Genomic DNA, 72,089 nt, shown 5'->3' on the forward strand with positions numbered 1-72,089 from the left:
TTTCTTTGTATATTGGTACCCATGGATTTTAGCATGTCAGACAGTTTAGTTTTGTGTTTGGGTACATTATTTGTATGTGTGTGTAACTGTATAATTTTTTCTGTGTGTTTGTGTATATATGTTTGTAGTTTTCTTGGTTTGTATGTGTATCTTTCAATTGAACAAAATTGCATTGTTTTCTTATGTTGTACTGTATATTTTTCATTTGTTGCTCTGAATTGAAAGAAGACAGTTTCTATTTTGACTAAATTGTTGGATTGCTCAAAAAACAAGAAGAAACATCTCCAAGATTTTGTTGAATCCAATTAGTTATATGCAACTTGTAATACATCTGATTCTTATTATATGCTTTTGTGTTTTCTCCAGTAAATCAGTTGAAACTAAGTGACTGTGACATATGACCTACATAGTGAAGGTGTAGATTTAAATTTGCATACTTTATTGTTCTTTGTCTTCTACATGTTAATGTTCCTCTTAGGACACCTTAAAAAATTAATGTGCATTTTTGTATATATGATAGCATAAACAGTATAGTGTATCAACTCTTCTTTAGGGAATATCATTGATTCAAGTCCATTTAAATCAACTCATGTTTCCAATTCAACCAATTCATTTATTTGTAACAGAAAATATTGGCTCACAAAATTCAAAGTTGAGGAAAGTGAAAAATTTCAGGATAGGTTGGATCAAGAGTCAGCCCCATTTCCCTATAGCTGTTCAGACTCTGCCTTCTCCCCATGCAGGCTCTCTCTTCAGGTCAGGTTCCTTCATTGTAGCAAAATGGCCTCGGATACCATATCACCCAGAGACAGTGAGATGTTATGTCCTTGAAACCATCGAACAGTAGTCATCAGCTTCTCCATTAAGAACCAACTCCAATCATGTGACCACCTCTGAACTAATCCTCGCGGCCAAGAAAATAATATGCATTGGGTGGCTTAATCCTAGTTCAGTTATATTCAATCTGGCTTCCTCTCCCATGGTAGTAAAATGCCGATACCAATTCCAGGACTCTCTTCTGTGGATCGCTCATTTAAAAAAAAGAGTACTTCTAACCCAGCCACTATTAAATGAAAGCCCTGAACTTCACCCTACTGGTTACATACCCACCAGTGAACCACTCCCTGTAGCAGCCCGTGGTGCAAAAACTACTCTCAGGTCAGGCCCTTCAGGATCCACCCAGGAAGTTAGATGGGGGAATGGATCTTACACTAATGACAGCTATTCAATGGAGAGAAGTGAAGTGGATGTTGGGGAGACAATCGGCAATGCCTTTTGCACCAAGGACCATCACAGTACAAGCAGACACCACCTTCTTGCTCATCTATTCCATGAGGCCTCTCCCAAAGATACATGCTCCCTTGAAGAACACAGCCTTTCCTGAAGCAGAGATCGTATTTTGCAGTCAAACACACATGATTTTGAGTTGACTATGCAGAAATCTGCTGGGGAAATGTCAGTAAAACCACATTAACTCCATTTTTTTTCTTCAGTCCGGTAATTTTTTTTTTTTCAAATCATAAAGCAAGTCAGTCCAAGACACAAGTCCTCCACACACCCAATTACTTTTGGTTTTTTATTACTCTTTTTCAAATATTTGCTTTCTACCTATGACAGCTCAATTTTGAACATCTTGTTTATTTTTGTGGCTAAGATGGGGGGCTTGCAAAGCATATCATAGCACCTTAAAAACACTTCACAATCAGGCTGCACTCCAGCATCCATATTTTAAAAATCAGGCTGTTGTGAATTCTCTAAGAAGTCCAAGAACAACTGTGAATTTCTTTCTTGAGCTTTCTTGCAGGTGCACAGGAAAGAGTCCCAGCCAGCAGACCAGAAGGTGCCAGATCAAGGGACAAAAATTCACCCTCCAACCAAAAAGACATTCACTCAGGGACCCAATATTAGAAACAGCCTGGATAAAGTGTTCTTGACCTACACAACCAGAGAAGACATCCTCCCAATGTTTTTAGTCTCCACTTTATTTTCCAGGGACCAAAATTTTCGCTAGGAACACTAGAGAAAGACAAGTATTCTATCTGTAGCCACAGAAAATATTTATGAGAAAACTCAAAACTTTTGCAAACTCTTTCCATTCATATATTTTCATCATTGTGGGGAATGTCACAACATTTAAAAAACAAGTGAAATTTTTGAAAACACGAAACTTCTATTTTCAAAATGGTTCCAGCTTAATAAATGTTAGACTTCTTAGATAATCTTGAAGTTTCTTAGAAACAATGTCTTCTACAAACCTTCATCAGCTGACGTTTTTCTCAAGGGATCAAACTATCATAGCATCTTTAAAGCATAATATTGTATGGGAATTATTTTTGTCTCTGAAATACTCAAAACAAAAAAAACCAGTACATATTACAGGTGATCATGGGAAAGTATTTCAGAATGCTTAACTCAACCCGTTGGCCACTTAAGGATGAGCTCCTTTGTCCAATGCCAGTTCTCTCTCTGTTCGGTTTAACACCACATTTCCCCAGGCATCCATAACCATTATGGTCTCTCTTCCATTTCCCAGAATTACCCTGTGTAACATCCCTTTTTACGTTTGTTTTGCAAGCTAGAAATTGTGTTTTTTATATGCTACATTTCCCACATGGCATGCGTGTGGTATGATGTGTAATTGGAAGTTTTCCACTAATCCCTACTGTTGCACAGGTGGGTAAGAACCAGAAACTGATTACTGGAAAACTACAGGCCAAAAGGACATGTGTTTATGCACTTAGACATTTCTGAAAAGTGAGGCTGGGTCATTATTCCCATTTCCATCTTCGGTGGATATGATTAAATCATTCCATCCCGAGGATTGTTGTGTTGCTAAGTAAACTTCCCTAGTGTCCTTGTTACTTGTCTTAATTGGTTCTGAAAACGAATCTACTTTCTATTGGTAAAAAGTTTCTGGAAGTTTTTTTCTGTTTCATGAAACATTGCAAAAAGTGGAAAATTTAGGAGCAGAAAAATGCCATAGGGCTCCAGACTGAGACTCGGTCAAAGGGACTGAGTGCCAGTGATAGCACCTCTCCAGTGTTGGGAGAAAACAGAGAGAAAGACGTAGAAAGCAGATATTTGGAAGTCATTATTAGCTCTGCTGCTTATGAAGAAGACAAAGAAGGAGAGAAAGGAAGCAAGGCTAGATGGGAGGACATGGCTTTAAAGTTATGACTGAAAGTGTTGATAATTCTTCACCTTTAAATTTAACAGGCTTGTCTGTTTCTCTGGTCCCTGAAGCTGAGCGAATGCAAACATCTGGCCAGCAATGGAACAGAATGCACTGATGTTGCAGGGTACTAGACGTGGAAGAAATAGGGAAAGAGCCAGAAAAACAGAGAAAAAGAAAGAAAGGGCTCCATCCTGTTCCCTCTTCCAAACTAACCCATCAGACACTCCCCCTTCACCCCCTGAAAACAAATGAAAGTGAGGCAGACAGCAAGCGGACCTCCCCTCTTACCCACATCTCTCACATCATGGAAACACGAAACAGTACAAAAAAGAGATTCTCTGATTCCTGGAACATCTACAAGCTCATGAATATGAAAAGCGATTGCTCTTGTCCTCAGGACCTGAATACAGCCAAAGTGCCACCAACACTAGCAGTGTACTCTCTCTGAGCACACTGTTTTCCAGTAAAACAGAACTATGGAAATAGAAAATGAAGTTGAGGAGCAGCCAAACATTTACAAAGCAGCCAAAGAGCTCAAAGAATTCCCTGGTGTTCACTATAAAGTGATTTAACCTATCCTCTCACCTTCCCTTATGGTCAATCTCCACCCAGATATTGAACCTCAGTGTCCCAGGTAAGAGAGTCATGAAACTGACCTGAAGAGCAGATGTAGCTCAGAGGATGCTGGTGCTGGTGCTGGGTAGTGCTCGTTCTTTCTCAATGTCTCTCTCTCTCTCTCTCTCTCACACACACACACACATGCACACAATGAAAAATATAGATGTACCCATTGAGAAAGGGGTAGACACGGGAGCCATAGGAGGATGTGGGGAGATAACCGATATGTCTGGGAGCACAGGCCTTTCAGGCTCTTCCCTCTACCTGGATAATTAGACCTGACTGGCCTTTTGGAAAAGCTGAAACTAAGAAAAGTAGACTTTGGTTTCAGTAGAAGATACCAACCTTGGTGGCAATTAACTCTCATAAAGTCCCATTTTCCTCCGACAGAAACTGAGAAAGAAGGCTATGTGGCCCCACTTTGGAAGGAATGGATAAAATGAACCATCTCCATGTCCCTCCAAGGCTGGAAGAACAGGCTATCCAAAAAGCTCAAGGAGATTGATCCATCTCTAAGAGGATGTACTTTTAAATTCCCATAAGACCTATTAAGTATAGAGGGAGATATAGTGAAATAATAATTTGGGGCTTTTGATTTCTGGTTCAAAAGATGCAATATCGAATATAGAAACATGAAACATTCGCCAAAACTGAATTTCTTAATTATTTTTATTTACTTGGCCTTTAAACCATTTAAAGGGACAATAACTTGAAAATAAGTTTGGCATAAAAAAAAAAATAATAAAGGGTCACAGAGCTTTCAGAACTCAACAGTTCCCTTCAGGGAGGAAAACTGAAGTCTGGAGAGAAGGTGTGGCTTTTCCAATTTCACACAACTCCTTAATCCGTGTTTGATCAGACTTCCAAGTTCACTTCCTCTTGGGGCCACTCTCTTTCCAAGGCACGACTTCCAAATAGGAACCACGTGATCACCTTTCTAAAGACACAGCCCTCTGTGAGGCCACGGGCATGAAAACCCAGTGCTTTACAACCATCATTTCCAGAATATCTCAGACCACACATTGACTATCCCATGGGACCAAAGAAGAAGCACCTGTGAAGGGAGGTTGTCTTGGTGGACTGGCTTTTTATTCAGATCTCTTCTTTTCTGATAAATCTGTTTTTGAGCTGTGGGGTCTTCTGGGATGTGGGGTACAAGGGAATGAAATCAATTTCTGGAAATCACATACGAAAGGCAGCCTCATGGCTTTGTTGGCCCACTTGACACATGCAGAAAAGTCCAATGAAGTCAGAGCAGGTCGATTTTATTGCCATTTTCAGAAGAGGCAACACTGCTGGGGGGCCGTGTGCCAAGTTCAGCAGCCTTGTTCCATAAATATGAATACATTATTGTTTACAGTCTCCCTACATGAATCAGGGATTATTTCATTCTGAAGCACATAAAATTTCATGGGAATTCCATCTTGTGTGTGTCTTGAAGTATATTATTTATAGGGGATACATTTCTCATCTGATATCCATGGTGGAATGTATCTAGCATTTTAACGACGTTGTTATGACGGACTCTTTAAAACTATTATGTTCCAGATGAATCGTAAATCAGAAGACGAGATTTTTAGAAGAGCTGTCCAAACAGCTGAGCAAGGCCTATACATTTCTCATCTTCATTAAGTTTGATCTTTATAGCTGACATGATAAAAATGTGGGGAATACTTCAAAGTAAAATGTGTCAGTTGTCTAATTTTAAATAAAGATAGAACTTTTTAAACTCCTAATACTCTGTCTTAGTGCCATGAACTTAGTGCATATCGAATGTGCTGCATTCAACACCTTGTGTGAACAGAACAAGAATAAATCTATGGGAAACTGGAGAAAATAGTTCCTGAGAATTCTGATCATCCAAAGAAGTCACCAATTTATGAAATAGACTGCCTTATACCACTATTTCTCAGAATGTTGGTAAGCATTTTTTTTAGGAAACAAAAGATCTACACAATAACATATTTTGCTGTATGTTGAGTTAAATAAAATCAGGGTATTTCTCCATTGCTGAACTTCTCAGAACTGTGTGTATGTGCATGAATGCATCAGAAATCGCCAAGATATGTGTATGGTATGCAGGTCCCAAAAGTATCTAAAAATTTCCTTCCTGTGACACCTTTTTTTGGAGCCACTATTAATCAGTTCCATGAAAACCCCATGTATAAAAAGATATTTCTGCATTGAATTCAATCTTAGAGTTTGTTTTCATGTTTTTAAACTATCACCATTATAAACTCCTGGGGGCCAGTGGTCGCATGTTACCATTTTTTGAGTCCCCCGCTGTGGTTCTAGTGACCCACACAAGCTCACTCATTTCCTCTCTTCTTCTCCTCACTCTGCTTAGCTCCACACAAGCACACCAAGCCCCCTCCTGGCTGAGGATTTTACATTTCCTGTCCCCATGCTTTAAACCTTCTTCCCAGTGATAGTCACAGAGGTATCCCCCTCCTTTCATCCAAAACTCTACTAAAAGCGCAGCCTTTATTATTCTTTATTATTCCTTTTCTCCTTACCCTGTTTTATTTTCCTTCATAGCACATACCACTATCTGGCATGATGATATCATCTGTCCACTTATTTCTTGAACATCGTGATCTTCATACTGGTCACACGAACACAGGGAATATGCTTCCTTCCTTCACTCCTGTTACTCTTAGCCCCTAAGGTATTGCTTGTTACACATGTAGATATAAATAAATAATTAATGGAATAATATATCAAAGGATCCTGCTAGAACAAGAGGAAGCAGAGGATATCCCAATGTTTTACTGTTTTAGAATTAGTTCTATTAAAGGAGCCTCAGGCATCCTGGGCCAACCCACTGGCTGGAATTGATCATATATATTTCAACCTCTTGGTTTTCTTTTTCTTTCAGTTTTCACAGTAGCTAGTAGCAACCCAAGGGAGCACCAAAGAAGGAGGTCCAAGCTGGATATCAAGAAAATTATGTCCTCCCCACTAACTTTGCCACTAATGTGAACAAATCATTTACACGCTCGGGAACTCCTCTTTTCAATGTTTGTCTATTAATCAGGTCCATAGAACACAACTTGGAAAAACTTTGCTTTACAAATATGTTAATATCACTAGCCTTAATCAATTGTTGATGTGACCTATGGTCAGGTAAGTTTAGCAGATTTTGGCCTGAAGAGCTTTGCGTTGTTATTGCAGAATTTCTCAAGGCCTTTAATATAGTGACATATATTATGACCCTCTGAGGGGAAGGATATTACAAACACAGCTTTCCAAATTTCTTTAACCAAAGAACCCTTTTAACAGCTCCTAAAACCTTCTTTCTTGGAATACCACTTTAGGAAACACTAAAAATAATCTCCAAGACCACTTAATATATTAACATTATCTGACCATGATACTATCACTCAAGGGACAATCCTAATGCAATTGAAAAGAAAAGCCACAATCAGAAGAACTTTAAAAACATTACAGTCACTTAAAACTTGATAATAAGAAGACAAACAACCAAGTAGAAATTAAGTTTGAATAAACATTTCACCAAAGAAGATATCCAAATAACTAATAAGTATATTAAAAAGATGCCCAACATCACTAATCATTAAGGCAATGAATATTAAAACAACAATGAAATACCACTATACACCCATTGGACTAGCTATAATCAAAAAGCCTAACAATAGCAAGTGTTGGTAAAGATACAGAGAGACTCCAATACCCAGGTTGCTGGTGTGAATATAAAATGATACAGCCATTTCGGAAAACAGCCAGGTTCTTAAAAAGTTAAACATCTACTTATCTTCTGTCCAGCAATTCCACTACCAGCTGTTTACCCAAGTAGGGTGAAAAATAAAAACTTCTACTCAAATTTTCATACAACATTATTTATAACTAGCTAAAACCTGGAAATGATCTAAATGCCCATCAACTGGTCAATGGGTAAAAAATGTGTTTTACCCTTACAATAAAAAGGAACAAACTATTGATACATGTAACAGCATCAATGAACCCATAAACATGACACCAAGTGAAAGAAACCAGACATATATACAACTTGTAGTAGGATTTCATTTGTATGAAATTTCTAGCAAAACAAAATTGTGGAGACAGAAAGCAGATCCGTGTTTCTCCAAATGGCTAGCACATGAAAAGAGGAAGCTATACTATCTTTTATTTATTTATTTATTTATTTATTTATTCATTTATTTATTTATTTTAAAATAAGCTCCACTTCCAGTGTGGAGCCCAATGAGGGGCTTGAACTTGTGACCCTGAGATCAAGACCCAAGCTGAGATCAGGAGTCCAATGCTTAACAGACTGAGCCCCCCAGGCACCCTTAGTTCTTTGTATAAAAGAACACCTTTTCCTTTGTAAAAAGAATGAATCGTTTCTGCATGTTTAACAATAGGACATGATACGTTATTTGGTTTTTGTGATCACAGAACATGGAATCACAAACTGGATACAAAAATTTGTAAAGGCTATAAAAATCAGGATATATTAAGTTAATTCAGGTATTGAGAATGTGGCAGATTGTGTATTCCAAAGATGAGCACAATGATATCTTCCATCTCCCACATGTGTTTACACTGGGACCTTGTCATTCCCCCATCAGAAAGCAGAATCTAGTTTCATTCCCCCTTGAGACTGGGTGGGTCTTGTGGCTGCTTTGTCCAATAAATATCATGGAAGTGATGTCCCAGTTTTAGGCAAAGCATCAACTAGCCTGGCAAGGTCCACATCCTGTTTTCTTGGAAGACAGCCAGTGGGGGAAAAGGGTGATTTCCCTAAGACTTCCATGCTGGGTGAAGCCCAAGCCACACGGAGAGGCCATGTAAGGAGAGAGGGACATCCAAGGGAAGAAGCCATCTTGGAAGTGGACCCTAGAGTCACACTGCCCCCCAGTGCCTGGTGGAGCAGAGACAAGTGGCCAAGTGAGCCCTCCATGAATTTCCTGCCCCACAAAATCGTAAGTGAAATGAATGGCTGTTCTAAGCCACTAACTGTTGGGTCTTTTATGGCACAATAATAAAGAACAAAAAATTATAAAGTAATAATTAAAACTGAAGAATGTGAAAATTCATAAAACGTTTTCTAGGATTAGACTGACTTCAGAAAAAGAGTTGTAGATATTGTTTCAGAAATCGTGGTGAAGTTCCTTGTGGAGAAATAGAAACAATGGGAGCACAATCCTGTTTGAAGTCTCACTTTTTTTTCATTAGCAGCAGGGTAATGAAAAACAGCCACCCTGAATATCCAATTTCCCCCAATACTTTAATTCTTTTCTTAGGCTGGAAGTTTTAACAATTCACCCTTTACTACAAGATGAAAAAATACATAATGGTTTTTTAAACTTTTTCCTTTCTGGGCAGCAGATTTTGAAGGTGAAGCTTTAATCACACACTAGTCTTATAATCACCGCTGGTTTTCAGTTAAAGTATTACAAATTGGGCTTTAGTTCAATTCAAATTGCATGAGCCAAATCCTACCCTTGGTTATTACAGGCAACTCCCATTGAAATCATTAGTAGTTGTACATGTGTAACAGGAGATAATTTGGCCACATGTGCTTTTGTCTCCATGTGTCTCTACACAAGTGCAGGCACAGGGGCTGGGTTGCATAGGGGAAACATCTTGTGCTATTTGGAATGAGTTATCTTTTTGCCATACTGCGTTCATGTCAATATGATGAAAAGAAAATGCAAACGTAAGGACAAGCAGCATTTTCTTCCATTGCTTTTAGCATGCTGCTGGTTCCTGGCAAACACAGTTGCTGCCCCTATCGGTAGCCATAAGAAGGGTCCTGACTGCCCCTCCTCTGCCCACTCCTAGGAGACAGCAGATCAGAGGAGCAATGATTCAATGTCAGGTTCTGGTTCCAATTCTGCCATTAGCAACTACCTTTCCTGGCAAAGTGTTCACTTTTGACAACACAAACAACGTCCAATGTACAGGCAATCCAAACAACTGGCCAAAGGATTTTTTTTTTTCCAGAAAGTTCGGGGGGATACGTTTTTTGCTCATTCAATGGTCAACAAACTCTTTTGAGTATCTAGAGCAGTGGTTCTCAATATTTAGACTACTTTGAGATCACCAGCAGAGCTTGTTAAAAGACAGAGTGCTGCAACAACACACCGCATCAGGGAAATACAAATCAAAACCACAATCAGATACCACCTCACATTAGTCAGAATGGCTGAAATGAGCAAGTTAGGAAACAACAGGTGTTGGTGAGGATGCAGAGAAAGGGGAACCCTCTTTTACTGTTGGTGGGAATGCAGACTGGTGCAACCACTTTGGAAAACAGTATGGAGGTTCCTCAAAAAGTTAAAAATAGAGCTAGGTACGACCCAGCAATTGCACTACCAGGTATTTAACCAAAGGATACATAGTGATTCAAAGGGGCACATCTACCCCAGTATTTGTTGCAGCAATGTCCACAATAGCCAAACTATGGAAAGAGCCCAGATGTCCATCAACAGATAAATGGATAAAGAAGGTGTGGTATGTGTGTGTGTGTGTGTGTGTGTGTGTGTGTGTGTGTGTGTGTAATGGAATATTACTCAGACATCAAAAAGAATGAAATCTTACAATTTGCAACAATGTGGTTAAAACTAGAGAGTATTACGCTAAGCAAACTAAGTCAGTCAGAGAAAGACAAATGCCATATGACTTAACTTCTATCTGGAATTTAAGAACAAAAGAGATGAACAGAGGGGAAGGGAAGGAAAAATAAAATAAGACGAAAATGGAGAGGGAGGCAAACCATAAAAGACTTTTAACTATAGGAAACAAACTGAAGTTTGCTGGAGGGGATAGGGGTAGGGGTAAGGGGCAATTGGGTGATGGGCATTAAGGAGGGCACCTGATGTAATGAGCACTGAGTGTTGTATCCAACTAATTAATTACTAAATTCTATCTTTGAAACTAATAATACAGTATATGTTAATTAAATTGAATTTACATTTTTTTTTAAAGGACAGAGTGCAAAAATGGCCATGCTGGATCTTTGGCCCAGAACCACAAACTAAAAGGCAACCTATGGAATAGGAGAAGATATTTGCAAACTACATAACAGATAAAGAGCTGGTATCCAAGATCTATAAAGAACTTATCAAACTCATCACATACACACAAAAAAATCCAGTCAAGAAATGGGCAGAAGACATGAACAAACACTTCTGCATAGAAGACATACAAATGGCCAACAGACACATGAAAAAGTGCTCCATATCACTTGCCATCAGGGAAATACAAATCAAAAGCACAATGCGATACAATCTTACACCAGTTAGAATGGCTAAAATCAACAAGACAGGGAACAACAAATGTTGGAAAGGATGTGGAGAAAGGGAAACCTCTTACACTGTTGGTGGAAATGCAAGCTGGTACAGCCACTCAGGAAAACAGTATAGGGATTCCTCAAGTTAAAAATAGAGCTACCCTACAACCTAACAATTGCACTACTGGTCATTTACTCCAAAGATACAGATGTAGTGAAAAGAAGGGGCACATGCACCCCAATGTTCATAGCAGCAATGTCCACAATAGCCAAACTGTGGAAGAAGCCAAGATGTCCTTCAACAGATGAATGAATAAAGAAGATGTGGTTTATATATACAATGGAATACTACTCAGCCATCAGAGAGGATGAACATCCACAATTTACATCACCACTTACATCCATTACAATGGAACTGGAAGATATTATGCTAAGTGAAATAAGTCAAACAGAGAAAGATAATTATCATATGGTTTCACTCATATGTGGAACATAAGGAATAGAGCACAGGAAGGGGAAGGGAGGAGTAAGGGAGGGGGAAGGGAGGGAAAACTGAATGAGAAGAAATCAGAAAGGGAGACAAATCATGAGAGACCCTTGACTCCAGAAAACAAATTGAGGATTTCGGAAAAGGAGGTGGGTGGGGGGATGGAGTAACTGGGTGATAGGCATTAAAGGAGGGCACAGGATGTGACGAGCACTGGGTGTTATATGCAACTAATGAATCATTGAACATTACATCAAAAACTAATAATGTACTGTAAGTTGGCTAATTAAATTTAAATAATAAAAAAAAGATAGAGTTCTGGAAACCCCACCCCCATAGTTTGTGAATTAACAGGTCTGGAATGGGGTGCCTGGGAATTTACTTGTATGAGTCCCCAGATAATATTAATGCTGCTGGTCCAGGGACCATACTTTGAGGACCACTGTTCTAGAATGCAGTAACACTGCAGACATAGCACCAAGTAAGATACGGTTGTGAATATACAAATCTTGTACTCTAACAGAGAAGATAAGAGGGCAGGCAAACCAACAATTGTGGTATGGTCTGATGAGTTCTATCATGGGAGAAAATTACAGCCTTCCTGGTGACCCACATAAGCTGATTTAGCTTAAGAAAGAGGGAACTGAATATAATATTGAGTGATTAAAAAAACCAATTGTAGTAAAAAAGAGAGAGAGAGAGAGAGACAAAGAAACCAATTGTAATGAACATTGGTTGTTTTTGTCTGCCAGTATCCCTTGTTCCTTCTGATACTGTTTTCCCTTTGGGGAACCGACTATCCTTGGCTTACTGTACCCTCGTCAGCATCTACTAGCAGTCATGTGGTCCTTCTTCTCTGCCACAGAGAGCTATGTGGCTAGGCTGGCCAGTCATGGCCCTTTTGGGGAGATTGACAATGATACTGGGAGACAGAGACTTTATCCTTCAGAGATTCCCAGCAATAAGGACCATGTATGGCCGTAACTCCTGTAGAATTTCCTTACCCCCATGTGGGCAGAGTCAAGCTGAGAAGAAAGCCATCCATGATCAGTATTTTTTCAAAGATGTTCACAAGAATTGGGACACCTGGGTGGCTCAGGGGCTTAAGCCGCTGCCTTGGGCTCAGGTCACGATTCCAGGGTCCTGGAATCAAGTCCCGCATCCGGCTTCTTGCTCAGCGGGGAGCCTGCTTCTCTCTCTGCCTCTGCCTGACACTCTGCCTGCTTGTGCTCTCTCTCTCTCTGTGATAAATAAATAAATAAATAAATAAATAAATAATAAATAATAAATAAAATCTTCAAAGATGTTCACAAGAATGTGTCTCATCTCATACTGTTCTTTGACATGCCTCCTATGAAGCAACAGGCTCTATCTTCCGTTCTCTTGAATCTGGAAAATGGCAGAAGTGGCGCTGTGTGACTTTTGAGACTAGGACATTAAAGGCAAATCAGGCTCACCTGGTTCTCTTGGGATGCTCGCTCATGGAACCCAGCCAAGCTACCACAGGGAGAGGATCCACATCAGTTTTCTGGCCAACAGCTCCAGCAAAGTTCCCAGCAACCACCAGCACCAATCACCATTCATGTGAGTGAATGAGCCTGCAGATGATTCCAGCCCCCAGAACTCCACAGATTCTCCCCAGCTGAGGTTCCAGACATTGTATAGCACAGAAAAGTCATCCCTGCAGTGCCCTTTCTGATTTCTGACCCACAGAATACCATGAATGTAGTGGAAAGTTTAAGGTAGTTTGTTTTATGGCAATAGTAACTAGAACAAAAACCAACCTGAAGTAAATGCAGCTGAGATGGGAGAGAAAGAGAGAGAGAATGAACTTTATTTCACCTTCAACTTCATTTGAACCCTGGTTCAAACCTTGCCTGAAGTAAGGATCAACTTGATCTCAGGCATCCTAGCTCTGTGAACTAATAAATTCTTATTTTTGTCTTAGATTCTTATTTTGTCTTTGAATTGTGTTTCTGTCAGTTTCAGAAACAATCAGAGTATACCAACTTTTAAATATCGCACAAGCAAAAAAAAAAAGAAGAAGAGGAGGAGGAGGAGAAGAGCACATACACTATTGAGATAGCTTAGTACTTGATGCCTCTTAGGATGATATCAAAGATACTGTCCACATGACTAAAAATCTCAGACAAGAAAATAATCTCAGAATCAGGGAAATGTCAGGCATCGGTGAACATCTACACCAGGCACATCTTGTTATGAGCCTGGACCCTGTACTAGAATGGCTGGGTTCTCACCTCAGGTCCACCTCATATGGCCAAGTCTTATCAGATGCACCTAGGTCAAACCACTGAAAATAAACCATAATACCAAGCGTAAGGTGCTTCTGAGAAAGAGCTACAGAAAATCCGGGAAGGAAAGTTTGTGAAGAAAAAAGAAATAGGGGAAGGAAACTATTGAATGAATAATAAAGTATGATATTGACAAATCTTTTTTTTTTTAGATTTTATTTATTTATTGGACAGAGAGAGATCACAAGTAGGCAGAGAGGCAGGCAGAGAGAGAGAGGAAGCAGGCTCCCCACCAAGGAAAGAGCCCGATGTGGGGCTCGATCCCAGGACCCTGGGATCATGACCTGAGCTGAAGGCAGAGGCTTTAACCCTCTGAGCCACCCAGGTGCCCTGATATTGACAAATCTTAAAACATTCTGTAACTTTCAAGGAGTAAATACTTGCTATGAAGTAATCTTCCCAATTCATTTTTTTTCCTCCAGGGCTTCCTGAGCCTTCCCCCTACAAAAAGAAAATGTTAGGGTTTTTTTTTCTTCTAAGGATGATTATTTATTCCCAACTACATTAACTATAAAAATATATATAGCTGAACAAAAAGGGGAAAATTTTTCATTTCTTTGAGATATGAGTATCATGGTATCATTCTTCTATAGGTACCCTGAGAAACAGGCACAGAAATTATCTTCAAAGTTTACAAATGAATATGAAAGACCTCTAATGATTCTTTTCCCTATTTTATGAGGAACATGAGGCTAAGTCAGTCTTAACACGTCATGTCAATTATTGTGATTAGTCAAAGAAAAATGCCTTCCTATACAGTAAATCATGTTTAAAGGACCAATTTAGTTCTCTGAAAATACAAGGTAATAGAAAGAACACTGAACTTGGAGCCACGGTACCTACACTCTGTAATAGCTATATTGCTTCAGACAAATCATTTAACTTCTGAAGCAAAATGCCTTCATCCACAAAATTCTTCATCCCACCTATATGGATGCTGTGAGTCGCAAAACAAGTAATGTGAAAGTTCTTTACCAATCCTAAGTCCTACTCACTGTGAAGAGCTCTTCAAGTTCAAGTTACACAAGGTACATATTTAGATTGGATAACCTTCACATTTTCCACATCTGTATTGCTGCTAACCCTCATTATGGGAAGAAGTAAATTTTAAGTATATTACATAGGTGATCTAAAAGCCACCCTTAATGCAATCCTAAAATAAGCACCTGGAAGCATTGTTTCGTAGAGTCCTAACAGCATGGTCCAGAACTAGAAACTCCATTAGATTTTAAGGAATGGAGAACTAGTGGAAAATTTACTACTAAAAGAATCTACCAATTAGACTATTTAAACCAGTCTTAATATCTGTTTCAATCTCAATCTCAACCTCAATTGGAAATCTCTGTGGCTAAATGTGCATATTTGATACAAATGATTTGATGGAAGAGGGGTCCTGAGAGAGACCCCTTGACCCTCTAACCTCAGGATTGACCCCCTAAACTCCTGAACTCAGGAGACTCCTAGAAGATTCTTGCCTAACAGTCAATTACATCTTTTAGAAATTAACTAACAAGTTGCTGGAACAGGAATAGAAGTATTTGAGGAGGATCCCTGTGTAGATAAATCAAAAAGTGCCAATTAAATCGGCTTCATTATAATGTTAAAATTCCCCTCTGAATATTCATCCAAAGCCCCAATAAAAGGAACATGCCCAACTCTGTTTTAAGAGTCATGACTTTGGAAATTATCCCCCATGCTCTCCTTATTTGTACAACTTTGTGAGGCATCTCCACCTGGTGGTCTCTATCCACGGCTCACCCAGAAGCAGACCAACTTTGCTCTGGTAGGACAGTTAATGGAGGCAAGCAGGGTCAACAGGGAGCTTTCTCCTAAAACACATGTGCCTTAGTTAATAAAGAAACATTTTGAGCTTCAACCCAAAGGCTGATGGCTTAACAACTGGCTAGGCATGGAGAAACGGAAGTGGACTCAGAGCATTGGTTATAGGTACTTAGGAACTCACAGTCAGGAAGGGTAAAGTTTTCCCAGTCATGACAATGCATGACAAGCCATGACTTCCCATGATACTGAGGACACATCTTATTCATTCCACAGGTGGCCCAAAAGTCTGTGACAACTCTGTTACGCTACTTCCTCTTTCTGGAGCCACCCAAAGGACAGGGCTGGGTGTTTGGGTGAAAATTTAGGGACCCACATCAAAATAACCATTTCTGTGAATAGAAATCTTTTAATTCAATGTCTACCTTAATTCTCCACTTACCTTTCTCAAAATACCCACAACACAAAGTATCATTATTCAGGCAATCAAATTATTTCATAGCATTATCAGATAGCCTCAATGAAACTTACAAATGTCACACAACTCATCTCCAATGGTCTGAATTGTATCACTAAATATTCATATATCAAAGTACATATGTTGACCACCCAGTACCTCAGAATGTGACTGTGTTTGGAGATAGGATTTTTAAAAAGAAGACTAAGCTAATATGAGGTCTTTGAATGGCTCTAATCCAATGTGACTGGTGCTTTATAAGAAGGGAGTAGAACACAAACAGACACCAATATAAGACCACGCCAAGACATAGTGAAAAGACAGCAGTCTACAAGACAAGGAGAGAAGCCGCAGAAGAAATAGTCCTGCCTCTACCTTGATCTTGGATTTCTAGCTTCCAGAACTGTGAGACAGTAAGTATCTGTTATTTAAGCCACCCAGTCTATGATACTTTGTTACGACAGCCTTAGCAAACTAATACACTATCCATTTGCATTTAGCCAAAAAGGTGGTCTAATGAATGGCATAGCTGTTTACAGAATTCTATAGACAGAAATCCCACATTATTCCATAGTAAATACTTCCTAGAGATTTACCCATTTCTGTGTTTACATAGGTGTTTCTCTAAAGTAACCAAATTAATATGCTCAAGATAGGAAACCAATCACGCCCTCCTACCCACTTCCTACTCCACCATTACTCTTTCTCTCATCTTCAGCTTGAAAAGTAGAGCCTGGTGTGATTTCCAAAAAAATTAAACTCTGAGTTTCTTTGTGATTGAAGATTTGAGTGAATTCAAATAAATTCTAATATGTCAGTATCCATAAAATGGATGTCCATTTTATGTTCCATTATCCATTAAATGTTCTTTGACTGAAAGGAACTCTAAGATGAAGTTCATCTCTTAGTTTCGCTTTCAATCTAACACCTGATGAGCCAACATTCAGTTTCAACCTTGAACATAAACATCTATTTTATTGTAGACAGCCACATCACTTCCATTCTAGTGTTCATCTTCTCATTCCATTGATTCCGTAGTCAAAGAACTGGGGAAAATGTGTTTCCTCCCTTCCTCCGAGGGAGAGAAATGAATTTTTCAGTCATGTAAACAGACACTGGTTTATGGCTTTCTGGCTTCTGAGTCACAGATCAGAAAACAGACTAAAGACGTTATAAACAGTTATGATTATAGCTGCTGTTTAGATGTTTAGGAAATGGCATTTAATTCTGTCATTCATCTACTTCAGGCAGGGAAAATCGGAAATTATATTTGTAATAATATGATATTTACCTCAGCAGAGTTTATTAGAATGTCATTCAACAGATTTTGTGCAGTAATTGCAATTAGATTACTCCAATTGCCATCAAGGGCAAGTAACATTTTCTCAGACTTCAGCAATCCTGGTGGCAGGTGTCTTCAACTCTTGACTATTGCATGGATTTTAAAGATGAATTAGATTAAATCATCAGTTACAGCTCTATGTTTATCTTTCATTGTTGAATTAAAGTCATCAACATATTTCTGTACCCTAATATGAGGTTCTTTGTTTTCCTGCTTACTTTATGGGATGTGGTGTTTGTTATTAGCATGTTGTATCTTAAATACTTTGTTCAGCCTTTTGAATGTTACAAAGGAAAAGAGGAGCCTATAATCCATTAAGGAATCCATTTCTGAAAAACACCACCATGGCATCAAAGAATCTGTTATATTTGTTTAGATAAATTGTAACTACACTGCAGCCATCTTCTCTAACAAGAAGTCAGAAAACTTTGATAGTTATAAACGTTGATAGTTATTAAACAAAAACAGACAGTGAGAAGTCTATGATGTACAGGGGAATAATTTTCTCTGTGTGTGTTTTTGTTTGTTACTGACTATGAAATAAATGATTCAATCCTTTTCCAGACTGTTACAGAGTTAATACATACTTATTCCCCAAAAAATAAATCTGTGCCTTGTTTAGTTCTAGATATAATGTATCTGTTGAGAATTAAAAATGTGTTGGCACTCTTCCGGGAGAGAGAAAGAAAGAGTGTTTACTATGACTTTTAGCTTCATATTTCTTTTTGCCAATTGCCAATGTGGTCAGTCTTTCATGGCATTGCCTGGTTAGGATTGAAAAGTTCTTTTAAATGCCCCTTCCTGAAGTGAAACAGCTCTTGATCTTCCATTTTTTCCCACATTTTTTTCCTGAATGGGCGTCGATCAAGGCTCTTCTTGCCACTGGCTGCTTTCTAGCAAAAGCTACTGCCATATGACCTCAGTTCAACTTGTAAAGGATGGTTTAAAAGTCCATAAAATACTGAAATCTTCAGGAAAAAAGGAGAGAGATTGATGTTAGAATTTTTACTACTGTCTTGCACAGCAGCTGCCATGGTTGAGGAAATTTATGACTACAGTAGCTTCTACTGTGTTGAAAGGAATCTATAAATGAGTCTTAACTAGACACGAGGCCAGACACTAGCATTAATCAAAACTGTGATAGTGTGTTATCAACAAAGCAACTGTATCACCAAAATTATATACAAGTTAAAGATAAGCCTTTATCTCTATGACCTTGGCTAAATCACTTTTCTTCCAGAAACCTCTATTTCTTAATCTTCCAAAAGTTCATTGCCAGCACAGAATGCTGAGAGCCTATGACCTGTAGAGGCATTTTAAATTTCCCTCTATAAATATCAACACTGGGATTTATATTCTGGAATCTATCTTCTGTTTACTTGGAAGGTAGGAGGTGCAAGTAGATCTGATCAAAATTAGTCACTGCCTGGGAACAAAGAAACAACCAGATGTGTAGCAGGGTTGGCCCTGCCAGAGTTCTTAAGTTGAGACTTTATAACCGAAGGCAACCATTGGAATGGCTTAATGCACATACCTTATGCATAAGCGTATAACCAAAATTTACCAAGCATTCAAATTAAGCATATACAGCTCATTACAAATCTCTTATACAACCATATCTACAAATAAACTATGTGTATGTGAGTTTCATTTAGATTACCCATACTTCCCCCAACTTGGAATTAGAAACAGAGTTGATATGGGTCTTTGTTCATTTTTCAGCTATGTTCACAGGAGTCCAGCTCAGCTGAATGTCAGGTTCAGTCTCTGAGCAGGTCTTTGTGCTTGAGACATAAGCAAACTGTTTCTTTCATCAAGCCAGTTAACATGCATGTGAGTTAAGAGAACCACAAATAGCAATAAAGTGGACTTGACCCACCACTTACAGAAATGTTTGGTCTGAGGGGCACCTGGGTGGCTCATTTGGTTAAGCATTTGACTCTTGATTTGGGCTCAGGTCACAATCTCAGGATCCTGGATCAAGCCCCATGTTGAGCCCTGCACTGATCTCCATGCTCAGTGGGGAGTCTGCTTAAGGATTCTTTCTCCCTCTGCCCCTCCCTCCACTTGTATTCTCTTTCTTCTCTCTCTCTCTCAAATAAATAAATCTTTTTTTTAATGGCCTGAGAGATTTAACAACACTTACATTTAGAAGACACAAGTAATTCCCATAGATCCAAACTACAGAATAATTCAGAATAGCCAGAACTTTGTGGGGAGGGGGGCACATCCAATGCTACTCATTTTGCAACACCCTTTCTAGACTCTTGCTTGGCTTCCTATGTTTTCTATGTTCCTTGTCTCTCACCCACAGAGGAAAAGGCTATTTATTTACCTCTTAGGAACCTCAAATGTCTCCTCTGATGGGAAAGAAGGATCCAGAAAGTTAATTCCCTCTCTCCCAAAGAAATAAATTCTCCATCACTAGCATTTCCTAATTCCTGGTAACAGTTCCTTCTAATGAGTTCTTTTAAGAGAATTGGTGTAGTGAATGTTGCCAGTACCTTACCCGTATCTGATAGAGTCCACCATAGAGGTCACCAGCAGCTCAGTGGACCCTTCTTGATTATGCTGACAGCATCTTATCTCAAATACCCATTTCCATCTGTAAGTGCACTTTATCCGATCAGAGGAGAGAACAACAGGGCAAGCTAGAAATGTCAGGAGTTAACACCTAGCTAAGTGCAAACCTCAAACTATGGGAATGGTGAGTAGATAAATACCCCCACCTTTGTGCTCATTACTTGGATTCTCCTGAGGTGCTTTCTCCACAGTCATTCAGAGGGTCCCCCTACCCCTTTCACCTCCACCAAAGGACTGGATCTCAGCCATGGCCTCAATTCTTAATGTACCTTGTTTTATTTTCCTGTCCTCCCTGTCCCACTTCCTAACTCCCTCTCTGTACTTCCTGAGATCATCTTCCCAATTAACTTTGATATGCAAATCCTTGTCTGAGACCTGCTGTGAGGCAATGCAAGATAAGCAAAGAGCAAAGATAAAACTCTATTTGATTATGGAAGTATCAGAATTCAAGCCAGGGAGAGGGAAGAGGGGAAAAGGATCTGTTCCAGAGACCTAGCTGCTGAGTTAAGACAGGAGAGTCTGATCATTGCCAGTAAATGTTCAGGCATGAAGCAGGTCAAAAACATAGATGCAGCTATCACTAAACAAAAGAGATGGACCTTCCTGCCGGTTAATCAGGGCATCAAGGATCAAGAGGGAGGGATATGAAATGATCGCAGAAGATTCATCAAACAAAGCTAAGGGCTCAGAAGCCCATGAGCCAGGCAGACGAAATCTGGAGGCAGAAGTGAATCTAGATAATAGCTAGTAGAGTTAATAGACGAACTTAAGTTGACATGTCATAAATTAATGAGAATTACAGTAGAGTCTTAGCTGAAAGTGGAATCATGAAACTGGATTTTCCTTGGGAACTCAAGTTGTGCCAGAGAAACTGGGTGTCTGATTCTACATGGTCAATGAGATGAAGTCAAGCTACCTGAGCATCTCTCTACCCCACTGGGCATGGTGACTTCTGTGTCTGAGGCATAGTTCTAGAATCTAGGTCTTCTGATTTCCTGAGCAATACTGTTAACCAGTAACATCTGAGCACTTTAAATACAAACACACACACACACACACACACACACACACACACACACATACACACACACACAACCCTGTCATGTCTTAGGTTATCTTGGCACATATTAAATGATTGAGTGAAATGAAAAGAACAAGGAATAAAACGACCATTAGTGCTTATTCTCAAATCTTCTCATTCACATTTAAAAAATTAGCTATTACTGTTGAAAGAGTACTCTTCTGTTTCTGTTATTGTTGAGTTTCAAAGATAATAAAATAAAGATCCTAATTCCACCCGGGTGGAACCAACACATCAACTCTGCCGATTACATCATGGGTTTATTCTGTCTTCCCAAGGCTTGCATTCTTTTATTGGGTTTGATGTGCCAGGTCCCAAAATTGGGAACTGCATCAAGACAAATATTTTTTAAATAAAGTAAGCATTGTTGGTTTCAAGTATGATTGCCTCAAATATAAGCAACTACACAAATTCAAAACATGTTGGATGAAATGGTAGAAGGAAAACAGAGGAAGAAACAAAGTAAAAATAGAAGCCATATACATAAGGGCATAGTGTATGAAGCAGAGGATTTCTTCTGAAATTATACAAAGCCAGTGAAAAAGATATCATTTGGAACACAGTATTGTGCAATTCTAGTCAATGTAAGAGGCAATCAAAATGTTTCAGGGGGGCTGAAATGTTTGAAACATGAGGACAAGTGTTGGCCCATTCAATACCTCAGAGAAAAGAAAACTATGGGAAAACTTTTTCCAAGGGTATATGCATGAGCCAAATTCTTCACTCACATACTTGTACATGGGACCTAATTCTGCACTTGGATATTTGTGGCAACTCTGCATTCTGCAAACTTAGTGCTTGTGTGAAACAGGAGTTAAGCATCTGGCAAACTCCAGCTTGCATGGCAATGTAGCTTCTGTTAGCATTAAACTCCTCGTTAGTATGCAATGGAACTTTTTAAAAGGAAAACAACATTAATGACTATAAGCCATTTGTAAGCTATTTTAAAAGCTGGAATTCAAAATAAGATTGAACAATGTAAAGCAAATATGGGTGTAATCTACTATCCCCATCCATCAAGACCCTCTACTAGAACCAGCCCAACCTAAGAAAGGATAAACCCAATTTAGCAGCCTGTGATATGTTTCTGAGAGGCACACCACAGACATATGGGGAGATCTAACAACTCATAACTTCATATCATTGGCATGTTCCAGGTGGAGAGAGAAGGTGGAGCTCTCAGCCTCCCTGAACCTCCCTAGAAAGTTAAATGATTCCCAACCATTAGGAAAACAGCTCACTCTCAGGCTTCATGTCTTGCCTTCCTCATGTTTATGTGGCCACCCTCTTCAAGCTACAAAGCAGAGAGACAAACTCTCCCTTTAAAATTCTAAAGGCTTTGAAAAGACAACAAATCACTTCCATGAGCAAAATGGTGGGCAGTGACTGTGTTTTCAATATTACAGCTTCTTAAGCAGGTGGATGTGGCATTTCAAGGTACCTTCCTCTTCTCTGAATTGTTTGGCGTACTTGACATTAACCTACCAAAATACATGCATCTCCTTGGGGGAGTTTCTCAGATCTTCCAGGTCTGTTCTTTTTTGGCAAAAATTTGATTTGACAGCTACGGGGTATGCAGCCAGTGCTAAATGGAAAGGCTTAGAAGTGGAAAACAGTTAGCTTTAGCCCAACTTCATTTGGGGTGGTAATGGAACATAATGATAAAAGATAAGATGTTGAGAGAGAGAAAGGTGGAGGAGAGAGAGAGAGTGAACTTAGACTTGAAATGAAAACTAGAGACAACTGAAATGTGATAAGGATTGAAGTCTTCACCTGTCTTCTCTCATTTCTCGTTTTTTTTTAACAATAAAAAAAATTAGAGCATAAAACATGATGCCATTTAGCAGAAATATACCCCACACAGAGCACACCAGGGGAATCGCTGCATTTGGCTGAATCACTGCCTGACTATAAATGGACAGAGTGTGAAATCAGAACAGAAGTCTAGGTCAAGGTACTTACTGAAGAGCAGACAGAGAAAGGACCATTGTCCATTGGAGAACAATAAAACAAACTGCCCTTAATTTTGGAAACTAGAGAAGGAGAGCATACTGTACTACGAACATGGTCAACAGAGCCCATAGCCAGAGGAAAAAAAATTACCAAAGGAGTGCTAAGCTGCTACACAAGCCACAGAAAAACTAGATTATTTACTCAAGAGAAGGAGCTCAAGAGGGTCCACGGAGAAGGCAGTGGGAACAAAGAAACTCAGTCATTTAACATGCCAAGAGAAATAAGCGGTAGCAACAACATTTTAAACCCTAATTTATGGGGAAAAGAGGAAAATTATCAGTCTCAGCCAAGAAAAATAATAGCTCTGCATATCTTCAACTATTGGATTTTTGTATTCCTAAATACATGTCTGTGGTCTGTGATTCTCAGGTCCTTTTGTGAGCATGAAAACTGACCTCCATAAACTTCTCACTAAGCTACTTTTCTCCTTCTAAAATGCAAATGAGGTATTTATGATCCTGGCTCAGCTGGTGCTTTCCATACCCATAACATCATCATCAAGAGGATCTTAAAGCTCTTTGATAGTTTAGTGAGCATTTTCCATATTGCAAATAGGCCCATCGTCCACCTTATGAGGAGGCAGAGGGCAGAAGGGAACTAGTACATTGTTTGTTTGTTCTTTGACCTTCGTCATAACAGAGGAAAACCTGGAAATAAAACGAGAACTCCAAAGGGTATACTTCAACTTTGTCTGCAGAGTTTCATTTCAGTTACTTGATTACTTGTGTTAACAAGTGTTAACATTGGGTGGTGCAAACAGATGTTTTTGTAAATTAGTAGCCCCTTTATTTTTCTAAGTACTTAAAATTTTTAAAGAAAAATTAGTCAAAAATAAAATAAGATTAATGGGAGACTGTATGGTACAAAGTTTAACAGACAGCGTCTATGGTCTCTACCAGCAAGAATCACAAAGTTTAAGAGAGAAATGCACAGGATTTCTGAATTGCCTATTCTGTAATACCAATGACTTTCAACTCTAGCTATAAATAGCCATCACAAAGGAATAGTATTCATAAAGGACTTCTCCTGTTCAAGTCTCACTCAAAGCCAACTAGAAGTGAGAATCAATGAATGCAGGGCCCAGACATCTGTATTTTGTAAAAGCTCCTCTAATGGTTCTAAATGTGTAGCCAGCATTGAGACCAACTCCTACCCTTTGGGACATGTTAACCTGGGATGAAATCAGAAAGTGTATGACCTCAAAAGGAGAACCAGGAGAACCTTAAACAATTCATGTAATCTCTTTGGAATCCAATTCCCTTTTCTAGAATATAAAAGCACTGTACTTGATAAATAAGGATGTCTGTTCCTTGTTCCATCATTCTATCAATTAAATATAAAAAGAAGAAAACAATCCAGCATTGATAGGTTAATTGGAAATGTTTTCTACAAAAATATTTTCAGTGAAATAATAGATTATGTACTCTTCAATTCAGATAACTTGTATTTGGCTAGCTTAATTTGTCAAGGATTCCTACACATGGCTAATTCTGGAAGATCCTTTTAAGCCACTGTTGGAAGAAGGGATTCTACTTTTTCATTATCATGAATCAATGAGACCCATCGCCATGAACAAAGATGCCTCACTGTGCTTAGTGGAATGGTTTGCCTTCTGCTAAACAAAGATGGCTCTTGCACTTTCAAATCACAACAGTAAAGGGATACCCATATAAAAGGGATAACTTTGTAAAGTAGCTACTTTCCTAGCAAATGACCTGAAAGAAACCTTGAGGCCTTGGGGTTAGCATTCAACAACCACCTCTCTCACTTCCCCAAGGTCCAGCCCTCCCTCTCCCCAAATATTCCACCCTCACAAGAATGACCAACTCACCCCTATGTGCCCTGTGTGTACCTTAAAGTCATACGGTTAAAACCAGCCTGTGGCAAATTGGTCAGTCATTTTGGATGAAAAGGAAAATGCTTTGATTTACTCATTTTTTAAAGACCGTAGATGTAGTCAGAGGAATTCTTCTTTTGTAGGCTACCAGCCCAAAAGAAAAAAAAATACCTGAAGGTCAAATATAAGTCAACATTTTGGTATCTTGTGACATGACCTGGAACAAATGGATTAGCAGCAAGGGGTTGAGGGAGAGCAAGGGGGCCTTGGGAGCAGAATTAGACAATGGGGGAGGGGACGAGGCACACGCCCAAGCCCACAACATGGTTTTTAAAGTGGATGGTAATAGATAACCAGTCTACTACCAAATCTTGCTGGGATGACAATCACTTCTTTAATTGTGGCAAAAACAAAATAAGACTTTGTTTTTATAAGGCTTAGAAAATTAGGCAGAGTATTACAAATAGGAATTGGGCATAAGGGGACGTGACAAGAACTCCGATACATGACTGGGGCCTCATGGCTGGATTCAAGAATAAGGCAGAGAGTAGCCCAGCAACAAGCCCAGCATCCCAGACATAGAACAGGGATAACTGGTTGTTGATTCACTGAGTGTAGATGGGGGAATACTAACTTACCCTCTAAAACAAGTACTGAAGACTGGGACCGAGCTGACAGTATGGGTGAAGAGGTTTCTCCAGTGCAGATGGGGGGAAATGGCAAACAGCCAGGGTGTTACAAGAAGCAACTTAGAATTAACTTTAGTGACCCGGCGGCCCCGTCGGGCCATGCGTGTGTGTGTGCCCCGCGTCCCTCAGTGTGTGTGGCGGGGGGGGAGGGTGGATGGGAATCCCCTGGAAAGAATTAACTTAATGAGTATTCTTATTTTCAGAAAAAAATTTGTCATTATCTAGCAAAAGTAGCCGTGATTTTATGCCATTAGGCAGACATTAATTAATGGATGTGGAAGAAAACTAGATTTCCCAGAGAACATGAAAAGCCAAAGGATTAGAAAGAGGGAAAGATCTGGAAAACCACAGGAAGAGAGACAAAAGGAGAAAGGGCATGAGAAAGAGAGGAGCCAGCAAATTGCGCCCATACCACTTCCAGTACCTGAAACATCACCTATCACATTTGTCTTTCACAAATTGTCCCTCTGGCTTCTGTTTTTTGTTTTTTGGTTTTTTAAATGTCTGTTTTTGGTTTTATTTTTTTAAAGATTTTATTTATTTATTTGACAGACAGAGATCACAAGTAGGCAGAGAGGCAGGCAGAGAGAGAGGGGGAAGCAGGCTCCCCACTGAGCAGAGAGCCCGATGTGGGGCTCAATCCCAGGACCCTGGGATCATGACCAGAGCCAAAGGCAGAGGCTTTAACCCACTGAGCCACCCAGGAGCCCCTGGCTTCCATTTTAATACCTTTCGTTATACCTTCCTTTATGAAAGGACAAAACACAACCTCTTCAGTGCGGAGCTACTGGAACTTTCCTCCTCTTCACCCTTCCTTACCACAGTGCCAGTCGGTAATACTGGCATACGCACTTCTAAAACTTGTCTTGGCCACTTTAAGTCACTCGTCCATCTCCTTCATCTCCCCCACCCCCATCAGCTGGTTGTAATCCCTCATCTCTTTGGCTCCGCAGGACCTCACATGTTCCCTAGGCTTCGGACAGCTCTCGTGATCCTGGAATCTGTAGGTTCTTTACTGCAGACCTAACAGTGGTTCCTTCTCCATCACAACCACCTTGGAAAATGTCTCTGCTACAGAAAATGAACCCAATGATTTGGGAAAATGATAGTAAGAATGCCTACAACGCAACCTAGATGTAAAAAAGAACACCTCCTTTGACCTACCGTTTAGAAACAACCTTCTACAGTTGATTTGTAGCCACAACATTTAATTACATAAGACAAATTTGGCAGTGAACTACAGCCTTTTGGTAAGGGTCACAACAGTTCTGGCTTTGAGGGGAAAGCATGTGGTTTTCAACAGCAGGATTTATTGTGGAAACCTTGCTTAAGCTGTCCAAGGAGGGTGAAGAGGACACAGAGCAAAGATGGTTGAGCCACAACCATCTTTGACCTCTCTTTATGTACCAATATCTGGATGTAGATGTAGAAATAATGGTAGTGAGAAGGATGGTCCTCCATGACCCTTGGTCTATATAATAGCTTATTCAGCCCTTGTCTTTGGTCTAGCATCTTATAGCCTATCCTACTAATTCTATCAGCAAGCTCAGAATCAACTATGTTAATGTCAGAAAGATTATGCAAATTTCAACATTTCTCAATATGTAGATTTTAATGTTATTGATGAGTTTGGGTAGTGTGATAAATATATGTATTTGCCCCATGGCGATGAACTTTTTACATTAATTCTTATGGGGAAAAAATCTAATTATATAAGTCTATTCAATATAAACTATATTTTCCTCGAATGTACATGTCAAGTATGACAGAGAACTCCCTCACCCTGAATAATAGTGCTGTCCCCTCTTTGCCCCTCTCTATGAGCTAACCATCCTTCCTTCAAAGAACACTGAGATTTGCTCAAGTTTCGATGTGCTTTGCTGACCCCTCCTTTGTAAGGGTTAAGCATGTTAAGCTTTAAGCTCAAGTCCTTTCTCCCCAGAACAGAAGAATTCTCTTTTGTAGAAGAGGGGAGGCATCCCTTTCTTATTTAATCATCATTCTCAAATGAGATTGTTTTCATCCTGTACTTCTGCAGTGGCTTACATCTAGAACTTTGTCATATGAAAATAAAATAAAATTGGCATTGGTTGGAGAAACCCATAGGTCCTTCATTTTAGAGAAACTGAAAGAGACCAAATAAAATTAAACTGTGTTTAAATCCAATTTTAAAATTCCCTAATCTTAAAAACTTTCTAGTATTCCATGAAACCTAGAGGACATAAAGAAAAAGATTAAAACATCTATAGAGGGGCACCTGGGTGGCTCAGTCCGTTAAACATCAGCCTTGGGCTCAGGTCATGATTCCCAGGGTCCTAAGATTGAGCCTGCATTGGGCTCTCTGCTCAGTGGGGAGCCTGCTTCTCTCTCTCTCTCCTTCTGCCGCTCCCCCAGCTTATACACACACTCTCTCTTTCTCTCAAATAAATAAAATAAAGTCTTTAAAAAAAAATAAAACATCTATAGGAAAAAATACATACGTGTATGTACATATGTAGATAGAGCAAAAAACAAAGATAAGACAAGAAAGCAGAAAAAGACAAGATTCATCATCATATACATAGGCTTTAACAAGTCAATAAAAAACAATGAACAACCAATAGAAAAATTAGCAAATACCATCAGTAGGAAGTTCACAGGAAATATATACAAATAGCTAATAAATATATGAAAAGAACCTTAATGTCACACATAATTAATTATATGCAAATCAAAAATAAGGGGACTCATTTTCTCAAATACAAAATTGAAATTTTTCAAATACTTAAAAGTTTAATTAAAATCTAATATCCCTGATGGTATTGCAGAAATAGGCTTTTTCATTGATGATTGGAGAACATACAAAGTAATGCAACACTTTTGGAAGACAGTTTAACAATCTATCAAAATTTTACAAATACATGCATTTGATGCAACAAACGTAATGGATATGGTCTCTTGAAAAAAATAGATGTAGGTGTACAAAAAACTAGAAACAATGTTAACTTGCATCAAGAAATGATAATGCCACAGAATATTGAACAACTGTTAAAATGATTAGATGTATATATGTTGCTTTGGAAGAATCTGCTAAGATTAAGGCACAAGAAATCTATATTCTATAATCTCATTTGGGTAAACAGAAAAGAACATGTATAAAGAGAAATTTAATTATGTGCATAGATATAGTTGTATATATTCACTTGGGTTTGCATAAGTCTTTCTGGAAGAATAGGCAAGAAACAGTTAAGAGGGTTACAGGGCTCCCTCCATTCAAGCTACTTTGTTTTCCTTTCACATTTGGCAAATGTTGAGAGAAAGAAGGCTTTTCTTGGCTTTTCTAGGTGACTCTGTCATTCCATGAATCCGAAGACTGGGGGAAGAATGGCTAGAAAGTTCCCCCACACTTTTGGCCTTCCTGCTCATTGCCTAAAGGGAAACCTTTATTATTTCCACAGATGTCTTTCTGAGGATCTTTTATGAGGCTCATTTCCATTGTGATCAGCTCTTGGAAGGTCACAAAGACTCCATGTATCGGTGCCACTCACTAAGCCTCAGACGCTCCAGCGGCTCCTTCCATGGTCCAGCAGGAAGGCTCCTCCAGTACCTTAGAGCTTGGCAGTGCAGATGACGTAGGGAGTGACATTACCGGCCGTCATAGGCATAAACTTGCCCAGATAGTAAGAACCACAGAACCACAAAGAGAGCCTGTCACCAGATAAAATTCTCTCCAGCATAAATCATTTGAAATACCAGGTAAAGGGGCTGAAGGTAGACAGACCAGAAAAGTTCCATTTCAGGAACATTTCAAAGCTCCTTCTACGAATGTGAATTATTTCCTTTGTCCTAACTGGTTACTCATTTTTCATTCATTTGGTTCTTCCCCATCTCATTTCCCTTGCCCCACAAACTCCTCTCGATTTTTTTAGGAAGAATGCTCTTTCTTTGTCTAAGTGAGTATGAATTCATGAATTTCCAAATACAGTACTTTATGCAATTGCTATATCCATTCCTTGGAAAAGTAGCTTTATATCAATGTTACTTCAATATATTCAGCCCTCGACTCTGTTAATTTCCCATTCAATGGCATGGGAAAATAATAACTGTTGTTATATGCATTTTTAATTTATGCCCTATAATAACACTAATAGATAAAGAATTCTCTAAACTGGAATGGTGATGACTGAATCGAATTTTTTTAGGAGCATTATTTTCCGAAGAGTTTGTAGGGAAGCATTCCTGAACAGACTGAGGATTTTGTACAGCATTAATTTCATTGCTCAAGTCTATTTTGGGTGCACATTGTCAACAGATCCTCATGGCCAGTTTATTTCAAATGCAGTTAGCATACTTCACATACTAGGAAATAATGCCAAGAGAAAGCGTAACCAGGTCCATGGCCTCAAGTTCTGGTCTACGGGACACAGAGAGAAGTCAAATTAGAAGGCAGACATGGCGTGGTAGGGTGGAACACATGATTATAGAGTCTGAAATCCTGGCTCTAGCCTCAGCCTTGCCTCCACCTATCAGTGAGACCCAGAACAACCACTAAAACACCCCAGCCTCATCTGGACAATAAAGGAAATGAGCTTGATAAATATGGTGGTCCCTCCCACCATTCCTGTCTTGTGAAGGTGGGCAGGAATGGCCTTAATAAAACTCCATTTTCCAATGAGACCTTGTGCTTCAAGAAGCTGCCATTCCTGCCTCTGATAACGAAATTCATTTGGCCTGAAAGTTAGTTTCAAGGGAAGAAGTCTATTGTCGTGTTTGGAGACCACACATCTGACTGTTTCAAACAGCTCCCAGAACTGCAGGATCTCAGACCTGCTCACCATCTCAGATGTGCAGAGATAGCGATTCCTCTATGTCTCTGATTGGTCTTCCTCATTAACGCCCATCAATCTGGTTAGTGAAGAAATTCTATTTTAGCTGGATCCAAACAGATGAGTCTGATTTGGTAATGCAAACAATTTTTAAACCAACACACCGCATCTTCTTTCCAAGGGAAAGAGCAGGTGCTTTGGAGCCAGCAGAACAAGGTCATGATCCTGACTCCAGCACTTCCTAGCTATAGGAGCTAGGATTAGTTACCTAACCCCTCTCAGCCTGTTCTCTCATCTGAAAAGTGGGGGAAATGGGTTTGTTATAAGGCTTAAATAAGATACTTGATGTAAACAGCTAAACCCATTTCTCAGTCAATGTGAAGTATCATCACCATTCTTGTCCCATTAATCCCACCACAAACTGTGATATCAGCTCTTGGACCCTTCCCATACCTCCCTGCCTTTTCCACTTCAGTGTACTTTGGCTGATTGCCCTGATTGCCCTGATCTGTCTGATTGCCCAAACCTGTTTTGGAAATCTCACAGTTACCGAGCAGAGTGACGATCTGGCAGGTGGCAGGGATGGGGAAGTTGGTAAGCACCGGACTCAGCATCTGAAGATTCAGGTTTCATCAGCTCTGCCCTTTACTTGCTGATGAAAATGCGCAACTCCTTGGACTGTTATCAGTTTAACCTGCTCACGTTAAAATGAGGATAAAATGGCTATCGTAGTGCAAGGGACATTCACTGTGAGGCTCCAATAAGAAAATAAGTTTAAGAGTGCCTCCCACTGTGCTTTACTCAGTATGTTCATGGGGATTGAATGAAGACGCAAGTGTCACAAATGAGGGGATGAATGTTGTAAACAATTCCAAAGGGATACTAAATAAAATAAGTCCTTCTGGTACACTTTTGTGAAAAGAAACTTCCCAACAGCCACTGCCCTTATTCAGCTCTGAGTTCCTATGCAGAATTACCAACTTTTTCTTGCCATCTGTTCTTTAAACTAAAAGAAACCACCATGTTTTCTCAGCAAAGCTGAGGGCCAGACTTGCGGCATCCTACCACATCAGACTTCCAAAACAAAAGGGGTAAATTCTGCTCACTTTGGAGTCCAAAAATTCACATATTTCACATCATAAAGACAAACTCTTGACTGTCTAAAGTTTGTCTTTATTTAGATGCTTAGCATTATGAAAAATGTAATAAGTATGAATTTGTTTCCCACCATTCTGGTATGAGACAACTTTTCGTCATCTGGGGTTGCCAATGCTAATATTTGAGAACTTGTTCTCCCTCTCTGTATCAGTGAGGTCTTATCAATAGAGCTGCTACTCCCAGAGAGCGGTGTTAGAGCGGGACTCCAGTGCCTACATTTAGGGAAGCCACCGAGCTTTCCTCTGCCCTTTGGTCCCCCATCTTTCTTGAATAATCCAAAGCCAAATTTCTATTCTCTCTTAGGGCAAAAGAATTCCTTCCATTTGACAAAGCCATGGCTACCTTCTTAACACTGAAAAAAAGGAGTATCTTTCTTTTGTTTGCAATGAAACAACACCCAAAAACAAGAGTTGTTCATTTTTCCATCAGATAATCCATCTGCGTGCATATAGCTTTGCTCGTTACATCACAACTCTGCTTCTCCTGCAACACCCCCCACCTCCAAAAGTGATGGTGGGTGGGGTAGAGACAGATGCTGATGTTGCTGAAAAGAAATAAGTCATGGGAAGCAAAATGAACTAGGAGGCAGTTTCTATTTACCCAACTTATTTATCTGATTTACTTGGACTTGGGATACCAAACACGGCTCATGAATGCAGCAGGCTCTGGTTACGGTAAGCAAAAAAGAATATCACTGCAAGGACATTAAGGATGCAAAATTATCAATAGGCCAGGACACCCAACTTGGAAAATGAATGAATACTAGGGAGATCTAAAGACCTGGCAACTCGAACTACAACAAAAATCTTGCAACAAGAACTGCCTGGTCCATACAAGGTCCTACTGATGTGACAATGACTCCTAAGCCTCCTACATATTTGCATCCTTCCTTCAGAGCCGAACTTCCCAGAAAATAGTTGGCCAAGCCCAGGTCATTTGTCTTCTTTGACTACAGGGCCACCAAAGAAAGGGAGACAAACTCCTCCCAGAAAAATTATCCACAAGGAGAGAGATCCCCCAGATGGTGAGGTGGGGGGAGGCTGTGTTAAAAGGGCAGGTTACATGGTGGACACTCACGAATTATTGATCTTTCATCGATGGCTTCTTTTCTTAGTCTGAGTTTCAGCATCTGTCCAGGAGACGGTTGGACTCGATATTGTCTAAGATCCTCCCAGCCTTCAGGGATTCCACCAACAGAGGCCTCGCTTCCTCTGACCGCTGGTTTTATCTCCTAGGGCCAGCATCAGGGAAAGCTTTTAGATGGGAAGCATCTAACCGGAGGTGAGGAGGCCACACATACAATAGTGAGATTGACCTCATCATCCAGGAAAAAAACGTCTGATACACCACTGACATGTCTCCCCGGTTACCTGTGTATTTCCCCGTCCACTTTCTTCAGTCTTAAGGGAAGATGCCCCATTTCCTGCTTCCTTTCCTATGGGCTGCTCCATGCTGATTCTGCTCTTGGGTCTCTTTTAGACCCAAACCATTTGTTTCTCTGGACCAGTGTGATCTTCCTGAACGTCTCTCCAAACCCTCCACTTGGTGGCCTCTGCACTTGAATCATGCATCTACCCAAATCTCAAAAGCTCACAATTTACGTATTAAACTACAGTTTAATTGTTCCCAGTTATCCATGTACTTTCTCCTTTAAAGTAGCTAAACTGGTTGTTCAAACTCCATCATTTCAGCTATGGCAAGCTTTTCTGCTCTCCAGCATATCGTTCCGTTTTTGCTTTTTGTAATTCCTCTTTTATTTTGGATGAAAATTGTTTTATCATCACCTGGGACTAAAAATAACCAGTTTTGATTGTCCATTTTCTTTTCTTTTCTTTTCTTTTTTTTTAAGCAAGGGTTTCAGATAATGCTCTGTATTTATTTTCTGTGTATTTCCCCCTCCAGCTGCCGCATCATTTCCACTTAGAAAGGAGGACAATCGCTCTGCAATGATTTGTTTCTCTCTCTGAGCTTCACACAGCTCTCCCCACATTCCCCAGCGGGTTATACACATGCTATTTTTGTTAAGTCTCACATTCTTGTGTTTTCAGAAGGACTGCGGTTCTTTGAGCTTTAATTATGGTGTCTTAAAAGATTCTTCAGCTGCTTTCATGCTCGCGAATTTTATACTTCCTCTTTTTGCACCTTATTCACTGGATTTCTTAATTCCCCAAAATTTACTTTCTTGAAATCTGATACCTTTGTATAGCTGCATTGTTCGAACCTACATCTCATTATTCTCAAAGTGAGTCATCTGTGGACATGGAAACCCTTTGGCCTACTTACCTGCTATCTTCAAATATGATTTTTTTTTTTTCTGGTCTCCCTCTAACCTTCTGCAAAAAAAAAAAAAAAAGTTAGATATATTATTTCTTTCCAGCAATTGAAAATCTCTAAAGGTAATCAAGATTCTACCCCCAAGTGCCCCTTCAAAGGATCAGACCAGAGTTATCAAGCACAGTACCAATCTTTATTTGCAACCATCAGGGATCACTTTCTTTGTGAGATGAATCTAGTCTAGAAAGAAGGAAATATTGTCTATGATCCCAATATTTGAATCCTGTCGAAGAGAATTAGGAAGGTGGCTAGTTCCCAAACAAGTTGGAAATGTGCATATGAAATGTACAAGCATCTACCTTTTTAAGAGCAAGTTCCAATAAATACAGAACTGGAACATGGAAGAATGAAGGTTAAAACCACTTCCTGGAACAAACATAGTTCTTGGAATTCTTTTGGCTCAAATGCAGGGTTATTATTGTAAAAGTCATCATGTACTGCAGCCCTGTACTCACTTCAAAGTGAAGTATCACAAAGACGATCACTCTTAGACAGGAGGAAGAAGGTCTTGATGGAGGCAAGGCAAATGACATACGAATTCTGGCTGGTTTGAGTAGAAAGAGAACTAGTAATTGAGGAAAAGGGTTTAACCAAAAGGATTTGAGTTCATTTGATTAAAAGTATTTTTAAAAGTCTCACATAAGCATCCCTGAATATTAAAGTTTCTGAGGTTTATCCATCACTAGTCATTTTCCAATTAACTGTGCATCCTAATACCCCCTGATCCTAGTTCAATGGCTTCCCTGACTGATAATTTTGTTTCTTTTCAGAACAGATATTTAAAACTGAAGTCTTAGGAATGTGATTACAATCATTTTGTGGCTTCGGGTTTGCAATCCTGACTCTGAAGAGGCTGTTTATTTCTCCTGGGTCATTATTCAGGCATCAGATAGCTTCCACCAGGTAGAATGGGGTGCAGTTTGGCAGATGGGCTAGCGAGGCCTTTCTCAACACTCGATGATACAATACCAAAACAGCTCAGTTAATTTCCCTCTTTAACAAAAGTTATAAGCATGCATATGAAATAATTATTAATTGCTACATTTGTATCCATATGTTTACAATGTCACACACATGACTTAGCAACAAAAATGAAAAACATACAAAAAATACAATAGGGATGAATCTTAAGAAATAATGTCAAATTGGACAAACACAAAATTAGGAATATTCTGTATAAAAGGGAGCAGGGAAATGTATTTATTACAAAAGTCGTTATCATATAAAAAAAGAAAAAGAAGAAAGGTTGAGAAACTATTCCAAATTAAAGGACGTTAAAGAGACATGACAACTAAATGTAACAAGTGACTTTAAACTGGGTCCTCTACTAGACAGAAACCTTCCCTGAAAAGGGAAAAAATGTTACAAAGGTTTATTAGTCAACTAAAAGAATTGGATTGTGGACAGTAGATTGTATTGTATCAGTGTAAATCTATAAAGTTGATCACTATGCTGTGGTTACATATGAGAATATCCCCATTCTTTCTTTCTTTTTTTTTTTTTAATTTGACAGAGATCACAAGTAGGCAGAGAGGCAGGCAGAGAGAGAGAGAGGAGGAAGCAGGCTCCCTGCCGAGCGGAGAGCCCAATGTGGGGGCTTGATCCCAGGACCCTGAGATCATGACCTGGGCCAAAGACAGAGGCTTTAACCCACTGAGCCACCCAGGCGCTCCGAGAATATCTCCATTCTTAAGAAACACACACTAAAGTATTAATGGGTAAAGTGCCATCATGTACACAACTTACTCCCAAATGGTTCAGAAAAATTATGTATTTATGCGGAGAGAGAGTACACATAAATAACAAAGCAAATAAGGTAAAATGTAAATAATAGGCATATCTGGATAACATGCAAATAGGAGGTCTTAGCACTATTTTATTTTTGCAATTTTTTACACATTTTACATTGTTTCCAAATTTAAAAAAAATGTAACTATACACAATTGATCAAACAAGACAGATTGAGCAGAACACATTTTCTGTGATTCATTTGTATAAAGTTCCAGACCAGGAAAAATTAAACTTTACTCTCAAGAAAATTAAATTCTATTCCTTAAGCATGCATAATTAGGTACAACACTAAAAATAAAAGCAAGGAAATAAATACTATAATAGGTATGTGGGTAGCATAATCCCATAATAAGATACCATAATAGGATAGTGGTTATCTTTAGCAAAGAGGGAGGAGATTACTTAGAGAAGGGACTTACCGGGGGCTTTGGAGTGCTAGCAACATTGTCTTGCATCCTGGGTGAAGAGTGTATGAATATTTTTAATAATTATAAAGTAGAATGTTTACATCTTATGAGCTTCTTTGTGCATGTTTTCTAAAGGATGAAAAGAAGGAAGAGAAAGAGGGAAGGGGAGAGGAGAGGAAGGTGAGAGAGGAAAGAGAGGCAGAGAAGAAACAGACTAAGGCAAAATTTATTTTCTGCTTTTATGCTCTTATTGGTGAGGGATTTGCTCTATCTAGTCACCTTTGTCAAGACTCAAAGAAAATTGTCCCTGAATCTTACTTTAGACTGAAAACCCACTATTGCTTCCAGGTCCCTGACTTAGCACAAGCCAGAATTTTAGAGCTGTCATATAGATATAGATGATACAGATATAGGTATATCAATTAGATAGATAGATAGATAGATAGATAATAGATAGATAAATCAGGTGTCACTAGATGTGGTCCAGTTAACTACAGAAACAGGTAATTGACAGGAGAAAGATCTACAAGCTTTAATTCCTCACTGTAAATTCAGACCATTGGAGTTGATTTCTTGGGTTCATTATTTAGCTTGGGTTGAAAAGCTTTGTGAGATAAATAACTTATTTAAAGGCTGTTAAAATTAACATTTAAAATTTTCTCACCAAGAATTGGCTTTCCTTTAGAAGAGATTAAATGTAAGAATCATTTCTTCAATGTTTGGATGGGAAATCAACCATTGTCCGAGGGAAGTTTATGCTCACTTTTCAATAGCATAAAAGAAGATTCCTATGGAAAGATTTCTCATGATTTTGCAAGTTTCAGTATGCAGGACTTATTACTGGGGCAAACTGATACAGCATGGTTAACTTATAATTCACACACCAGTCCCATCACATTGGCATACACAATGTAAAGGGATTCAAGTGTACAGTAACAATATATAGAAGAACTCAGTTGTTCCTGAAAACTTTTGTCTGACCATCTCTGCATATAGAACTAAGTGAAGGAAGAGGTTCAAAAAAACCATGTGAGGGCTTACATTTTAATTTGTGCAAATGCATATTGAAACTGTGAAATTAATCTGTTCTGCATTTGGGTGGTGCTCAAATCCCTAAAATTTTAAGTCATATATGACCAATGTTTCTTTAAATTATATGAACACAACAACAGTTGGATGATAGTGTTCTATTTACTGGCTAGTTTTTGGAACTATTTCCTGCTTTTAAGTTTAAAGAAATAATTATAGACTTTCCTTAAGATACAATCTACCCTACAAGGAAGGGTGACATATTTGTTCTGGTCCTAAAAATATCCCCATGCGCAGCCAACCCAAACAGCAGAATGCAAGTTAACATGATGTTCCATTTTTGCTGGGATGCTGTCCTCAGTTGCCTTGAAGCACACTGAGTAGGTATCCTAGAAACCTATACACAGTCTACACTGGACAGGTCCTCTTGGGTACTACTTCATAGAATCTTGAAAAGCAGTTTAGAAAAACATCTCGTTAAGGTCTTATACTTGGGGAATTCTAATATGGAGCATTCTGGGGAGCTCGATAAGAAATCTTTAGCCAATGAGATGTGATTCAGAGTCCAAAAGGAGAAAGAAAACACATTTTGTAGACAAATGATGTGTCTACAATTATCTGTCTGCCCACAGAGTGTGGGCTGTTCTTCCTCCGTATATATTCACCCCACGATCATCTCAAACCTTAGAACCAAGGGGGCCAACTCTCAGAACCACCTTACAGAGAGTGAGTCCCAGGATGTTGAAAACAAAAGGCCTGGTCCCAGTGGAAACCCACAAGCCTAATTTTTTCAATCGACCTGCCTTTAACACCTCTTAGGTAAAACATTGGGCTAGACCATGGGCTTGAGAAATAGGCACACAGAGGTATCTGCATGTTCTTGTGTAATTTCTCAATTCCTGTTGGTTCACAAACTTATTTTAAAAATCTACTTTTTTTTGGAACCAAAAGATAGGTTTGATTTGAATCATTCAAGAGATGTGAGCAAGATTTGATGTGAAAGTTCAAAAATGTGGATTGAAGCGATTATACTTGAAAATAAAAATTATATTCTTCCTGATAGACCACTGATATATATCAGCCTCTTACTGGAGCCCAGCTAGGGACTTGAAAGATGTAGATGCACTATGGGTTAAACCATATCCCTCTAAGTATATCATCTCTATAGAGCGATTGCCCCCAGTGATCACATGGCCATCAATCTTGCTTCCCAATTCCAATATTTTAAAGGGGGTTTTAAAGGAGCACTTTCCTTTAAAGCTTGCCTAATGGCCAAGAATTGAGGTCATCCCCCTAGTAGGTCAGGTCCAGTCCCAACACCTGATAGTCTCCATCACCAGGGAAACTTGCTTAATTTCATAGTATCTGTTTTGCCATGGAAAAGGTAACTGTAATAAGAGCCACTTTATTCTCTCTGGGAAACTTGAAAGGGAGTTTCAAACTCTCATAGGAAGACTTCTTATCATGCCAATGGAGGCATCTTCTGCTTTCAGTCATATCTTTATTAAAAATATAAACACCTGGGGCACCTATGTGGCTCAGTCAGTTAAGCATCAACTCTTGGTTTCCGCTCAGTCATGATCCCAGGGTCGTGAGTTCGAGCCTCACATCAGGCTCAGTAGAGAGTCTGCTTGAAGATTCTCTCCCTCTGTCCTTCCCCCTATCATTCTCTCTCTCTCTCAAATAAAATACATAAATCTTTTAAAAATATATAAATACATGGTCTTTCATCAGCTAATAATAACAGTCTAGCATAATAATAACAAGATTCTAATATGTCAAGAGATAACCTAGCTATTTTAGAGATGTTATCTGATTTAATCCTCACGATCCTTGTGATGAAAGTAGGTATCATTACTACCCACTTTTCATAGGAGAGAAACCCAAGATTCAAAGATACCAACTGACTTTCCCAATACTGTACAACTAATTGTGATATAAACTGAATTCAAACCCATGTTTGTCAATGGGATTCAAATTATAGTTATTTATACAATGTCAGAATTATCAAGCTTCCAATAAAAATTATAATTTATAAGCACTCCCATAAAAGTTCTGAAAGATAAAAATCATTGGGTTACCACAAACTTCATGATTAAAAATCATAAAATCAGTAGTATATTTGGTAAAGGGGGTTAAGTTCTTAAAGTCAGTATTTACAAAGTGTCAAAGAAAAAGCTGATTAAGCTTATCAAATGAGTGAATTCAGTTAGACAAATTAGACACTTCCATTAAGAAAGTCAGCCAAATTGTTTATACTTTTCATTTTAAATTCTGCAGAACCTAAACTACAACCAGTTGAATTTTTCATTTCTCTCTGACTTACAGGAGTGTGTCAAATACACTCACAATCAAGGTCAGATCTTTCATGTTCTCAAAGGTAGTAATGTAATGAGGTGGCATGGGGTCGGGGGAAGGTCTGAAGACTATTTTCAGCATTTCAAAGAGTCTAACAGATATCAAATATGTCTCCCAGATTAGGCTGAACAGGCTAATTACATAATCACATTCCTAAACTTTTGACCAAAATTACTTCAGCTCAATGCAATAATACTACTGGTGATCTCATACTGATCAGCAAGACTGATTGAGAGTTGCATGTGTCTTTGGTTAATAAAAAACTTTCAAAAAAATATAATGATTACTTAAAGTCATAAAGGTAGATGTGCCGGGATGTTTATACTTAGTGTGATATTGTAGTTCAGGTAGCAAAAGGGGTGGGGGAGGGAGCAGAACAGATGCTCAACAATAAAGGTATAGCTCACGCATGCAACAGAATACAATAGAACTATAAAAAGGGTGGGCATCACTTCAAGTATGTTATGCCATAAAATAAGCAGGTCACTTAGAACACTTACTATGCAGATACAATATGTCTTATGCTTTCACCCTGGTTAAGAAGATATGAACGGTGCAATGGGTATATACAGAAAGCAATATGCATATTCTCTATGGGCCTTCTAGTGTGTTCAGAGGAAAGGAAATGGGGAGGGGTAATGCAAACTGGTAACAGTGATTACTTCCAGAAAGGGGAAGGATACAAATAAATGGGGTCTTTCACTTTCTACTCTAAACTTTTACCTGGCTTGAATCTGGATAATAAGCATCAACTGTGTCATAAGTTTTAATTCCTTAACAAGTGCAAGGGGGCTTGTTTGTTTGTTTGCTTGCTTGCTTGTTTGGTAAGCCTTTCCAGATAAGAACTTGATATGGAAACCAAAAAAGGAATCCCTGGTGGTGGAATCCAGATGGTCCCCTAGCACAGATGTACCCTTCCAAGGCACTTACGAAGCACACATATCCACTCTACCTGGGAGTAATCACCTCCTGCAGCATTTCTAAAGAACACTCTGTTTTTCATGCCAGAGATCTGCAGGCAATGGCCCTTCGCTGTACCCTTGAAAATACTGCAAGCAGGTAGCTAAGCAGTGGTAAACAAGTTGGAGGCCTGAAGACCCTTCAGGAACACTGGCACCTTCCTAAACTTGGAAGCAGTCCTGCTCCTAATTGGACACAGGTGTGCCTGAAGGGAAGCCATCACATAAATATGCCCTGGGAGGAGGGCAACCAGCTGGGCCATTCCAGCCCGCTCCACCAGCCAAAGTGCTGAGTTGCTTACAGTCTGCCCAGCCCCACTCTGGCGTGAGCGCTCAGACCGGGATAGGTGACTTGGTGCATGCCAGGAGTAGCCAAATGGCTCTGCTAGATGTTGACGATCTCGTTGACAAAAGATGTAGGCTTCATAAAGCTTTGTAAAAAGTGCATTTCTTGGGCTATCCCAAAGTGACTATTTCAGAGTGAGTTCAAAGTAGGTCTCAACAACATGCTCTGGGTCAGGACAGGAGGAAGGCTTAGTGGGACCTCTTCTTTCCCTTCTCACACGCTTAATCTAAGTCTTCTATTCCAAGTTTCCTCATGTCCATTGGAATGGCCTAACCATCAAGTATTTCATGCTCTTGGCCCAAGCTTTGTTGGGAACTAAACAGGTATGACTCTAAGCCTGAGCTGGAGAGGGCAGACCCCATCAAGTAAAGGAACTGGAAGGGGAAATTAAGTAAGGAGCAAAGGAGTGTTACCGGCAGGACTGCTGCACAACTTCCTGAGTCTGGCTGAGCCCCACCCTTTCTTGTTGGTGGTGAGGGTGCAGTGGGGTCCTCCATGAGGTCAGGAGGGTACTGTGGGGAGCCAGTCAATGAGGGCAGCAGTTAGAGCTGGAGGACATGCCAGCCAGTAATGCTGCTCCCAGTGAAAGGGAGAAAACAGACAAACCCAGCCGGAAAGAAATGGTTAAGAGGACTGAGCCTCCTAAGGGCACGAACAAAAGAGCCAGGTCTGCATTTGTTCCCTGGTTCAGCATCTTCACCTTCAGAGACAATAAAAGAGCCCTTTATAAAGCTTTGAATGAGAAAGGAAGACACGCCCTAGGCAGCCTTTGCCCTCCTTTTTGAAAGCACTTAACTGAGATCATGAACAACAGGGTGAACACAGAAAGTAGGTGGTCTGGTGGTCGATGCTCGATGCTTGGTGGAGCCCACAGCTCTCAGCCAGCTCTCCAGGAAAGTGTCCATTCATGGTGCCTCTCCCCTCTCTGGTCCTGACACCACCAGATTCTGGGCCTCAACCCCAGGACCTCTAGCCCTCTGTGGCCATCAACAGTGTGTTGTCTGCTGGAACAGCCTTCCCTGTTCCAACTGTCACCACCTGGAAGTCTCAGGCTTGACCATATCCTCACGGAACCCAAGCCTGCCCACATCACCCATGCCGTGAGACCTCCTCCTGCTCCCCACAACTTTTTACTGTCACTTCTCCTCAGATGGCTTCCTAGAACAGTCCTGGTTCTGCACTTGCCAGCTGAAAACCTGGGCAACTCATCAGGTGTCCCCCCACCAAAAAAAAAAAAAAAAAAAAAAAAAAAAACAACAACAACAAAAAAAACTTTATGAGCTCGAGTCAGAAGTCATGGCTTTATTTCCTCTATTCCCTCTGTGTTGTTGTTTATTATTTGACTCTTGCCCTGGAAGGCAGGTTTCATGTCAGGAGAGAACTTGCCTTAGATACCTCACATCCTTGATGTCTAATGTTGTGCAGCCAAAACTACAGCCACAAGCCACACACTGATGAATCCGAGGGCTCAGAGGGTAGCCCCTTCTACTGGAATGTGCTATAATCTCGGAAACAGAGCTCTGCGAAGACTTTGTAGAAAGATATGAATGAATTTAGCTCATGATTAATTTTTATATTGATTACTTATTGCAATGGTATTCTTTTTAATATATATATGGTTAAATAAAATATGACTTAAATTAATTTTACCTAGTTCTCTGCTTTTTAAAATCAGAGTATTTGGGTTTTCTTGGTGTTGAGTCATAGTTCTTTACATATTTTGGCTATTAACTCCTTGTCATTTGCAAATGTCTCCTCCAGTTCAGTGGGTTGCCTTTGTTGTTGAGTTGATGGTTTCCTTCCCTGTGCAAAAGCTTTTTCTTTTGGTTGTAGTCCCATAGTTTAATTTTGCTTTTGTTTCCCTTGCCCTGAGGAGACATATCTAGAAAAATGTTTCTACAGCCAAGGTCAACGAAATTATTGCCTGTGTTTTCCTCTAGGAGTTTTATGGTTTCAGGTCTCGCATTTAGGTCTTTCATCCATTTTGAGTTTATTTGTGGTATGGTGTAAAAAATTATACTGGTTTCATCTTTTTGCATGTAGCTGTCCAGTTTTCCCAACACCATTTGTTGAAGCATTTCTGGTTTGTTTGTTTGTTTGTTTGTTTGTTTGTTTGTTTTAATGTGGCCACTGGAAAATTTTATATTACTTCTGTTGCATATACTCTATTTCTATTAGGCACCATTGGTTTAGACTTCTGCCTGACACACTGTAGGTGGCCAATACTTCTTAAAAACTTACATACCCACTGTGGCTCCGTGGGCCTATCATTTAAACTTGCTAAGCCTCTTTTTATTTTTACTCTTTAACATGACGATAAAGATATCTATCCCACAGGAACTTGTTGTGAAGACCAGATAAGATAGTGCTGCCCAAAGTTTAAACTATTACCCAAAGATACATTATTTGTATTTAAAGTTTGGTGAATGTCTAAAGAATGAGAAATGCAAGGTAATTGAATAATCCTATAACTGTTAAGACAGTCTTATTATCAGAGCCTATAAACATTGGGGATATCCACAGGGAAGGGATAGGATTTCTGCTCTGAAACCATGATGAATTGTACACAGTCAGAAAGCAGAGGTCACCAGAAAATCAAGGGTTTGCCAAACTGAGGACAGAGGAATAGATTTCTTTGACAGCTTAGTGAAAACATAGATACTAATTTTGCATCCTAGATTTCAGCGAGTGTAGGGTGTTTTCCCTTTGGATAATTAACCATTCAATTTGGCAAAAAACCATTCCACATCAGGTAGAAAATGGCTTCCAGTTGAAAAATAAAAATAGGATTTTTTTTTTTTTTTAAACGTAACATTAACTCAGGAAAAGGCAGAGCAACTTAGAGAAATCACAACCACTTTGACCCAGGCATCCTTAACTGTGCATCAATAATAACCATTCTCACAAGTCATCCGGTAAGATTTAAATACACAGTTGAGGAGGGAAAACAAAATCAAAATATCCCAGGTTTTCTTCATTGTCACAGAACAGCGATTCAAATACAAGTGCTTAAAGTAGAGAAAAAGTTACCTAATTTGCAACCCAGTGAATACCATATAAAGTTAAGGGAAAGATGGCTATTGACCTAATTTCATGGTCCAAATTTAAACAAATGAAACCCCTTCTTAAACACTGACATATTCAGGCATCTCTAAAAGATGCCTTTTTGTTGTTGTTGTTTCTTCATACTTTTTTATTATGTTCAAGTAGCCAACATATAGTATATCATTTGTTTTTGATATAATGTTCAACAATTAATAGAGATTTTGTTGTAGAGATGGAAGTCTTTGTTCTTTTCTCCCCCCCTCCCCGTTACTATATGTTTGTAATATGTTAAAGCAGTAGTTCTCCACTAGGGGTTATTTCATCCAAGAGACATCTGGTGTTGTCTAGAGACATTTTTGGTTGTCACATGTGGGGAGGGTGTGACTGGCATGTTGTGGGTCGAGGCCAGGGTTCCTGCAAAACATCCTGCAATGCACAGGACAGCAGTATAACAAAGAGTTTTCCAGCCTAAAAAGCCAAAGAGCCACTGTTGAGAAACTCTGTACTAAAAGGACTGGTGTCTATAAGGTGTTTTAGGAAATTTTTTTTCTTACGATTTTATTTATTTGACAGAGAGAGAGCGAGCACAAACAGGAGGAGCAACAGAGGCAAAGGGAGAAGCAGGTTCTCCACTGAGTAGGGAACCCAATGAGGGACTCCATCCCGGGACCCTAGGATCATGACCTGAGCTGAAGACAAACACTTAACCAACTGAGCCACCCAAGTGCTCCTGTTTTAGGAAGGTAAGGCTTTTGTTGCACGTAACAGAAAATTAAGTGAAGTTGGGCATATCCTTGATGGCCTCCAGCAACCATCAACACAAGATTGCAGGGCCAAAGAAACAGTGAATAAGTTAATTCATTGTAACTCATTATAGGAAAACTTAGGGATAAACCATTAATCTATAAGAATTGATCAAGGAAAAGAGCAATACTGAAAAAATGCTTAATGTAACTGAGGCCAAGTTTAAAACCAGGAAAGACCTCCCTTGACATACTTTATTCAACATTAATTCATTGAGTCTTCAGTATTCAAAAGGTTGTATTAGGGACTTTGGAAGATATAAGTAAGTAGGGAATCTTATTGTTACCACCAGCATACTTATTATAGACTGGAGATAAAATAGCCCTTCAAGAAATATCTCTGAAATTAAAGAAAATCGGGAGGCATTGAACCATAGAGAAGAAGAATCTGGCTTTGGAATCACCAAACGACAAACCAGGATTTGAATCAAGACATGCCCCAGGGTGAGGCTCTTAATCCCTCTGAACCCCAGCTTTCACATCCATAAAGCGGGGATAATAATACTCACTTGGTAGGGCAGTTGTGAGGATTATGTGCAATTATTTATGTAAATTGTCTGGCACGATGCCTCTTGCCATAGTGGTTACTCAATACACAGTATGTCTTGCCTCTTAATTCACTTGTGTTTTCATCTTAACTATACTTAAGAAAGCATGATTAGATGAAATGGAAGCGAAGGCTTCCTGAAGGTATTATGGAAACATTGGCACTTTTTTTTAAGGCTAACTCAAAATAAAACAAACAAAAACCCTTAATTCCAAAAAACATTACTATAATGGAAAGAAGTAGGAGAAAACTCTGTAAATCTGATTATAACAATACTGATGATAGATCTTGGAAGACTTAGAAGTCTGGTAGTGATGGTACATACTCAGATGAAAGGGACACTACTCAAGAAGGCAATATAATTTATATCATTTCAATAAACTAAGATATGACCTGGACTTTGAGAAAGAACCTGATATCTAAAGTTAAGTAAAAATATCAAGGACTGGTTGCAGGTGTTCTTGTATCAAAATTTATTTGTGAAAGTATTTCAGGATCTATAGGATAGCTTCTGATGTTCAAAAGGGGTTTGAATCATAGACTCAGTTAAAAACTAGTAAATATGTATTTTTTGTGTCAAACATATTTTTTAACTTTCCATAGAAATCCTTATTAACTTCTTTGGTGCTTTCATCAACAGATTTCTGTGGTTCTCAAAATTTTTCAAATATATTCATACTTAAATTTTTAGTTTTCATATGTCACCATTCTATGTGAGAAATAAGGCAGGTATTAATACTCTCATTTTCTGGGTGAGGATATGGAGACTGTGAGATTAAGTAATTTGGGGGTCTGTACTCCTCACTGGTGGAAGAACTGGTCCTAACACCCTGACTTTCTGTCCAGACTACTTTTCATATAACAGCTCTTTCTTGTCACATGCATAATTCAACTGAGCAGTATTTTTGAGCATCTGGTCAACAAACCTAAGTAATTCCACCTGCCTCAAAGACCTACAGCCCAATATGTACATAATTATAATGTAGAGGTGACATAATGACATAAGAAAAGTGCAAGAGATACGCTCTGTGGATTGAAAAGAGAGAAAGATTCTGTCAGGTTGACAGGAAAGACTAGAGGTAGCATTCCAAGTGGCCAGTGATGTGTGACTGGCATATTCACAGGAAATAGGGAAAGGATTTTCACAGAAGAGAAGGAGAGTGGAATACTTGAAGGTATTTTCAAGAATCAGAGAGAGAAAATTTGACCAGAATATGTCAATTTTACTCTGTGACCAGAGTACCACAAAACCAGGAGAAGTGGGAGGTGAATTTGGAAAGTCAGAGTGAGGCTGTATGTAAGAAGGTTTGAGATGCCTGGGTGAGGGTTTGTATTCAATTGTGCAAACACTGGAAACTCCATAGAGTGGGGGATCATTCTGAATTTCTACATCACTGCTGGATGTTTTGCCTCTATCTCCCATTGGATTCTGAGTATAGCTCTTCATATACTAGTACCCTGGCCAGTCTCTAAACTCCTAAAGAATAAAACTCATGTCAATAAATAAATAAACAAACAAATAAATAAAAACTCATCTCTTCATTATCTTTACATTTTAATGGCAAGAGGACCTTGCAAAACGCTCAGCACTCATACAGTTTTACAGAATAAGTGAGTAAAGATGAGTGGATGAATGAATGAATCAATGACCTAAGGAGGTAACAAAAACGAAGGGTCTAAGTAGAGGAAATAGTTGTTATATAACCACTCCATACAGTTATGGAAGAAAACCAGCAATATTGGGTGGGGACTGAATGAAGAAGAAGCTGTGGAGAGAAGAAGAGTGGACACAAGTCTTGGCTTCAGGGTAACTGAGAGAATGGTGGGTATCAAAACCAAGAAAGCAAGAACATGACACTTCTCTGGGGTAGGAGACCGCGAGGGTGGACAGATATAGAAAATTACTTGAGAAGCCCCAGCTGCATGTCCCCATTGTAGTGTATCTGTAATCTGGATTGAATGCTTTGGCAGAAACACTGCAGGATACATTGTATATTCTCTCAACCAGAGGAAAAATGTGGTTGTCTAGACATTTTACTTTGAAAGCATGGAGGGTTTAAAGATCATGGTAATTAATTACCTGGACATTAATGCAACCTTGAGAAGAAACCTAGTTATCAGATTACTGACTCAGGAAATCCGAGTAACTTATCTTTGTAAAATCCCAGCGCTGGAAAAGTTTGGAGGTTGGTAGAGGAGACTGCTGTACAAATAGCATCACCTAATGCAGTAAAAGGTATTTTTAAAAAAAGGAGGTATAATCACGTGGCCATGAGCACAGCACCTCAAATAGGTCTGAGATGTTCTCCAATGCTTCAGTGAATGACTGGATGAATTTATATATGAATGAATTTATATATGAATAAATATTGGCTCAGCAAAGCCACAGAATGCACACTGTCTTGTTTTGTGCATCTGCATTTGACATATTCCATAAAACCGTAGTTCTTAAAAACATTAATATATAGGGCACCTCTGTGTCAGGCTCCACACTTAATGGAGAGTCTGCTTGAGAGTCTCTCACTCCCCTTTGCCCCTCCCCCAGCTCGCTCATTTTCTCTCTCTCTCTCTCTCTCTGACAAATAAATAAAAGTAAAATCTTAAAAAAAAAAAAGTTTAGAAGACAATTGAGCTTTAACATGTCTAGTATAATGAGAATTTTAATCTCTTTGGAAGAAATGCATGTAAATGGTGCTTTTATAATTAAAGATATCAAATAGCACAAATGTTTCATTATGATCTCACATATTGTAGATATTCCAGTATCTCATCTTAATTTTCATTGAATTTTATACCATTAGACATGAGTGTAGACTGTATGGCATTCTAGTCTGATGTGTAATCTTGCAAGGGTGAAACATTGACATTCAAACTACCTAGCAGATATAAAGCCTCAGTAAGAAACCATAAAGCAATGAAACTATGAAAGGCATGTGTCATTTTCCCAATATAAGGACCTGTGGAATGTTATTTGGCTTTATAAAAAAAGATACTGCAAAAGTATAGACTCAAAGGAAAAGAAGTAGAAAGATAAAATCATGAGAGAATATAAAAAGAATGGGGACTGGGGATAATCAAAGTTCTAAAAGTGGTTTGAAAAGCTTCAGATGGTCAAGGTCAAATGTTGAAATGTCCATCCTGGCAATAACATTTGGGGCAAGCTCCATTGTCACCAATAGGAAGGGGGTGATCAGATTATTTGGTCCAATTGGAATTGGATTAAATCAGAATGTCTAGGACTCAGTGACTTCTAATGTGGAAACAAAGCAAGTCACCAAACACCCCTGAGGTTTCTGTTATTCTCTTGTAAATGTAGAGGAGAAGGAGGTTGATCTCTAGGAGCCATGCCATGATTCTACCGTGCTGCCCCATATCATCCATGGTAGAAAATGACCGTCCTCCTCCTACATGGTTGTCTGATCTAAAGAAGGGCCCTTTGTTCCATGAAGGAGGCTACTCATCCTCACCATTTTATTTCTTAACACTTAGAACTTTCATGAGAGATGTAATCAAGGAGACACCAGATGTCATAGCATCCTAATTGCTGTAGATAATCATCAAGAGCTTAAAGGCGTTGTACATGCATGTGAAGCATTTACTGGTGGCCTGGTTCCCAGGCAAGAACATGGAAACAGCTGTTTCACTGGAGTGTAAGTTCCTATGGTTAAGGGGATATGCTCTTTCTTTATAAATCAGATCAAATGAATTAAATTTTAAAATAAAAATTGTCCTTCTGTAGTTACACAAAGCAAATGCTTAGTTTTAATCAAACCAAATGCTGGGGACAGAAAGAACTCAAATAACTGAAGTGTGTGCACGTGTGCGCGTGACACAGAGAGAGAGAAATGTGTGTCTGTGCGGTATGAGATGGGGAAAACAGAAAAGTTGCAAGATCAATTGTTACTTTTAGTATATTATCTACTTTTAATCTTTATCTCTTTATTACCGGCTGTAAGGAAATGGGTTGTAATGAGTTTTGGTATCATTTGCTCCATGTTTCTTGTGCTTGTGATTTATTGGTCTTTTCATACCTATGAATTTATACTTTTCATCAAATTCAGAAAGTTTCCAGTCATCATTTCTTCAGATATACTTTCTTCCTTCGCCCATCCCATTTCTTCTCTTGTGGACACAACAATTTCAGGTATACTTGGCCATTTGGAATTGTCCCACAGTTCACTTACATTCGGTCCTTACTTTTTTCAGTCTTCTTTCTCTGTCATTTTGAATGGTGTGTATTGCTGTCTTCACCTCTGTTAGTCTTTTCTTCTGCAATATCTAATCTGTGGTTAATCCCACCCCATGTATTTTTAAGATCTGATTTATTTATTTGCCAGAGAGAGAGAGAGAGAGAGAATGCATGCACAAGCATGAGGAGAGGCAGGCAGAGGGAGAAGCAGGCTCTCTGCTGAGCAAGGAGCCCAATGTGAGACTTGATCCCAGGACCCTGGGATCATGACCTGAGCTAAAGGCAGATGCTTAACCAACGGAGCCACCCAGGCATTCCCCACCACATGTTTTTTTTTGGGTTTTTTTTGTTTTTTTTTTTTAATCTCAGATGCAATGGTGTTAATCTCTAGAAGACTGATTTGGATCATTTGTATGTCTTCCACGTCTCTATTCAATTTTTCTTCTGGTTTCTTGAATATATGAAATAAGGTAATAATAATTATTTTAAGGTCCTTGTCTAGTAATTCAATTATCTGTGTCATTTCTGGGTCAGTTTCAGTTGTTTCTCTCCCCATTATTGATCGTATTTGCCTGCTTCTTTGCATGACTGGAAATTTTTTCACCTTGTTGGGTGCTAGTTATGTGTGTATTCCTATAAATATTCTCGAACTTTAAACTGTGACATCGTTAAATTACTTGAAAATAGCTAAAGCCTTCCAGATCTTGCTTAGTTGGGCAGAACCAGAGCAGTGTTTCGTCTAGGTTTTACCTTCCTTAATACTGAGGTAAGACAACCCTTAGCACTCTAACTGATATCCCATGAATTATGAGATTTTCCACTCTGGCTCTTGGAAACAGGCACTCCTCCTAGCCCCGTGTAACAACCTTCAGGCACCATTCCCTCTATTCCTCTGGAGTGTTCCTCTTCCAACATCAAGGAACTTCCTTGTACACATGTGCTAATCAGCATTCAAATGAATATTTAGGAGAGACTTTATGCAAATCTCTGGCATTCACTGTACAGTTCTCTCCTTTTCGGTGCTCCCCACTGCCCTCTCCAGCTCCCTTGTCTTCCCCAGACATCTCCTCAACTCAGAGAGACTGTGTACATCTTCCTATCCTCCACTTTGTGTACTGCAGTCTGAAAACTTCCTAAAGGAAATAAACTGGGCAATTCTAAGGATCACCTCATTTGTTTCTTACTTATCAAGGATTATTGGCTTTGGTTGCCCAACATCCAATATCTTGACTGTTGTTGTTTTATTGTCCCGTTTTTTAGTTCTTTCCAGTGGGAAAGTAAATTCAATCGCTATTGTCCCATCTTGATTGAAAATGGAAGTACTCAAATCCAATCACTGCTAAGCTACTTAATTATTTATAAAGCAGCAAATGTCAAGGCACAATGTAGAATTTGGAGGTGATATCCATGAGAAAAAAAAAAAGAGAAATGAATAAAGTATACTGAAAACAATGAATCTTCTAAAAAATTTCTTTGTCAACAATTGACAAATCTTTGTGATTTAAAAAAAAAAAGACAAAAACTTAGTGGTAGATCACTCTGCAAATTTTGGGAAAGACTTGCTCAAGTTCATAACAATCTGAAATCCTGATCTTTAGAGTTTAGCAGAAGAAGCCACTTAACAGAAGTCTGATCCTGATCTTCCAATCATGGGAAGAATGCTACAATTAGGAGTGTCTTCAGGAAAAGACAGAAAATGCCTGGCATGGTGCCCAACACACACACACACACACACACACACACACACACACACACACACACGGTACTGATTACCATGGGATAATCATGAAAATACTGGTCAAGATAAAAACATAAAATAGTGTGAGATAGGTATAACACAGTCTCAAACTCCTAGATACAAAAAAATGTGTTGATGTTGCTAAAAATATATATATTTAAAAATTCTATGATGACATGGGTCTTCTGGGACATTTGGTAGTGTTATTTCTTGACCTGGATAGGGATCACAATAGTATTCAGTGTCCATCAACTTGTTCAGCTTTCCTTTTTTATTTTATGCACTTTTCTGTATATTTATTGTAGTACACAATTATAAAAGTTGTTTCATTTTTTTGTTTTCTTTACAGATCAGATGAGAAACCACAAGAGAGCTAGGTTCAGCTGCCAGCTTTGAAACTGAAAAGCTGTATGATTATATTCTTCATCATAAAAAAAGAGGTCATAATATCATCATAATATATTGTCTAATTACAAGCTTAAGTAAATATCGAAGAGATCTCCTTTGATAAATGGCTTCCACATACATTATTTTTTTATGACCCTGAAGAATAGGCATACTTGTACAACTCCATTTAGCAGATGGGAAAACTGAGTCTCGAGAGCCTGTGTGACCTGTCCAATATTATATACAATAAGGGACTGGTGGGGTCATGTTATTGTAATGGCATATAATCCTTTATATTCCTTGATTTTATAATAACGTAGTATGTGAAGGACAATATGGCAGGTACTTTTGTTATCACCAAGCATCCACTCCTCCACTTTCTCTTTGTTAATAGAACCTGAAATTTACTCAGTAATCAGATAACCATCTTCTGGAAAAGAGTGGGGGTGATCCCAGGCCCAAGAAATACGGCTTTATTAATTTATGCCACAGTAATCCCACTCCCTTCCAATGACTGGTTTATGAAATGAGCATGTGATGTGTCTTGACCAACCAGATGCAAGAGAAGATCTGCAGTGCAGTTTATCATATAATAACATGATGCTTGAAGCTGCTTGAACTTCTTGACAAGTCCGAAAATACAAGTAACACAACAAAGAATTCTAAGTGGGAAGATTAAAAACAAACACGGAAACAAAAAAAAACTGGATCTCTGATGACATGACTGAACCCTCTAAGTCAAACCTTAAAATATCGCTGCTTCCAAACCCCTTACATGTGGGACAACAAGCTCCCGCTCATTGTTTGAGCTGTTTTGACTTGGATCTTTCTGTTCTGCAGCGGAAAGCATCCCTGCTAATATACTAAGCACTGGAACTGATCATTTTCTTGCGTTCTCTTATTTAATTTTCATTGGAATTTCTAGGAGACTGATACTACTATTGCCATCTTTCCAAAGAAGACTGAAGCTTAAAAAGCACTTAGCAACTTTCACACCCCCGTTCATGAATTTAAAACTAAGATGTGTGTCTTTTAAGACTGACTCCAGGCATGTCACATGACAGCCTCCTCAGGAGTCTTTTTCAAAAGATGATGTCTCAGTCACATGGGAACATGAAAAGTTATTTTGTTGCTATCACGTTAGTTGTGGCTACAGTGAGAATCAATGTCTTCTTTTTTCTCCAGCCCACAAACAAAGTCCTTCAGGGCAAAATTCTTGCCTCCTGGTGCTCTGCAACCTATTCTCTCAGGAAGATTTTCTAAACACAAAGGAAAGACAAGTATCCCTTATTCTGAGGAATCTTCCAAACAATGAGATGATTACCCAAAAAAAAAAAAAAAAAGAAGAAGAAGAAGAAGAAGAAGAATTAACTATTTTAGGAAGTAGATCCCTGTCCTACTGGCTTTCAATTAGATCCTGGGGGGCCATATAGTGAAGATGTGGCATTAATCTGGCAGGTAGCTAGGTAAAATAATCTATTCTTAATCTACAATGAGAAGGTTTCACGACGTTCTCAAACTCTCTATAGACTAACTTACCCATACCCATTCCATTTGTCATCTTCCTCTCTCTCTAATTCATTTCTCAAAAAAATAAGAGGATGAATAAGGTGAAAATCCAAATAACTTCCAACCTCTCAAGGGAAAGATTTTTCACATGGTGCAGTATGAATACTTGTATTTTATAGCCTGTCCTTTCTTTCAATCTGCAAATAGTAAGTCTCTGCTTTGTGTATATCTGTTATGAATTTTCTAAGTACCAAAAAAAAAAAAAAAGACCTATTCCTTCCCTTGAAGAATTTGCAACAACTTACTTGAACAGATGCATACACATTAAAAGTAAAAATACAAGAGAAATGAAATGGTGCTGTTGGACAAAATATAATTATGGGCAAAATGGAGGAAACTTTAAATGGGGTTCCGGCCTTCAAAAAAGGAGAGATGTCCCTGCACCTTTAAAGAAATAACCTCAAGCCAAAGGAATAACCCCTTGGGCAGTGGTTGGTTTTTTGCTTTTGACATTCTTGCAGTAAATACCCATATGGTAAACTCTACTCATTTGCTAAGATGACCAGAATTTTAGGCTAAATCTTGACCAAAGCCAAACTCACGAAACAATATATTCATGGTCAAGGCCTTATGTTTTAGATTTAGAGCAGGGCTTCTTAACCTGGGGTCCACAGATCCTTCAGGAACTCTTCCAATAGATCTCAGGGAGGTCTGTGAAGCTGAATGGAAAGAAATTATAGCTTCAGTTTCACTAACCTCTAACTGAAATCTCATGTTTCCTTGGACAAACTATAGCATTATTAACAGCTTCTGTGACATTGCCAGCAATAGAAATCATAGATATTTTCACATCACATTATAACTTTGCAGAGGTCTTAAAGTATCACTTAACGCTCATTTCTACTTCAAAATGATGGTGGTTGTTGTTATTTGATGCATTAATAGACATAGGAATTATTATTCCACACATTTGGGTGTGTGTTTTGTTTTGTTTTGTTTTACATATTTTGATCAACATTTCATTTCAATATATTTAGGGTTTTGGGAATCCTATGTGTTTTGGTTTTTTTGCATGTAGAAACAGTATTCTGAGACCCGGCACATTTACCAGAGTGCCCAAGGGTCCACAAAAAAGCTTATGAACCCCTGGTTCAGGTAGCTCTACCTTCTTCTTAAATTTTAATGAATGTTTTCTTAGGGCTTAGTAGAAATTCATCAGTGCTCTGTTTTGGTTTTGTCAAATGGTTTTGTTACACATTTGAGTTTTGGCGTTTCGATGTCTGAAAGATTGGATACATAAAAGGAAATCAGTAGTGTTAAACTAAACAGAATTATAACTACTTTAATTTTAAAATTTGTCTCTCACATATACTTTGAGTATTTTTATCCCTACTCAATAAATGCAAGGGAACCAGTCCCAAGACTTTCTCTATAGCAGAAGTGAAGTGTCCAGATATGATGCATGAACTCATCAAGTCTTGAATCTGGAACGTATTTTATGGGTTTCAAAAGTTTCTACCCTGGAAATGAGCTTCTTCCTGCCATAAAGAGAGGTATAATCTCCTTTTTCTTTCTTTTTTACCTTAAACTCCCTGAGCACAATTTAACCTCAATGAACTCAGTTCTTAAAGATCAGATGCTTGCTCTTTGAAGAGTCTGTATTTCTTCTATATACAAAGCAAGTTAATTCATATTGTATAAACACTTTTTAAAATGTACATGTCAAGGCATATAAATTTGCATTATTCCTTTAGACGATGTTTGTTTGCTTTTAAATTAAATGCGAGGTGCATTTATTTCAAAGAAATAAACATCAAAAGATAATTTTGGAGCCACTTAAACTCAGATGGCCGATTTATATTGCTCTATTCGTGTTAATTAGTATTATAGGTAAAGATCAATAAAAATTAAATGTAAGATAGACTATTACAAAGAGATGGCTATTATGCTGCTTTATTTTATGTGAATTTGAGAAAAGAACATTAGGCTGACACATTCAGAAAGAATTTTGTATGTGTGGGGTGTTTCGAATTTATGAATTTCTTAAAATTCTCCCATTACAAACAGCCTCTGGGCACATGTACGCACTGAAGAAAGAAAAACAAGAAACTGGCCATCAACAGCAGACCCATAGGAAGTCATGGTCCAACCATGACATTTCAGGCCACAACCCTGGTCTAGGGACTGCTAATTCCCATGGAATTCCAAGGAAGAATTTAACCATTTCTATGGATGTTGATTTGCCCCTCTAGCCATCTGAACACGTTTTTGTTTTGTTTTTTTTTTAAGGAACAATGAGGGAAATGGGGGTTCCCCCAACAAAACTCATCTCTATCCTTCCTGCTTTTCATGTGATAAGTCACATGAAACTTAACATAGGAAAACAACGCTATTTCAAGTCCCTAACTCTTTAAAGCAAGTGAGCATGGTTTCAGCCTCAAGCAAATTTCACAGAAGACATGTTCTTGAAACTCGTTCCAGTAAGACTCATTTTTTCTATCACTTACACAGTTTTATAGAGAGAATTAGGTAACTTTGTTTCTTTTTCAACTTTGCCTCAGTTTACGGGTTTTGGGATCACATTCACCTACCTATCCAGGAAGCCCAGTAGGAAAATAAGGGAGGGACAAGTCCAACAACTTCAGTTTTCAAATTATGTTAATAATACAAGTTTTGGTATGTCCCTCATGTTTTTAAACACACATACACAAGAAAAACCAGTTCATTTTCATCTTTAAACCCTACAGGGAGAACATACTAGAGAGATTATACAGTTGTCTTATGTCCTGGTATTTTATCTAAAAACCAAAAACTGAGTAATGCCTTGAAATCACCTAAGCCTGGGTGGAGGTGTTTCATTGGATTCAGGGAGATTGTGACAGCTGTTGTGCTAATGACACACAGCCATGAAGGAAGGTGCAGAGTGAGTGGAAGTGGAACATCAGGGTTGTGGTAATTCACGCACATCTAATGTACCTGGAATGCGGCTGGCCTTATTCCCACGGGCTTTTTGCAAGGGTGAGTAATTTCCACAATGACTCTTCAAGCTGAGAGATGATCTCACATTTTGAAGAGGTGGGGAGGGTATAGAGAAGACCTAAGGTTCTTTTTTTCCAAAATGAGAGGGAAGTTACTTATATTGAGGAACATTGGGATGAATGGGAGATGTTTGGAAGAGAAAAAAGACAAGACCTTTCCATGAAGCTCTTGTAGTGCTAAATACGATCCCGTTAATAAAAGCTCATGCTCAGAAGCTCAAAAATATTCTTCACACTCAGATTTGGAATATCCACTCAAACATGCTCTGAAATAGATATTCCCAGATAAAATACTACATCACATTTTTTCTGAATGGTCCAGCTTTGTGATTGCTTCCTGCCAGGTCTGTGGAGTCACCGCTTGAGTCACATATTTAATTGAGGGTGAATTTCTGTGTTCCCACGTGATGAAGATACTGACTATATGGAACCAAGATTGATTTTTAAAGCATTTTCTTTTAAAAAAATTAAATGATTTGTTTTCATAGATATATCAAATTTCAAGTGATAATATCAGGCCACATATAATCTAGATCCCCTATATAAAATGTAGCCTATAATTTTGGGCCCAAAGTCAGAGAGAATCTTAAAGGACATTTCAAAATAATAGATCCAAGAAGATTTATACTCTTAGAAGAACATGGATTTGCAGAGCAATGGAAAGTCTTACTGTTTTATCCCCACCCCTTACAACGTCTAGGTAATCTCAGTGTCAGTCAGTTGGAAGCACAAAGAGCCCAGGCTCCAGAAAAAGGTAGGTCATAATTAAAATCCCAGAACTTCAACTTCATCTCAGGGTCACTTTATGCAACTTACCAAACTTCTCCAAGCCTCCTTTGTGCTAGAAAATGGAAGTCGTCATTCCTACCTTGTGGGGCTATCTGAGAATTAAGGAAATACTTGTCTGAGAAGTTCTTAGCAGAACACCTCGCCCCCGATGGCACACAAGCACTCAGTAAAGGATACCTGCCATGATAATAACATAAATCATCTTCCTGCTATTGGATTCAAAGCAACTTACACACATGCATGAAATGCAAGATGAAATAAATACACAGGTTAACAGTGCAAAGGCAAAGCCATGGTAAGAACATCCTGTGAGGTCATGTAAGAACATCCTGTGCTTATTCATTCATTCGTTTGTTCCTTCAGTCAACCAATATTTGCCTGATGCCTGCTGGAGCTCATCTCTGGGTGGTGGGGCAGCGCAGTGAATAAGACTTCTTGTCTTCATGGAATATACAGCCCCATATAATTGAGGAAGTTGAAGGACATATAAACTCCCATCTGTAGTAAAGCTTTAACAGACACTTTCTCCATGTTTTTGATATGTCTTCTTGAAATCACAGTGAAGTCAATGCAAATATAAACTCTTGGGGGGAATTTTCTTATTTGTGTAATTTAGAATAGTCTGCAGCATGGTAAGCAATGTAGAATGCAATGCTTCCTCGACCAGCATGATTTGCATGGTGGAAGCACGCAGGCATAAGCACATGCACACGTGTGTGCACACGCGCACACACAGAGCTCATGTGGAGTGAGCATAGTGCTTTATACTATGTCCCTCAGCATGGCCTCCCAGCCCCAGGGAGGCCTGGACTTTCTGCCTCCATCTGTCCAGTATCTGTGGCCCCTCTTTCTGGCCACCTTCTTTGGAGAAGCTCTTCCCACCCCAGGGAATGCTCGAAGTGATTCTTGGGGTGGAGGAAGACAATTGCAGACATTCTACTTGTATTTTGTAATCATAGAAAAGATAAGTCATGCTTTCTTAATATCTCACATGTATGACTTGTCCCCTCACTCCGCCTATAGACCACTGGATCTGTAGTACCTGGAGTGACCTAAGGGAAGAGCAGAGCCTTCCTAATGCAATGAGGCCTGAGGGGCAGCAACACCTGCTCACCAACATTCATGTGCCTCGCACTGGAAAATTCTGCATTTTACATGTGCCAGGTGAAGCTGTTTTAGAAGTGATATTATTTGGTTGTAACTAAACCAAGTAACAAAACGAACAAGTGAATTAAAAAGAGTCTGGCAGGGGCGCCTGGGTGGCTCAGTGGGTTAAGCCTCTGCCTTCGGCTCAGGTCATGATCTCAGGGTCCTGGGCTCGAGTGCCGCATCGAGCTCTCTGCTCAGCAGGGAGCCTGCTTCCCTCTCTCTCTCTCTCTCTCTCTGCCGGCCTCTCCGTCTACTTGTGATCTCTCTCTGTCAAATAAATAAATAAATAAAATCTTAAAAAAAAAAAAAAAGAGTCTGGCAGGGAAACCATGTGTTCCAGGTAATACAAAGAATCCAAAGATAAGTAAACAATTAAAAAAAAAAAAAAAAGGCAGAGCTGAGGCTTCTCCTGTCCCTAATACTTTGGAGTCATATTGGCAAAAACAATGACAATTCTAATCAAATCTGACCAAAAGATGACCAGAAAAATGAGATTTCATCACTTCTCTTTGAAATCCAAGTTTTTAGCCACTGTACCAATGACCTCGCCCTAAGGGTCTAGGGTGTGTGTTGAGATATTACTGAAGGATGGATTTCAAGGCCTCCAGATTAGCAAGGCATTTAAAACCTAAGCATCGAGAACGTGAAATCCAAACTGATTTCTTTTTCCAGCAATTTTTAAAGCCACAGAAAACTCAGTCAGGGCTTTACTGAAACTTAATGGAAAATGTTTTGAAGTCACTTTTGAGGTTTCTTGCATAATAATGAAAGACAAAAAGTATTTGTCTGGCACAAACAATTCTGGGCTAAGATTACAGAGATATCCTCGCACTTGAAACTCGTACCCCACTCAGAGCTATTGCAACAAAGACATGAAAGCCAGAGGTGCATACATTTCTTCAGGAGGCTGTCGAGGTTCTTACTTTTCCAAAAAATAGGACTTTTCTATAATAGGATGTTCATCCTGTGTTGTCACGAGATGGAGTTCTCACAAAAAGCTTTCGTACCACAGTACCTTGGCTATCACTTAGGAAAATAATTTGAAAGTTTTTCAACTTAAGAGGGACATATTTTTCTTTTACTACAACCACCAGTGTTCCATATTTGCCAACATTTTCTTAAGGACTGGTCATTCTCAGTTGTATGCTACCTAGCCAATCTATACCAGATAACTCTGTTTCAGTCTTTACATCTATATCTCTATCTGTATATTCAAATTTAATCTTTCCCCTCAAAATAAAGGTGATAGTTTAATAATAACTGAAAAATAATATTGCTTCTAGAGAATAGTTCAAGCTATGAATTTCAGGCATTTGAAAATAGAAGCTTAGAAATGTTGTTACATGACTTCTGGAAGAAAAAAATGTCTATCACTGTAAAAATTCTGTGCACTCAAATCTGGAAAAGAACTTTCTAGTTTGTTTTGAAATCATCCCAGTAAGGAAATTTCAGGTTTTTAACATTTTTTTTAGAAATGTAAAAATTCAGGGAGCCTGGCGGGCTCAGTCAGAGGAGGGTGTGACTGACTCTTGATCTAGGGATTGTGAGTTTGAGCCCCATGTTGAGTGTAGAGATTACTCAAATAAATAAAACTTAAAAAAAAACACACACACACAAAAATTCAGCATTTTCTAATTGGAAAAATAACTAAATGATATCAGAGACAATGGAAATTTACCAGCCAAATTTCAATAAAAATGTTGTGTGATCAATGGATCGAATTTATAAGGATCACACTTTAGCAAGCTGCGCCATGAATGTACATCTCTCATTTGAATCTGTGCATCTTCTTGAAAGGTATTTTTTTCAGCTATGGAGTCTGTGATAACCGGGAATCAAAATAAATTGAACTTTGAGATAGATCTTCAAACACCTTCTTCAGAATATATTTAACTCATATTTTCAAAATAATGGAGCATGTTTGATCACTGCTCTTACTAAAATATAATAGTGATAACTGCACTAAATATATTAATAAGATTCTAGTGAGAGCAAGACTATACACAAGAGGGGCGCCTGGGTGGCTCAGTGGGTTAAAGCCGCTGCCTTTGGCTCAGGTCATGATCTCAGGGTCCTGGGATCGAGCCCCACATTGGGCTCTCTGCTCAGCGGGGAGCCTGCTTCCTCCTCTCTCTCTCTCTGCCTGCCTCTCTGCCTACTTGTGATCTCTGTCTGTCAAATAAATAAATAAAATCTTAAAAAAAAAAGACTATACATAAGAATGAATAAAATAAGGTTCTAAAATGTATAAAATATTATTTGTTTCTCTTGAGAGCCTCCTAAAATATTTAACTTCTATTCTCATGTGTTTTACAACATACAGAATGTGGGTATGTAAAAAAAAAAATAGAGCAGTAGATACTACATAAACACATTTATAAATGTTGGAGCTAGGTATACACACATGTACTACTAAGGGTTTCAAGGGGTTTTTGTTGATTGGTTTTTTGTTTTTTTGTTTTTTACAGGAAAGCTGCCTCTCCTCTCTCTGCTGCAGATGAGTATTTCTTAAAATGTGGTTTAGAAACTACATGCCTCTGGGTCAGCTAAGGTGTTTGTTAAAAATGAAAATTTCTGAAGTTCACCCCAGAACTACTAATTCAGGACGTCTAGAAGTACAGATCAAGCTTTTGCATTTGTAGCAAGCTTTTTGTGTGATCCTTACTCGTGCTATAGTTTGCAAACCGGGACCTGGGGCCAAGAAAACCATGCCTGACTGTGAGCCATCAGATGTGCTCTCTGTGCTCAGAGGCCAAAGACTAAGTATAAAGGATCTATTTCCCCACCACCACACCCTGCTCTCCACCCCGGTGGACAATTATCAACCCACTAGCCCATTCTCGGGCTTATTAAGAATAATGCTGGGGAAAGTAACAGCTGTATGGCCAGGTGAAAGAGGACACCTTCCATCTCCCTGCCTGAAAGAGGAAAGAACTGGGTTGATTAGGAAATTCTTAACTTTTCCAGGACTTCTCATCCTTAGAGCTCATGGTAATTTACGGATGTTAACTTCGTTAGCCGCACAGATCCCAGTGGGATAGTCAGGAGGTCAGACTATGAAATTCTGAATACAAAACAAAATATCCAAAGGATAATACGGTAAGGAAATATATATATTTGAACAGGCATTTTAAAAAGATAAGTACTAATTTATCTCCAAGTAAGATCAATTACACGTGGGAAAACAAGTGTCTTTCACATCAAGATTTCTGAGAACTTGTAACCTACATGTTTTCTCCCCATTTTCACATAAATAGGACTTTTCTTCAATAACGCAGAACCAAGCACAGCAGTTCCACTGTTTCCTGAGTCCCTTCCTGGCCTTATAATCACAAATTCATACGCTCCTTGGATCTTACCTTACAATTTGAAGGAACATCTCGTCTTTCCTCGTCAAGCAAAACCTTTCTGCATTTTCTTCAGTCCTGTTCTGTGTCATCTGCCTGTCAAGAAAGCAGTTGCTTGTTTGATTGTTAATTGCCCTTGTTTTTTATTATAGAACGCATTCAAATTTGGTAACATGTTCTTCTTTGTAATTAGATATAGTAGTTAAAACATCCTTCAATTCACCATGCCATTTTCCTTTAATCAGCCAGGCTTTATGATGATGGAACCATATCTGTATTTTTACCACAGCAGTGCTGCTCAAAGAAGATTGTGTTGCGAATACATTCGGTAATTGGAATGAAACTCAAAGGTAGAAGTCCTTTTATTTTGCAGGCCTCAAATGTGTAAACAAAATGAAAGTAAAATGTGGAGACTTCAGTGACTTGTATCACCGAGAAGCCAACGATTTTCTATAGGGCTTAGGATACCTAGAGCTACAATTATCTACCTAGTGACCTTGGATGAAGGGTCCATCCTGGAATGTACCAGTCAGCATTCTCCAGAATCTACTCTGCAGGCCATGGGCAGGCTGAAAACTCAGGATTTCTAGGTTGCAGTCTTGAGGTAGAATTTCTTCTTTGGGGAATTTTCGTGTTTGCTCTTATAGCCTTCACCTGATAGAAGAAGCCCATCCACAGTGTCAAGGATGACCTCTTTTCTAGATAGTCAACTGATTGTCAATGTTGACCACATCTAGAAAATGTCTTCACACCAACGTCTCGGTTCATGTTTGATTAAATCACTGGGCGCTATAGCCTGGCCAAGCTCCTTCTGAAAACTATATCACAAAAGACAAGAATATTTTAAACAGGTTCTCGTTCAATTTCTTTCCAGGGAAGTTTTGTCAGTTACCACTTTAGAGATAAGGAAATCGAGGATTAAAAAGGATACGTGATTTACCCAAGATCGACAAGGAAACAAGCAGTTTGGCCAGGCCTCCCTGGTTCAAACCCTTGACCATTCAGGGCACCCATCCGGCGTGACTCCCTCCCCTCTGCGGATTGGGAGACGCTGTGAAAACAGGTCTCTATTCGCTCTCCTTCCTGTGCTTCTCTCCCGGTGAACTAGCCCCACATCCTCTCTTTACATTGGAACCACATCCTTCATGAATGAGGGATCCATGCCGGCAACAAACCAGAAGACAGGGGGCCGCTGGGTCCGGCAGGGGCTGAGAGGAGTTCTGGAGTCCGATGCCTGAAACTCAAATTTCAGTTTGGCCATGTATGACCTATGCGAGCTTGGGCAAGAAACATACCCTTTCTAAGGTTAAAAAAGCACAGGGTGAAGTGCCCGGCGCTGGAGCAGAGACCGCCTGGGTTTGAAGCCCCACCCTGCCTCTTACCAACTGGGCACCTGCAGGCATCTGCTTCTCTCTTTATGCCTCACCGTTCACATCCATAAAATGAGGACAATAATACCCCCGCACTTAAATGAGACAAGCCCCATAAAACCCTGAGAGCTGAGTCTGGCACATAGTTAAGGACCCAGTCATTATTTGCTATTACCTAGGATTCTACTTCCAATCTATGAACTGAGGATAAAAACAGAATGTCAAGGGGTCAGTGCAGGAACTAAATTCAACAATGAGCATGGAGCTCTCAGCCTGGTCATGGCTCACCAGCACGTGTCCCGCAAACGTCAGCTGTTCACTCCAATACAAGTACCCAGGAGTGGGTACCTGTCACCCCTCCTCCCCACGCTATCTCCACCACCCGACATGCGGCAGGCACTAAAAACATTAAGAAAGGCCACTTAGTATTATCGACAGCCAGAGTGCAGGCCTAGCAGAATGGTGTCCTGGGACTGATCCACTCACTGGAAAAGAAAGGAAGCTAGAACCTACCACTATGAGCAAGTGCAGAACGCTTGATACTTCTTAAATTAAAAAAAAAAAAAAAATGTGGGAGATAAATTACTACTTTGGCTTTATACGTGCACATCCTTGAACATAGATATTTCTCTACTTCTGTAATGTCTCCTCAGGCAGAAATAAACCCAGACACAGCATGCAGAGAGTGGTGGCTATATGGGTTCCCCTAGCACAGGGTCTGCCGGCCAAATCCCATTGGCCACCTGCTGCTTAGGGCCCACAAGCTAAGAGCAGCTTTTACAAACAAACATTTACAACTGATTCCATGGTGGACAGCTAACTTTGAATCCCAGTTAAGTAAAACATGATCCTCTTCTTCCCGCTCCCCAAAAACCCTCATTCTTCTCATCAGTAGACCTACATTACAAAAATTATACACAGTGGGGAGCCTGGGTGGCTCAGTTGGTTGAGCATTGGACTCTTGCTTTCGGCTCAGGTCATGATCTCAGGGTGGAAGGATCCAGCCCTGTGCCCAGTGGGGAATCTGCTTGAGATTCTCTCTCTCCCTCTCCCTCTGCCCTTACCCCCACTCATGCGTGCGCATGTGCGCGCGCTCTTTTTCTCTCTCTCTCTCTCAAATAAATAAATATTTTTTAGGGGCGCCTGGGTGGCTCAGTGGATTAAAGCCTCTGCCTTCCACTCAGGTCGTGATCCCAGAGTCCTGGGATCGAGCTCTGCATCGGGCTCTCTGCTGGGCAGGGCGCCTGCTTCCCCCTGCCTCTCTGCCTACTTATGATCTCTGTCTGTCAAATAAATAGATAAAATCTTTAAAAAAATAAAAAAATACATAAATATTTTTGAAGAATTGTACACAGTGATGATGGTTATTGTATCTTTAATTTTGTCAATAAAACATAGTGAAAAATGTTTTTTCTCTTGTAGAAGTACCTACAATTTCACCCCTTGGCCTGCAAAAAAAATTTTTTTTAAATAATAAATATTTAAATTAAATTAAATAATAAAAAATTTAAAAAAAATTTTTTAATTAAATAATAAATATTTTTTTCTTTTACAGAAAAAAGTTTGCCAGTCCCTGTCTTGCAGATTCCAGCTGGGGACTTTTTATTCCCAACAACTGGTTACCAAGAACTACAAGCTCTACCTTGATGAGCACACTTGTTTTGAGAAGAAGGAGTAAATTGGTATCTCAGAACACTTCTTAAACCACAGGAGAAAACAAGTTCCATGCCTTGACGATTTTAGAGTGAGAAAATGTTACCCACCCAATTCTAGTCCCACACACTTAACTATAAAATATATTTATGAAAGCATGTGATCAGAAACATTGTGTAGTGTTTTCTGATCGTGGGAAACAGGGCTATCCTGTTGCCTAAATGGACCCATTCTTTGGGAAGAAGTTATTTCATACCACATGACTAAAAGTTAACTTGTTGGAACCTCTACTGAGATTCTGGAAGCTTCCAGAATCTCATCTTCTAGGTCCGTTCACTTATTTGTTTAAAATGTTACCTCGTCCCGAGAGCCCTTAAAAGTGCACACCCTACGTGCTTCGTGCTGAATTAAAACATTCTGGCTATTAACAGTTCTTAAATGATGAAAACTAATCATTTCAACTAGCTCCCAACATTAAAAGTCTATTAACTTTTGCTCTTGTCCAATAGCTGAAAAGTTCAAACTAGAGATACAGAGCCTGAAGGGAAAAGAAATTTCAGAGATAATGCCCTTTCTCGAGATCCTTATTATTCAAAGGAAGGTTCTCACTGCAAACTCAAAAATCAGAATCTGCATCAAATTGGGGGGAGGAGGTGGAAAGCTAGAAATTTTCAGCAGTGACAAGGGTATATATATAGGCACACGTGATTTAACAAAAGATCCTAAGATAAGTCAGAATATGGGAGAAACAAGAAGGCAGAAGTGCAGAAAGAGAAAAGCGCTCTCGGAAGGACCTCGCTTGTGTTTTTTATCTCAGGGAAGCCCGTAGGAAAACGAGGTTGGAGGCCAATGGTGACACCCAGAGTTGTCAGATCTGCAGATAATCAGGGCACATCACAAACACTGCTCTCCCAAAATAGAAACTCTTCACTTATAGAAGCCATAGGTCATGACCTCCCCAGTTTGGGCCTCCTATGTATCACCCATTTCTAAAATTACCCTACTCTGTCTGCCTGCAGGGTCCGCTCTGGGAAAGGAAACAAAGAGGTTTTGACAATTCTTAAAAAGTAGAAAATGAGAAAAGCAAGGCCTTTGCCTGGTTTTTTTGTTGTTGTTGTTGTTGTTTTTTCCTACTCATTTGGACAGGGAACATCAAATTCTATACACTACAAGTTATAGATAATTTATTAATGTACCCAAATATTAAAACAGCTTTAGGGGGCTTAAGATGTCACAGGCATCCATACAACATCTCTTTAAAAAGGCAAATATATATAATTTCTCACCACACAAATTTAAAATACACATTTGAATTAAATAATGTAAACTGTCAAAAGAGTCAATGGTGCTTTTCATTGACTTGAAGTCCTCATAAAAGGGTCCGTATATCTCCATCACTTCTATAACAAGTTTTACTACAGAAAGAAAAAAAAATCAAAGCGAAACCACAGAACCACAAATCTTGAAGATGAAATTGACCTTGAGACATTAATTACTCCATCATTCAGCTGCTCCTGCTGTCCTCACAGTTACCCCACACCACAACCCAAAGAATATCTTGTGTTTTAAGCCTCAAAATATGAGATACCACAAATTTCCAAAACAAGCAATCGCCTCTTAGAATTTCACTTACAAGTGACCTATGCCTATAAATGACCATTTCATGCCCTTTTGATTCTAGAATCGCTGGTAGTGGGGTTACACCTTCTTAAGGAATCACCCTGTCCCCTCACCCTTCTTGGGGGAACCCCTACCCACAGCCCGCCCCCAGCCATGAAGGTACCAATTCTTACTTCCAAGGAGAAGTCATTGAAGTCTCCAGAACCTGTTCCCAGTAGCCAGACATCTACCTTGCTCCTTCTTCACATCTGTACCTGACTGCCCACCCATTCCCCAGCTTTGTCTAAATAGACGGAAAGTGGAATAAGAAAAGAACTAAAATTAAAAAGCCTAGATTTATAAGCATACAAACATCCTAATGCACAATATATACACATTGTACATATACATATGTACATGGATGCACAGAAAAACCTGTATGTATGTTATATGTATATAGAATTTATAGCTATAAGATTATATATACACACACACACATATATAATACATGCATATATATATATATATATATGTATATATATGGCAAATACTTGACATGTGAAGCCAGATGGGGAGTGTAGCAGGCATGTCTGATGCCCCTGCCAACCTCCCCCATTACCAAACTAATGATCTCACCCCCTGAGCCTGATCCATCCCCTGCCTCCAGCTGGTAATTCACAGGAAAAACAAAGGACAGAGCAACATGCTGACCTGCTCCAGGAGTTTCAATCAGCAAAATCCAGATGGAGGGAGACTGCCGGTTAAATGGGCTGAGATCTTCAAAAGATAAACTGCGAGGAAAAGACAGGGCTTATGGGATTCCCTGGAAACAGACTCTGAGACAGAGATTTGCATGTGGAAGGTTTATTGGGGACTGAGCAAAGACCACATCTGTAAGAAAGTGAGAGAAGCAGGATTGGGCAGAAGGGGAGGCCAAGCTACCACTTGGTTATAACAGACACACAGCTGATCCCACAGGAAAGCATGGGAGCTGGGTGCCCCTCCACAGGTGTTCAGACTGACAGATTGGGAAGGAGAGGGGCAAGATGAATCAGGTTTTGCTCAACAGTCAGTGGAAGCAGATTGGCCCCAGGAAAGGAGTCAATGACCTAGCAACCACAGTCAGTTCCTCACCATGTGGGTTTCCCCAGTGGCGGTCACCTACTTCATCAAACCAGCAAGAAGATTCTTTATAGAGAGTCTCCTGCTAACAAGACAGAGCCTTACATGATGTAACAAAATCTCAGAAGAGCCATTCCATCACCTTCACTATATTTCATTGGTTAGAAGCAAGTAGTCCTGCCTGAAATCAGTAGGAGGGGATTATACCAAGGTATGGACACAAAGAGGCAGGGCCACCCTACCGTATCCTCCACAGTCCCCCTGGCAGATGGGTGCATGAGTGCCTCAGTCCTGGGCTAACTGCGGGACCCCACAATATCCACTCCAAAGAGCAACCTGTAGAATAGAAGGCACTTAGACACCCAAGAGACCTCTACGATTTTTTTTTTTTAAGTAAGTAAGACTAAATGATAGTGTCCAGAACTGAACAGTTTATTGATAATATAAGAAAGAAGCTCAAGGAAGTGATAAACATAAATGTCAGTATCTCTGTTTGGTCTGTACCAATGAAAGGGCTCCCAAGTTGGCCAACAAAATTCCATTATTTGATCTGGGTTGGGGGAAGGTGTATAGAGGTGTTTGCCCTATTATTATTCACTAAACTATGCATTTGTCTGGTATTTCTTTTGTATCTGTGTGTTAGTTTAAAGTTTAAAGCTTAAGAAAAATCCCAGGACTGGGGTGCCTGGGTGGCTCAGTGGGTTAAAGCCTCTGCCTTCGGCTCAGTTTATGATCCCAGGGTCCTGGGATCGAGCCCCACATCGGGCTCTCTGCCCTGCAAAGAGCCTGCTTCCTCCTCTCTCTCTCTGCCTGCCTCTCTGCCTACTTGTGATCTCTGTCAAATAAATAAATAAAATATTTTTTTAATGGAAAAAAAGAAAAAAAAAAAGAAAAATCCCAGGATAGAAATGTGATTCATCCCACTGAGAAAATTGTCCAATCTCTTGAATTAAGTTGTAGCCATCTGAGAGTATAATGAGATCATCTTTAAAAACATGGCCAGCCAAGCCCACCCTTTTAGAGGGGCTTGGCAAGTGGGCAACTCCAATAAAGGATGAGTGAGCAGGAAAGAATGAACAGGCCTCTTCGAATTCCAAACATTATAGAGGCAAGTTGAAAAACACTCACGTCTAGTGGTAGCACTTCCAGCTAAGAAACCCTTTCCATTTGGAGTAATTGAGGTCAAAAAACATGTAGATATTTTCTAATATTACGCAAGCAGCCATATCAAAACTTCCTTACCTCGATGGGGATAAGAGCAGGTTATATCACTGAGACTGTTATTGGGCTATAAGTAACAGAACCAGACTCACACTGGCTTCAGCAAAAAGGATCCATAATCTCTCACATAATAGCAAGTCTGAGGCTGAATAAAGCTTCCAGTTGATTATTGATCAGTCCAAGGATGTCAAGAAGGGCTTTGCTGTCTTCTATTCACATCAGATACCTCCACAAGTTGGATCAGAATGGGCAAATGAAAACCAAACATCATCTGAGGAAACAATGTCAGGAAGAAGAAAACAGGGTCTGTCTTTTCTTTTGACTTTTTTTGGAGTCTACTCCAAAGAGTCTAACTCTCCCTCATTAAGTCACATGCCCAATTTTAAACAAATGCCAATTGAGAGGAATGTGATTCCCCCCTAGACTAATCACACCCATCCCGGAGCTTGGTTAGCCTCCCTTGAGACACACAGCTGCCCAGGGTTGACTGAATACCCAAATAACATCAAAATTCTGTTAGGAAGGAAGGAGGAGGAAATGGTGCCATGGGGTCCACCAGCAACGTAACCAACAATGCAACCAGCAAGTACACCACATAGCTATTTCATCCATCTCTGGACCCTGTTTCTTAAAAGATTCAATTATTGGCCACAGAACCTTGTGGTTTTCTTACATCCAGGAACTAGAAGTCTAAAAAGAAAAAGAATGAGGGGTGCCTGGGTGGCTCAGTTGCTTAAGCACAGGACTCTTAATTTCAGCCCTGGTCATGATCTCAGGGTTCTGAGATCCAGCCCCGCATAGGGCTCCGAGCTTAGCTGGAAGTCTGTTTGAGGATTCTCTCTCTCCCTCTCCCTCTACCCCTCACCCAATCAGTCTCTCTCTCTCTCTTTCTCTAAAACAAATAAACAAAATTTTTAAAAGAAAAAGATTGAGAGGATAGTGCTGTAAATGTGCTAGTATTCCCCTTTTCTTGTTTGTTTCTTCTCAATAGGCTAAAAAAATTGTGGTAGAATGTGAAGCTTAACACATGTAAAAAAATTAATTAACTAACTAATTAATTAATTAAATGTTTTACTAACTCCCTATAAGGTCCTTATCCATATAGTCTTTCTTCACTCACAACTGGGTCAGCTGGTCCCCCATCTCCTCCCATAAGTATGTACATCACTGCCTCAATGCCTGGAACATATCCTTCTACTAGTAGGGACAAATTTAAGGACTATAATGCAAAAGCTCAAGTTCAGTTATCCTGATCATTCATCGGCCCTTCCCTGAATCCACACTAAGCTTCCTATCTCCAGTAAGTCTTAATGAGGTAGGCCTAAGGCCTGGTAACTAATGATAAATATATAATATGCTTGTGGTCAAACAAATCCAGGAGTTCAAAATCAAGTTCACATTTACTTACCATCTGTGTAACAGTGGACAAATCTCTTCATCTTTCTTTGACACCTTAAAATTAGATATTCTTGTGTTGATTAAATCAAATAATGGCAGTGAAGTGCTTACCAAAATGTCCAGCACAAAGGAAGCATTTAATAAAAGTTAGCTTTCTTTGTCACTTTTTTCTGGGAGTTTAATTTGTGCTAATTAAATCATTATGCTGTAATTTCAAAGTATAACCACCCATCCGCACACTGCTGGGGAGTTTTGTTTTTTTGTTGTTGTTTTTTTTTTTTCTGCAATAGCAATGATTTAATGTATTTATTGGGAACTTTTCTCCTAAATCAGTACTTGGCTATTTGTCCATCACTATCTATCCTAGTTCTAACCATCTATTTTATTTCTTCCTCCTTTAAATGAGTTCATCTCATCTGAAAGATGAGTATTTAAGTTACAGTATACCAAAGATGCAACCCATTTATAGCTTCTTGTGCTAAAAGAATGAATAACAATGTTATCATCTAAAATAATACTTCTCATTAACATGGATGATTTCACCTCTCGATTATATATGGCTCAAGTCCACACTCAGATTAAACAAGACCAAGCGTGGATCATGACCAGAACCAACCCACAGAGGAAGGATGGAGCAGAACTGCGTTTGATTATTCTAGCTTGTGCCCAACTTGCCCCACAGTAGGAGCAGCTGTGGGGCGAAGACACATCACTTCTCACCTGGACCATTCAGTAGCTTCCTGGCTGATCTCCCTGACTCCAATCTTGTCTCCCTAGAGTCTAGTCTTCACACAGCAGCCAGAGCAGTCTTTTAAAAACAAAAGCCATCCCCCACCCCAACCCTTGCCTTCCCAACATGCTTAAAATAAAATCCAATCCAATGTGCTTAATATGCCCAACAAGGCCTTATGTGGTCTAGACCTTTCCCACTCCTCCAGACTTACATACGAATCCCTCTCCTCTCCAACCTCCCCATCACTGGGGAAGAAGCTGAATTCTTCTTCCCCTATGCCAGACTCTTCCCTTCCACATTGCCTGCACACATTCTGATCTCTCCACCCAGAATCTTCTTCCCCAAGATCATCACATAACTAACTCTCGTCACTCACATATGATCAAATGTCACCTGCTTGGACATACTGAGTCTAACCTCCTCCCCCTACAACAGCACCCCTGACCCACAACTTTTGCCTGCTTTATTTTTCTCCCTGGCATTACAGCTTGACCTGGCATTTATTTATCTTCTGTTTCCTCCATCCGGATGTAAGCTCCAAGAAGGTAAGCACTTTGATTTTCACAGCAATATGTAGCAGAGGTGTGTCTGTCACACAGTAGACATCCTAGTAATGGATATAGAGCCCCATGGTGAAAGTTGGCCCCAATACAGTAATTGTGATGCTTTCACAGATAGTGAGAGTCATCCGTATTTACTAATAATGTTTGCAGAGTGAAGTTTGCTCATAAAAGTGGTGTTATTTTTCTTACAGCCCCTTTGAGAAGGCCACTGCAAATCCTGATATTCACAACAAACACAAAGCGTATCTAGTCTGTAATACCAAAGCAATCATTGATAATAAGATTTAGACAAGCTGATATGCTATAAAAAATACAATTCAATATACCATGCCTTTGCATTAACTTAACCAGTATTAAAAATACCCTTTTTTTTCCCCACATTCATGGCTGTAGTTTGTGGACATCAATGACCAGTAATGGCCACCAATGAAAATCAGGCAAACACTGGCGTTATAAGATTTATGAATGTTTTCAAGTCATGGAAAGGAAAAATGTCAGCTTTCAACTCCTGGCTTTCCAGTAAGAGGATATAAAACAGCACTGTAATTATGTTCTGCAGATGTTGTGCTAATAATTTTCCCATTGCATATGAACTCAATCCAGTTGGTGGGGGGGTGGCTGGCAAGGACGGAATTGATATATTTCCATATTCAGTGGTATTAGTTCATAAGGAAGGGTAAAACATGTCCTGCTGTACTGAATATACTCCCAGAGTTAATTCCCCAGAAAAGCAAAACCCGTGGTCTTTAAACTCAGATAATATCATAAGTGACAAATTCCTTCCAACTATTCACCATTCCTGATTCTAACCATTTTTCTTCTTTTTCTGCCCATATCTTAAAAAGAACATCATCCAAAAAATTCCATTACTGATGTTCCACAATAAATCAGTGGCACGTTTAATACCAGCTTATAAAGAGAAAAAAAGTCATTCTGAGTTACACTGTTTCTTGGACGTTCTTTTGCAAATAAACCAGTTTTTGAGAAATGTAGTCTTCTTTTCTTCTGTTTCAGACATTAGCTGCCCTTAGACAATGATTTTAGCTTATCACACTGGAACCGGCTAAATAA

Source organism: Enhydra lutris, unplaced genomic scaffold, assembly GCF_002288905.1.
Source record: "Enhydra lutris kenyoni isolate GAN:26980312 unplaced genomic scaffold, ASM228890v2 scaffoldscaffold1, whole genome shotgun sequence".
Classification (NCBI taxonomy): Eukaryota; Metazoa; Chordata; class Mammalia; order Carnivora; family Mustelidae; genus Enhydra; species Enhydra lutris.